The following is a 72,089-nucleotide window of genomic DNA, read 5'->3' as shown; positions in this document are numbered from 1 at the left end:
CAACTTATGGCCAGGGGGAAGATCACTTCACCCAGCCTGCTCAAATTGTACCCCTTGTTCACTGGTCTAGGGAAGTGGGAAAGCAATAAATGCCTGTTGAATGAAACCATTAGGCTCCCAGGCCAACTGAGGTAACACATTTTCAAACACACCAGGAAATTGCTTCTCTGTCCCATCACTCCCCCAGGTAGATGGCTCACATGCTTGCTGCCTTCTCTGGTAGAAATCCTCTTGCATTCCCTCAGTGGCTGCCTCAATACACAGCAAGAAGTGCAGTCCAGGCAGCATCCAGGCCCAACCTTGATTCTGCTCAGAAACAGTCCCACCAGCACACCTGCTACCTCCTCACTGGAATCAGCTCATCAGAACGACTGCTTACCAACAGGCCATTGGTCTCTCAAGGGTTTGGAAAAATGAATAGTAGCTTCTTCTTCTTCTTTTTGATTTAAAATTAAATTCTCCACATTTTAATTATTTTTATGATTACAAACCAGTTACTTTATATTATTACCTTGTGTTTTTGTAATTTTTTTGAATGAAAGATTCTTTAAATTCTATAATTCTTCACAATTTTCAAACGTTTCCCATCGATTTCATATAATCCCATAACAACCCTTTTTTTGCCCCTACCCCTATAGTCCCTCCCCCCTTCCCTCCCCTCTGGTAATCACTAGTTTGTTCTCTCTGTGAGTTAGCTTCTTTTTTTGTTTTATTCACTAGTTTGTTGTGTTTTTTAGATTCCACATATAAGTGATGTCATACAGTATTTGTCTTTTGTATGACTCGGTAGCTTCTTATTTCAAAAATATTGGGGACTCTTGGTCAGAGAATCATGTTGAAACATGTTTTGACAGAGCCTCTGTATGCAATTACCCTTCCTTCCCACTGAAACAAGAATTCCTCACATATGCTGAGTTCTGAAGATTCACAGAGCACTTCAATATCAGTTATTTCATCTTCACAACCACCATGTGTCTTAAGTAAGATATATATATCAATAATGATGATAATAATAATATTAATAATAAAAACTTTTATTGAGAGCTTCCTTGGTGCCAGTTACTGCACCAGATGCTTTATATGGATTAGCTCAGTTGTCATAACAACAGCTCTGATTATTCCTGTCAAAAGATGAGGAAACCAAAGCTCAGAGAAAGTAAGTGACTTGTCCATTTTACAGACCCAGAACCAGGCTCCCCAAGGCCCTTTCTAAGGCACCATGCTGTTTCTCAGCGTCTCCAAGTCGCCCATGGGGTCTGAGACCACTTTGGTGCCACTTTGGGGGCTCACTGTCCCAGCCTAGAAGAAGTCAGTCACAGTGGTCCATCAGTTGTGCCTGCAGGCCATGGTTTGTGCACACACACAAAGATACCTCATAACCAAAGCAAAGGGCATGATCCCAGTTGGAAATGACTAAGGGATCCTTTGCCTCTGAGGCGAGAGCTCAAATCTACAACTAGTAGCGCCAGTTACACTGGCGTGCTGTCTACATAATGCAAACCATGGTATTTGGCAATGGCTCTTAAACTTGGCACAGTCCACACTCCTCCTGGACCCAAGAGATAACATAACCAAATGTTTTCTGGGGTTGTAAGAAATGAGTGTTTTGCAGGTAGGAAGAAATACAAACATCATCCCTATGGGAGCTTGCTCCATCCAATCCCAAGGACAAAATGGCTCACTCTCTGCTGGCCCTTCGAAAGGTTAAATGTGAGCAAGGGCCCAGGTAAATAGTCACAATGCAAACAAAGTCATGTAAATAAATGCATCTCTGATCGACGCAGGCTGGTGATGCCAAATATACCATCTGCACCATTTCTCATGATGAGATTAATTTTTTTTCCCTGCATGTCCCAAGCAGTGAGAAGATGACCATCCTAATGCAGACCAAGGCATGCCTCATTTGACACTCTTGGAAATTTTTTAAAAATTTCAGATCCACAGAGAATCAGTAGCATTTGTGTTTTTCTAGGTAAGGTTGAAGTTGGAAGAAAGAAATCTCACTGGAAAGTAAAAGGGCAAATGTCCAGGGCCTGAGAAGGTACTTGCCATGTACTGTGATTTTTAGAGGGTCTAGTTACATCTGCAATCTAAGATTCCTCACCTTGCCCACTCACTCATTCACTTGACAAAAGCATTATTTGCGTCTAATTATGTTTAGAGCAGTGTTAGGCATTATGGATGCAAAGATAAGTAAAATATGGTGCTTGCCTTAGAGGGACATTCCTTGTGCTATGAGAATTTGCTTGGCAAGATTTATGGATAACTTCTTGAAAAATAAAAATTAAGAGCCTGTACTCAGAATCACATGTGGAGCTTCTTATATACACAAATGACCAGGTTTTACTCTTCCAATTACTAATCTATCTAAGGTAGGACTTGGGCATCTGTTTTATTTAAAAAAATGAAACAAAAATGAAACTTTTTGGTCAAAAGTCAGCAAACATTTTCTGCAAAGAACCAAATAGTAAAATTTTCAGTCTTGTGGGTCATATAGTTGCAACTCTTCACCCCTGCCATTGCAGCCTGGAAGCAGCTATAGACAATTTGAGACTACAAGGGCGTGGCTGTGTTCCAGTAGAACTTTATTATTACAAAAACAGGCAGCATGCTGGATTTAGCCTGTGGGCTATAGTTTTCCACCTCCCGTTCTAGATGATTCTTATGGGCAATAGCCTTAAGATCTGCTTGTCTAGAAAATATTGTGACTTTGGAAGGTGTATAACAGGCACTGCCATAGATATGAAATGGAGTAATGCTGCTTTTCCCATCTACATCACAGTACGGAAAACTATATTTTTAGCATTCCTTCGATGCAGTCTTTGTAGGCTTACATTGAATCTGATCAGACACTTTTCAGAGATCTATACTTAAGTGCCATTCTCGCTGGAAGTAGGGAGTTTTACTAGATACACAGTTTAAACCAAGAAATCAATCTACTTACATTCTAAGTTTTTCTAAGATCAGAAAAAAATTAGATATTTTTGTAATTATTAGATGTATCACTGCATCTTATGGTCTGGAATAGGAAAAAATATATATCCCCTGGAAGAAAGTTCTTAAATTTAAAGAATAGGTCTAAGCTCTTAACTTATACATTTTTATATTTGATAGACAAGGAAAACAAACAAACTTTTGAATATAAACTCTTTGATGTTCTTTCAGTTCTAAGATCTTGAAATACTCTTAGTGTTTATTAAAGGGCAAATTCACTTCAACAAATATTTATGAAATTACAGCTTTGGAGCTAGTATTCCAACTCTTGCATAATACACAATTTTGTGGGAGAAACAACAACAAAAATACCTATAGTGTGAGTGATAGTTGCTATAGTAGGGGGATCACAGCTATAGGGGTGAATAGTTCTTCTTGAGTGGGAATAGGGTGGAGGATGTGGAAGGAGGAGAGAGCACCAGGGGGGCTCAGGAAAAGCCATAGAGATGAAGAGGCATTTGAGTTGGGCACTGAAGGATAAGTAGGAGCTCTCCATGCAGGCAAAGGGCAAAGGAGGGAGTGTTCTTTGAGCAAGGACACAGTGAAAGGAAAAGCACTTCTGTTTAAGGAGTGATGTCTAGGCTACTCTGACTTGAGTCCAAGGTGTCTGGAGACGATGGATGAAAAGGAAAAAACACAGCCTGGGGGGTGGTCTAGGGTCAGAGAGTGAAGGCACGGTTGATAATGCTAAAGTTTTGGGATTTCTTTTAATAGGCCAGGGGAAACCATTTGTTACATTTTGAAGCAAGGAACTGTCCTAATCTTATTTGAGTTTTAGAAAGGTTATACTGGGCTAAGAGCAGAGTAGGCCTTGAGCCTGTCAAAATGTTCATAATTTGCCCCCAAAACAGGGGTGGTGGAATCTTTCCCCAGGAAGTTAAACAAATTCCCCAAATGCCAGGATCCTAGGGAAATGTATCCAGGGAGCAGGCCCTTATGCCCCCACTCGCTCTAGGAGAGGGCAGGGTACCCACTTGGGCCCAGGGCTCAGCTCTGTTGCCTACCTCACTGATAGCCACCCATGGAGAAAAATGTTACAAAGCAAGGAAAACAAGTAAACCAACCAAAAAAAAAAAAAACCTCTTCAGTAGTCTGAGAAAGAGACTTTTTAAACACAAGACTCTTTCCTGTTAGAAAGACAGAAGCTGTGGTCCTTGCTCTCTCTACATCCAAGCCCACTCACCTCCACAAATGTAGGCAGTTTGTGAATAAAAATGCATTCGCCACCAATGCTTCTGTCAGGCACAGGCTTCCCTGTTTTTCAACCTTTATGTTTTTAACACCCTCATTAACATAACATGCCCTTAGCTGTAGGTGTGATGCAAACACGCCACTGTCCAGTGGTGTTTAAATAAACAGTGTTTAAACACCACTTAAATAAATACTTTTGTTCTCTTGACTATCTATCCTGCCTGTGTTTAGCCCCCGAGTCAGAAGCCAATGGCTTCCCATTTCCCTTCTGCATGCAGCACCTTCAGCTCCTTCAGCGGACAGCTGCCCCGCACCTTCCCGAGAGCCTCCATGCCTCTCTGTATGTCCTTCACTCTCCATCTCAGAGGAGTCGTGGGACTCAAAGAGGCTGCCAAAGCAGGGACCCCTCTGCTGAGAAGGAGGGCCAGGTGAGCAAAGTTCTGAGTGGAAACCTGCACAACCCTGGCAGGCAGGCACTTAATTAGGGCTTTTAAAGAGATTCTTCCAATGAGCATTTATCGACCATTTGCTGTGCCTGTTAAAAAATCCTAGTAAGGCCAGCAGCAATAAGAATCCGCTCTGCAGTGTCCACTGCTTTATCACTGAAGCCAAGAGGTTTTTCTAAAAACACGCAAAGGGAAGAATAAAATCCTTCCAGGCCACATTTAGCACCAGGGTCAGCAGTGTGGTCTCAGCAGAGGAAAAACAACGGGTCCTGGGCCAGAGAGCAAGCCGCTGGGCTAAGGAGAGACAAAACCCACAGAAGTATGTGCTCACTTGACTTTATTTCTGGTCATAAAACAGCCGATCACTTTACTAGGATAAAACAGCAAGTTTTTTCTATTCTGCTTTCACAGTCATCTTTCTTCCCTGTTTCTAAAATTGATTTCATTCCCATTTAGCTATGAGCCAAACAGAGCCCTCCGTCCACTGTCTCCCAGTTTATTTTCCATCATGTCATTTTATTTCAGCTTTAGAACCCAAATCCTTGTTTACATGTAAATAACTCTGTGATTTACACTTATTTAAAAACAAAGAAGAAGAGACCACTAATCATCAATTGTTTTACCCTTGATCATTTTTTGTTATTAAAACATCATTTTTAGCTCTTTTTCTCTCAAGGACTGGGTTTGGATAATTTGAAGAAAGATTGAAAACTTTTTGGATATAAATTGAGGGGAAAAACCTGAGATGTTAAGTACTAAGTTGTAGTCCACTATTGCCCTTATGTTTAATAATGAAAATACAGTTTAGTGCACCATGCAAAAGAGCATCCTTATATTTTTCAATTGCAAGTGTCCAATTATGCACAAGGGTCAAGGCAAAATTGATCTGAAGGAGCTCAATTTTAAAATCATTTTAAAAAAATCAGGACAAAGGCTGCCGTAGTATTAAGCTAAAATGTCTAAAAACGAAAAGTATTATGCATGCCGCATGGCGGAAGATCAGATTTTTGTTAATGCAAGTTTTAAATGCTGATTAATCCTCTCGAGAGTCAGTTTCCCAAAGCACTGGACTGTATTCAAGTCTTTTTCAAAAGAGCGCATCACTTCCATTATTCTGAATATTAATTGAACAACATTATAACTAAGGATACAAAGCAAGACTTAAAACATGATTACAGCTGTCAGTGCTTACATCTAAATAAGTCATTGGAAATTCAAGCTTAGAAGAAAAAAATGGTGTAAATCGGTCTTAGAACAGTGAAGCTCTCTCTTAGCTTTTTCAAAAATGAATTTGCTGTTTAGGACTCGAGAAAGCTTCACCTGTGACTTGGTCTTAATATATTTATCTGGGCAATTCTCAATCAGAAATCAAAGTTATGTTTTGACTTGAAATTTGGGACAATGTCAAGGACATTTTCTTTGGAGGAGAAGGGAAGGAAGAGCCAAAGAATATTATTAGTTCATAGAATTTTCCCATTTCCTTATTTTATATTTCTGTTTCAGTCTCTTGTCTATACTCAAAAATCAAAGAATTAACCAAATTTAAGCAAATAAGATATTACTATGGTTTCAAAACAACTCATTAAGCTCAGAGTCAAACAATGGCAAGTAACTAATGATTTATTTTCACAATAATCAATTGTCAAATTCAACTTCTTTTATCTCCCTAATCCAGTTTGGGGATAGCTAAAATCCCCATTTCCCCACCAGAAGGAGTGTAAAATATTGGCTTCTATTACAACCTTGGGGAATTTTAGTTTCGTTTAGTTTTGTTTCCTTAAATGGTTGCTGTGTATTCGAGTGATAGCTCTTTGTTCAAAAGGATGCAAAAGCCACTCTCACATCTAATTCTAGTGAGATAAATGGCATTATGAAGGGAATATTAAAAATTTACAGCCCTTTTTACTAAGTTTATTTGTCAGCCAAACATGCTGAATATTGCATAGCACACACACAAAAGCATGCCATCCTGACGATGAAAAAGATATGAGCAAATAATGATGCAGTGATAACAAGTCTGATGGAGTTTGCATATCTCCGTTGCTATTTGGCATGTCATTTAATTGCATTGCGCCAAACCAGCAGAATCACACAATATGTTAGTGTAAAGGGTCCACAGTTTAAGCGGAAAATCTAGAAGTGTTAACTATACACTGTCTAATTATACAACCCTACTGTACCGGAATGTGATTTCAGAAACCATTTCTGACATATGGGAAAAGGGTAGAACAGCTGGTCATTAAGGTTTTCTCAAGACTATTTAGCAACACACTTGAATGTAATTAAAGTGAGACACTAAATACTGCACTTGTGGTACAATGTATTTTTAATTTTTATGGCACGTGGTAAAAGTAAATAAATGCAAAGCATTCAAGTTTCTCCATTCGGCATCCAGCTTGTCAAAGATGCAGTGACTGGCTGATTGCAAGCCGGGTCCTGGTGTAAGTCACAGATATCTATTTGGGATGTTTAAGGCTGCCATAAAGGGACTGAATTCGGCAATATTCAGAGGGACGTCTAATTGGAATCCCCGACAATTCATGAGATGAATTCATTCATTTATTTATTCATTCATTCATTCATCAAACGCGACCTAGAATAATTTTAGATGATAAAGACATTAGCCCTGCCCCGAGTTGCCCACAGCTTATGATGCTTAAAATACAGAGTGATGCAAGGTGATTAAAGGGTACTATGGAGCCCCAAGAAGGGCATCTGGCCCAAACTGGTGATGTCCAGCAAAGCCCCCTAAATTGGAATCATCTTAGGTAAGTAGAAAATAAGGGAGAGAGGGATAAGACGTACAGCAGGACAATCTAAGCAGAGGGAGCAGATTATGCAAAGGCTTGGAAATGAGAATATTGTATAATAAGAATATAATCTTTACATTTATTTTACACTTACAACATCCTGGCACTAGGCTAAGTCCTTCACACATATTATCTCATTTAATCCTCACAGAAGCACTGTGTGCTAAGTACTGTGGTCTATACTTTACAGATGAGAAAACTAACAGAATAGTCCATGGCAAAGCAGTTTGTGGGTGACTGAACCAGGATTCAAACCCAGGTTTGCCTGAGTCCCGAATCAAACTTTTCTCCATATTGCCTTCCCCCAACTGACAGAAAAACAGCATGTCTATTTAGTTTTTAAAGAACTTAGTGTATAAACACATTAGTCCTTATTAAAGCCCTATGATTAAGAGAAAGGAAAAGACAAGCTACAGAGTGGGAGAAAATATTTGCAAATCACGTGTCTAATAAAGGACTTATATCCAGAATATATAAAGAACACTCAAAACTCAACAGTGAGAAAATAAATCACCCAATTAAGTAGCTGAGCAAAAGATTTGACAGACACTTCTACAAAGAAAAAATATAATGCTAATTAAGCACATGAAAAAATGCTTACCGCCATTAGGGAAATGCAAATTAAAACTACAAAAAATACCATTACATTCCTAGTAGAATGGCTAAAATAATAAAAAATCATGACAATACCAAGTGCTATCAAAGATGTGGAGCAACTGGAACTCCTACACATTGCTGATGGGAGTGCAAGATTGTACAGCCACTCTGGAAAATTGTGGCAGTTTCTTATAAAGTTAAACATACACTTACCATATGATCCAGCAAATCCACTTCTAGGTATTTATCTTAGAGAAATGAAAACCTCTGTGAATATTTAGAGCAGGAGTATTCATAATCTTTGAAAACTAGAAACAATACAAATGTCCTTCAGGAAATGAATTGGCAAACTGTGTCACATCTGTGCAATGGAATGCTGCTCGGCCATGAAAAGGAATGAATTAGTATACACAACCAACATGGATGAATGTCAAAAGACATTAAGTTGAAGAAAGCGTACACACTCTATGACATTCTGAAAAAGGAAATCTTATAGGAACAGTTGTCATGGGTTAAGAGCTGGGGGATCGTTTGACTACAAAGGGAATTTTTAGGGGGAGGAAACTGTTCTGTATCCTGGTTGTGGTTGTGGATATATAAATGTATGCATCAAGACTCGTAGAACTACACACCAAAAATAAAGTCAATTTTACTGCATAAAATGTTTTTAAAAACCCTATGAGGTAGATGTCTTAGTTTGGGTTCCCCCAAAACAAACCCTGAGATAAGAAATTAGGGAATAGGAATTTATTTGCATAGTGAGTCCAGGAATCATAAGTGAAGAAATGGGGAAAGTGAGACAGAGAAGGGAGAAAAGTAAAAAAATGTTGCATTATTGAGTGGGTCTCCATGGTGGGTGGCTTCAGCTCAATAACATTGAGAATCTTCTGAGAAACCATGTGGAGTATGTCTCAGAATTGCTCCACCTATAGGCATCTTTCATTTGGTTGGGGCTGAAGTTGCCCTTGGAGCATAAACTCTTATGCTTCTAGGTTGTGTAAGTGCCTTCGAATGCCCTTAGGCAAAGAAGAGGAAAGACCTAGGTCCCTGAGGTGGGAAGATGTCACCTGCCTATTGCAGCCGCCTGTGAATTCTGGTGGGCTGAGGGGTAAGGGAAGGCAATCGACAGCATCTGCTAATGAGGTATTAGTAATAGATGCTCTATACATTTGGTTTTGCAATCAAGTGGGGGAAATTTGTCAGATGATTAAAATAAATATATGCAATGTTGATAATAAGAACTCTAGTCATCTGGGAAAATACTTACAATATGCCAGGTACCACGTTAGACTTGCCAGACTTCTCCTTATTCTATCATCTGATTCTTCCAACAGCCCTATGAGATAAACATCAATACCCCCACTTTACAAGCAAGGAAACTGAGGCTCAAAGCAGTTAAGTAGCTTCCCCAAGTATGTGCGTGTGCGCGTGCGCGCACGTGCACACACACACACACACACACACACACACACACACATAACTGGGTGATAAGATCAACTTAGAAGCCCATAGTTTTTCCATCATGCTTGGTCAGTGCCTACTTTGATTTATATTGCTACATAACATTCCAGAAGATATAGTAATTCTGAGAAAACAGTGCATAGCATGAGGAATTATGAATTGCGATTAAAAAGCCAGGTCTAAATCACTCCAGGGCTGAGCCCTACTTGTGGGAATACTCAGGCCTTCTATTTCTGGGTAACTATGGGCATTTCATTGTTCATTAGAATCTTCAATAGATAGTGGCTGAGAAAAAAAAAAAAAATCTCAAACCAATTCACTTTACTCCTTACACAGATGTCTAGAAATGTTGAAACTTTGGCTAATAACAAATTGAAAATTGGCTGTATAATAATCATCTGTGCAACTGCTATCTTCTTATTAGCATAAATGACCAAGCGATGCTCTAGCTGTGAGCATTGATCCTGTAGCTTCAGCCTCCTTACCACCACTGTGGAACGATACCTTTCATTTTCCTTACTGCTTCTTAATGGGCAGTCCTTCAACCCTGAAGATGACTTTGCCGCAAAAGGACATGAACTTGGAGTTGTTTTCCACCGTAGGAAGAATAGGATTATAGACTCATCCACATTCCCTTACTCTCTCCCAATTGTCGTCTCTATTCTCATCATAGTAGCTGGACACAGTTAAAGGATATAGACTTTTGGCCAGAGAACAAAAGAAAGATAACAGACCCACGTGGGCACTGAACCCCTGACCTCATTAGCATTGTTTTCTCACCACCTCTGCTAACAGAGAGCCCAATTACGAACACTGAATCAAAGAGGGAAGTCACCTCTTCACCCGAAGCCAAGAAAAGCCTACGACAGCTGGTTTTTAAGAAGGGAAAGCTTCTCCAGTCAAATAACCACAGTATGAACATCCACAAGCAATTTCTAAGCATCTTCCATCCTTGCATGGCTCAGTATAACAAGAATTGCTGTCAACGTGGTTTCCAGTCTGGGAGGTGACGAAGGCTTTGGGAGCATCACCCTACGATGGATGTGATGGAGTATGCTGGGTGTACCTTCTTAAAAAGACTCTCAAGAGTGAGCCAACTTGAATCTTCTGCAGTTGTAATCCCCCAATCTTAGTCCCCTCTTTGAAACCCTTCCACACTGTCTTTTTTTTTTAACTTTTTATTTTATATTGGAGTATAGTCGATTAACATTGTTGTGATAGTTTCAGGTGCACAGCAAAGTGACTCAGCCATACATATACATGTATCCATTCTCCCCCAGACTCCCCTCCCATCCAGGCTGCCACATAACATTGAGTAGTGTTCCCTGTGCTATACGGTAGCTCCTTGTTTGTTCCACACTCTTAGTCTTCACACTGGAAGCTCTGCCTATTTCTTTTGACTGTCCACTGAGGGATCTGTGGCAGAGCTAGTTCCACAGTGGGTTTTACAATTGAAATGACTCATTACTCTATGGCATTATATAGATTCTTCAAAGTGGTTCTTAAACTGCTAATTACAACTTCCTTGTTCTGAAAGGTAGAGAATTTGTACAATTTGTGTCTCTGTGTGCATGAGTATATGCGTGTATATAGTTGTTTAGGAATTTTTTTAGAATATAAGTTGAGTTACATCTAATTAGTTGTATTCCATTTTTTGAAAACTTAAGTTATTTAAATAAGCTCCTGGGAGGCAATGACTGAATAGGTCAGTCAAGGCATGATGCTGATAAAACCAAAGATGACTCAATTCCCAGACCAGTTACAGGGCTTTTTAGTAGGCGTGGACCACAGCTCTAGGCAGAGCCAACCAGCTCATACATGGTGTGATTTATGTAATGAGAACAAGTAGAGAGACAGCATGGACAGTTCATTGCAGAAACACCTTCCCTACTGGAAAAAAAATACAGCCAATTCTGATGGCAGTGGTTTAGCTTTATACTGTTCTCATATACTAAGGGCAGCACTACTTAATGAATTAGAAGACATATGCCCAGAAGCTAGAGTTGGCCCATCCAAAGGTGAATTCTTGTTCTAGACTCCAAATTGTGGTTATGTTTCAGAATATATTTTACTTTATAGAAGATTTTTGACACTAAAGATTTGGCTGCTAACTCTTCCTTCTACTCTACTCTACTCTTCCCAGCACCAGACAACAATGAACTTCCCCCCCATTTCCCACCAAGCCTATGCATATAATTTACAGGCATACCTCGGAGAATTTGTGGGCTCAGTTCCAGGCCACCACAGTAAAGGGAATAATGCAATAAAGCAAGTCACACCAATATTTTGATTTCCCAGTGTGTATAAAAGTTACATTTATACTATACTGTGGTCCGTCAATTATGCAATAGCATTATGTCTAAAAAAACAGTGCACATATCTTAATTCAAGATACTTTATTTCTAACCATCATCTGAGCCTGTAGTGAGTCATAATTTTTTGCTGGTGGTGGGTCTTGCCTCAGCGTTGATGGCTGCTGACTAATCAGGGTGGTAGTTGCTGAAGGTTGGGAAGATTGTGGCAATTTCTTAAGATAAGATGACAATGAGGTTTGCTGCATCAGTTGACTCTTCCTTTTCATGAACGATCTCTCTGTAGTGTCCAGTGGGATTGGATAGCATTTACCCACAGTAACACTGCTTTCAGAATTGGGGTTGGTCCTCTCAAACCCTGATGCTGCTGCTTTATCATCCAAGTGTATGTAATATTCTAAATCCTTTGTTGTCATTTCAACAATCTTCACAGCGTCTTCACCAGGAGCAGATTGCATCTCAAGAAATCACTTTCTTTGCTCATCCATAAGAAGCAACTCCTCATCTATTCAAGTTTTACCATGAGATTGCAGCAACTCAGTCATATCTTCAGGCTCCACTTCTAATTCTAGTTCTCTTGACATTTGACTATATTTGTCATTACTTCCTCCACTGAAGTCTTGAACCCCTCCAAGTCATATATGAGTGTTGGAATCAACTTCTTCTAAACTCCTGTTAATGTTGATATTGTGACCTCTTCCCATGAATTATGAATGTTCTTCATAGAATCTAGAATGTTGGATCCTTTCCAGAAGGTTTTCAACTGACTTTACCCAGAGCAGTTGGAAGAATCACTATCTACGGCAGCTATAGCCCTATGAAATTTATTACTTAAATAGTAAGACTTGAAAGTCAAAATTACTCTTTGATCCATGGGCAGCAGAATGGACATTGTGTCCAGGCATGAAAACAACATTAATCTCATTGTACATTCCATCAGAGCTTTTGGATGACCAGGTGCATTTTCAATGAGCAGTAATATTTTGAAAGGAATCTGTTTTTCTGAGCAGTAGGTCTCAAGAGTGGGCTTAAAATATTCAGTAAACCATGCTGTAAACAGATGTGCTGTCATCCACGCTTTGTTGTTCCATTTATAGAGCCCAGGCAGAGTAGACTTAGCCTACTTCTTAAGGGCCCTAGGACTTTCAGAATGGTAAATAAACATTGGCTTCAACTTCAAGTCACCAGCTGTATTAGCCCCTAACAAGAGTGCTGGGGGGCTCTTTGAAGCTTTGAAGCCAGGCATTGACTTTTCCTCTCTAGCTATGAAAGTCCTAAATGGTATCTTCTTCCAACAGAAGCTGTTTCATCTACACTGAATATCTGTAGCCACCTTCCTTAATTATCTTAGCTACATCTCCTGGATAACTTGCTGCAGCTTCTACAGCAGAATTTCCTGCTTCACCTTGCACTTTTATGGTATGGAGACAACTTATTCCCTGAAACCTCATGAACCAACCTCTGCCAGCTTCAAACTTTCCTTCTGCAGCTTCCTAACCTCTCTCAACCTTTTGAATTGAAGAGAATTAATCCTTGCTCTGGATTAAGCTTTGGTTTAAGAGAATGTTGTGTCTGGTTTGATCTTCTATCCAGACCACTAAAACTTCCTCCATATCAGCAATAAGGCTGTTTTGCTTTCCTTTGTGTTCACTGAAGTAAGTAGCACTTTAAATTTCCTTCAAGAGCTTTTCCTTTGCATTCACAACTTGGCTAACTGTTTGGCCAAGAGGCCTCACTTTCAACCTGTCTTGGCTTTTGACGTGCCTTCCTCACTAAGCTTAATCATTCCTAGCTTTTGGTTTAAAGTGAGAGATGTGCGACACTTCCTTTCACTTGAACACTTAGAGGCCATTGCAGGGTTATTACGGTGCTTTGCGACCACCTAGAGGGGTTGGCTAGGGAGGGTGGGAGGGAGATGCAAGAGGGAGGAGATATGGGGATGTATGTATACGTATAGCTGATTCACTTTGTTATAAAGCAGAAACTAACACACCATTGTAAAGCAATTATACTCCAATAAAGATGTTTTAAAAAATAATAACAATAATTGGCCTAATTTCAATACTGTTGTGTCTCAGGGACTAGGGAGGCCTGAGGAGAGGGAGAGAGATGGGGGAATGGCTGGTTGGTGGAGCAGCAGAACATACACAACAATTATCAATTAAGTTAGTTGTCATATGTGAGCTTAATGGTGCCCCCAAACAATTACAATAGTAACATCATAGATCACTGATCACAGAGCACCATGACAAATCTAAAATAATAAAAAAAAGTTTGAAATATTACGTTAATTACATAACTGTTACACAGAGACAAGAAGTGAGCCAATGCTGTTAGAAAAATGGTACAGATAGACTTGCTCAATGCAGGGTTGCCACAGACCTTCACTTGTAAAAAACACAATCTGTGAAGCGTAATAAAGTGAAGCGCAATAAAGCGAGGTCTGCCTGGATAGCCATAGAAAACCTAGTTTATGAGTCAATTCTGACTCTGATAGGCATTGCTAGTATTCCAACATCTCATTCTCCTCTCCTTCCAGGCACAAAGAAGATTACGTAGCCCTACTCTTTGAAGTTAGGTGTGTCCACGTGAGTAGTTTGGGTCAATGAAGGGTGAGCAGAAGAGTCCAGAACATTTAACTGCTTAAACTCAACTCTCCAGGCTTCATGGCAGCGAACCCAGAGGCAAACCTGAACCTCCTGGTGATATATCAGCACCAGAAATGATGCCACCTCGTCAGCCTGTGAGCCTGAGTGACGTCTCTGTGAAGCAGAGCTGCCCCTGACCCTACATCACCACCTCTAGATGGTAGGAAAGCAAGAAATCAACCTGTGATGTTTTAAGCCACTGACAGTTTGAGGTTGTTTCTTTCCCCAGTCTATCCTGACTGCCTCACTAGAGAAGAAAGTATTTCAGCACCTCAGCTTTTCCCACTTGGGGACTGGGTATCTGAAGTTTTGCCAAGAGTTCCAGGATCCGAAGGGCTCACGGAGGCACTTCCTACAATACTGGCCTTGTCTATGTTACTGGGTTCATGCCTCAGTTTCCCCTCTGAGTAGGGACCTGACTCTACTGTGGCCTAGCTCTCTTGGGCCCTCCATAACATCATGATTCGTGTAGCTGTAGGTATCTCCTGCCTCCACCTGGACTGTGACAGCAGCCCCTCCCACTTGGTTTGAGCTCAGAGCCCATCTGAACCTCTCCTGGTTACCAAGCTCCCCGTTACGTCTTCACTGCACTGCTCTCCCAGGGTTCACCCACAGACTCCTCCTTTCCCCACCTGTCCTTCACTTCACGTCTTGGTTGTCAAGTTGTCAATGTACCTCATGCTGAAACTTACTTGAGTTTTGATGACACTTGCTCTTATTATTTCCCAGCATATGGTTAAGTTACATATAAGAGCCCAGGACCACCTGAGAAGGATGGAGCTCAGAATAAATCCCACTTGTATGCTAAAGCAGGCAGAGTCCAGATTCTACCACAGGCCTGAAAGAAGTTGACTCCAACGGATAGAGTGTGGACTTAGGTGGGAATTAGGCAACAGACTGGTGTCAAGACATTTAATACGATTTTAAAAGGGAAGCCAGTTGAGGTCAATACCAGGAGGCCAGAGAGGCAGGCAGAAACAGGGACATGTGCAAGGCAGTATAAACCCTCTAAAAGACAGATGCTGGAATACTGGTTGCATTTCTGAGACAGAGAATAAGACAGGATCCAGATCTCAGACCTAGAGCAAATGTGGAGCTCAAGTCTCCAAAGTAAGGCCAGGGTCAACTATTCGACTTTCCAGCCCAAGGTCTGGAGGATTGGAATCACAAAGGCCTGCTGTCATTCCTTAAATGTGTCATGGGAAAATGTATGCTTTTTCTTGGAGTTTGGGAGATGGATGTGCCTATAAGTGGGGTTAAGGACGCTTGATACGAGACAAAGAGGCTGAGAACCCAGCAGGATCTGACAGACGTCGTTAGTGAAGTACACTGGCAGCATGGTCAAACCACTGTGCAAAGCAGGAAGTCAAGATTTCCAAATTGATGGAACAACTGACAACTCGTGGTCTTACATAAGGGTTGATATGTCTTTCGATGCATAGAACTTTTCTGGATTGGGCGGAAGGGGTGGTAAGTGTGGACTTTGATTTATCCCTCAGAGTATGTGTGGGGTTGTACTACTAGCTTAGATGATTTTGGCTGAGGGATAAGGAAAGAATAGCTCCATCAGCTAGTGTTCACCAACAACCGTGTGTGCCTATCAAAAGTGTAGGAAAGGGCTTCCCTGGTGGCGCAATGGTGCCCCGGTCCAGGAAGATCCCACATGCCGTGGAGTGGCTGGGCCCGTGAGCCATGGCCGCTGAGCCTGCGCATCCGGAGCCTGTGCTCCGCAACGGGAGAGGCCACAACAGTGAGAGGCCTGTGTACAGCAAAAAAAAAAAAAAAAGTGTAGGAAGATTAGGACTCCTTCATTAAGAATCCCTTACATTTTAGGGCAAAAACAGTTCATGCACATGAAACACTATGCAAGCTTCATTAAACAATAGGTACTTTATTGTCAGCTTGCATTGATATGCCTCTGACTACCAAAGGATTGCAGAGAAGCGAAAGATGAATCACTGGGAAAAGTCAAACGATTTTCACACAGAAGGTAAAATTTTATGTGGAACTTAAAGTAAGGGTGGAAATTGGATAGAGCTAAGGAAAGAATAAATCTGACAAGAGAAAGAGAATGAGCAAAAGCCTTGAAGTAAGAAGGGGGAGAGAGTCACGTTAGACAGCAGGAAGGCAGCCAGTGAGAGAATAGGGGTGCTGAGCAGTGAAAATAATTTGAGGTTGGCGGGGAGGTTGTCTAGAATGTAGCAAAACTTGGCAAGTAGCAAGCAGAGAAGTTTACACTTGCTGGGGTAGAAATTGAAAATTCCTAGTACAATTCACACAGAAGACAGAAAGGTAACAAAAGGAAAGGAAACGGATGTGAAATAAGGTACCTAGATCACAGTCAAGGGAGACCTTGGGCAAGTAACCACGCTGCTCCAAGGGGTGTTCTGGCTCTCGACATCCCGTGCCTCTGTGACTATGAGTGACTTACACGGTGCTATGAAATAAACATCTGTTGAAGGTCCACTCTCAACTCAGACAACAGCCTCACGAAGATGCTCAGCGATTCCAGAGGCCACTCTTCCTAGGACTGAGAACAGGCCTGGGTTTTCAGCATTCGAACCCATGCTCTTTCCATTCTTGCCTAGCCCTCTCTAGCCTCTGCATAACCTCACCAGCCATGTGTCCCTAGGCAACTCCTGTCACCTGCACTCTGACACCACTCCCTAGACTGAGCAGAGTGACTGTGTCCTGATATGGAGGCTGTGACAAGTCAGAAACTCATTCTCACCTCATTAACTCTGAGCCCCTATTCCTGGGCACCTACAAAATTCACCTTTCCACCCTTGTTTGGAGCCCCAGGGCAACCTAGGTCCTCCTCTTCCTTCCTGTTTTCAGAGAGTAGGCAGAAGAGAGCCATACCAGCCTGTATGGCCAGAGTTACACTGGGCCCTGGGGACTTTCCAAGAGGGAATCTTCCTCAATTTGTTGTGAAGTTCTTTGGTTTGTTGATTGAAGTCTGTGGTCTCTAAAACATACAAATCTAAGTTCCAGAATTCACAAATGCTTTACGTGCTAGACATCATGTAATTCAGTTTAAAAGGTAAAGTGGAAAAATCAAGCAATCACTTGGCTAATTAGTCTTTACCAATTTTCAAATATCTGAACATTTTTAGAAATGATTTCAATCTAAATTTTCCTGCAAATTTGTGAAGTAGAAATCCCAGACTCTGGTGGCAGATGGTGGACAAAGGGACCAAAAGGCTCAGAGAGCTGGGAATGTTAGAGTGGCTTTCCTAGGTATCATGGGTGCTGCGATGCACCTCCCACATCCCTCTTCAGGCATGAAGGGCTTATTCCCCAGCTGCGTGGAGTGTACTAGCAGCTGACTGCCCCCAGCCATCTACTTTTTCTGGAATTGCCCACAGAGGAACAGAGCTGCCTTTCCCAGGGCCGTGGCCCCTTCCTTCCCAGGAGCAGTCTGCACACAGTGACTGAGGTAGGAGTATAAACGTCTGGCCCACTTGCTCCAACTCAGGACAACTCAGAAGGGCAGGCCCTACCTCAGCACCACATGAGGAGACAGCTGGGTCTGTTTGGAAACTGCGTCAGAGGCCAATTTCTCTCTCCCATTTGCTGATCCCAGGAGCATCTTGAATAAACTTCCTAGGCACTAAATTCCATCTCAGGGTCCGCTTCCTGAGGATCCCAACTTCTGCTACTAGGTAAGTGTAAAACATCTAGTTAATGGGAGACCTAGAGCAGACTCCATTCACAGAAACAATGAGGAATACATTAGTGAGAGGGGCACCAGTGTCACTGGGGAACCCAGTACTGGCTGTCCTCTGTTGACCAGAGGAGAGAGATAATAGGAATTACTGTTGTAAAACTGGGCTCCCTGTTAACAATGGGGATGATAGCCTGGCTATAGCATAGAAGTCAGGTGGTCATACGTAATGATCAGAAGCAAGGTGAGTCCAATTATAATAATGAGCCTGCAGGTCAGTAAGGCAGCCAGGGACAGACAACTGTGAGACGACTAGTAGAACACAGTGTTCCCAGGCTTCCCATACTGTATGAGCAGCCAGCAGGGTACTGCTGAGTTTATACAACCAAAAGAATCAAGGATGAACAATCAAGAGATTGAGCACGGTTTCCTCAATAAAAGGCATGATTCCTTGCCCAGTTTCCACATCTGAGCCCATGGTCTGAAGGAGAGACCAGGCCCTATGAGAAGGATCCTGAAACACCATGGCAAATGCTGACAATAATTATTCCCCCAGCCCTTCCCTAAAGGTACCTCTAAGGTCATTGATTCAGGTAGCCATACGCTAGAGAAAGGGGAATATCCAGCTATTTAAGGACTGTCGGACAGACAGCCTGGGTGATGTTGATAGTTGGGGGCCCAAAGTGTCATCATGATCCCTGTTAGAATGGGAGCAGATGGGGGCCAGGGAATAAATGAAGCCCCTGTCGGGCCCAGCTCACAGTGGGTCCACTGGGTCAATGGATCCACCCTGTGGTCATTTTCTTGACTGCTGGCTGTATAATTGGAAGGGACACACTTGGTAGTTGAAAGAACCCCCAGACAGGCTCCTTGGCCTATGAAGTAAGAGTTATTGCAGTGGGGAAAGCCATGCAAAAGGCTCTAAAACTGTTCTTGCCTCAGGCCAAGATAGTAAATAAAAGATAATATGGTTTCCTATGTGGGAATGGCAAAGACTAAAGCCACCCCTAAAATCTAAAGCATGTATGAGGTGGTGGTCCCCATCACATCCCCATTTAAGTCTCCAGTATGGCCCCTACGAAAAACAGAGGGATCATGTTGGATGATGTGATCTCCCCAAAACTCAACCAAATCATAGCCCCAGTTGGAACTGTCACACTAGAAGTCACATCTTTCTACAGGAGGTTAACACAGCTTCAGTTACATGGTTTGAGGCATTGACCTACATAACGAGTTAACTCTTTTCCATCTCTATCAGCAAGGAGAATTAGAAGCAATTCAAATGAAACTGACAACGGTATACATTTATGGTCTTTCCCCAAGGTGACATGAACTCACCATCCTCTGTCTCAGTAGAGTCTGAAGAGACCAGGACCTTCTGGGCAGTCTACATGTATAGTGAACATATATGTTCACTATATCCATAGTATCTTGCTAATCCACCTGGATGACCAAGAACCGGCAAGGGCGCTGGAGACTTTGTGGGAAAAAAGTTCAATCTATCAATAAGTAGAGATAGAGGGATAAAGGGCAAGGGTGAGAGTACTAGCTAAAGGGAGAGAGAGAGAATGCTAGCCAGAGACAGAGAGAGGGAGAGAGAGAGAGAGAGAGAGAAACTAGCTAATGAGAGAGATGGAGAGTGTGGAATACAAACTTTATGTCAATATCAAATAATCTGCAGCATTCCAGAACATCCCACCCCCCTGAAGATATTATTGTATCTTATACCTCTCACAACTAAGAAGAAAGCACCATGCTTGCTTGGTAGTCCTCTTTGGGTTCTTGAGAGACAGTACATTCCTGACTTGAGAATACACAAGTGACATGTAGGGCTGCCAGCTCTGAGTGGGGCTCAGAAAGAAAGGACCGGGCAACAGGTTCAGAGTGTGGTAGGAGCAGCCTGCCACTTGATCTAGTCAACTCATTGGATCTTATGATACAAAAAGATGTTGTGCAGAGTGTATGGCAAACCCCACAGGAGAATCAGAATGTAGAACTCTAAGCTTCTGGAGCAAGGGTATGCCATCTATAGCAGAGAACTAAACACCATTCAAAAGAGGGTTCCTTGCATGCTACTGGGTCCTGGTAGAGATGGAACATCTGACCATAAGACACCAAGCGACCATGCAGCCAGAGCTACCCATTGTGGGGGGTTTATCAGACCCACCAAGTCATAAGGTTGGTCAGGCATAAAAGCCATCAATTGTAAGATGGAAGTAGGACATCCAGGATCAGGCATAAGCAGGGCCAGAGGGTGAAAACTGCAGAAGCCCTTGTCATCCACCATTGATGCACTTGCCCTTAGCAAACATCTATGACCACATAGGAGGCCCCTTATGACCACCTGATGAAGGTGGGAAAAGGCCACATTTGGTTTATGGATGGCTCAGCGTGTGGGCACAAGCTGAAAATGGACTCCTGGTGAACTGCAGCCCCGTTAAGTGGTGGCCTGCAGCAATGAGGAGAAATCCTCCCCAAAGGCAAAGCTTTAGGTGGTATATCTGATCATACACTGTGTATGGAAAGAGGAGTCAGCCGAGGTAAGAATTTCCCTAGACTCATGAGTAGCGGTGAGTGGCTTGGCTGGGCAGGGACCTGGAAGCAAGATGTTTGGAAGATCAGACACAAGAAAATCTGAGAAAGAAGCATGTTGATGGATCTATAAGAATGGGTGTGAAACATGAAAATCTTTTTATATTATGTTAATGACCATCAGAGAGTAAACACCATGGAATAAATAGTCAACTAAATATCCAACTACACATAATAACTAAGCCAGTTGATGTCATCCAGCCTCTGTCATTAGTCACCCTAATCCTGGTGTGATGGGTTGCTGAATAAGATAGCCATTGTGACAGGGATAGAGGGCATGCCTGGGCCCTAAAGTACAGGCTCCCACTTATCAAAGCCAACTTAGTTGTTGTCACCACCAAGTGTCTCATTTGACACACAAAGACTAGTGTTGAGCCCATCCCTTGAGATCAACCACCCACTTGGTGGTAAATCGATCAAAGGAGATTCTTTTCACCCTGGATGGGGCAGCAATTCTTCTTAATCAAAATCAACATATATCCTGTTTGCAAGGCTGTGGCCTGCTTGACTACAGACGTTTAATCTACTGACATCCACTTAATATGTCACTTACTATCCACTTAATATTCCACTTAATGTCGCCTCTGACTAAGGGACCCACTTTATAGAAAAGGAGGTGTGGCAGTGGGCACACAACCAGAGGATCCATTGGTTCTATTAAGTATCACAACACACAGAATCTGTAGACCTGATAAAGCAATGAAATGGTTTTTTGAGGGCACAGCTGAAGTACTAGCTTAGAGATGATATCTGCAAGAACTGGGTACCATCCTCCAGGATAAGACATACATCTTTAATCAACAACCAACATATGGTACTGTGCCCTGATAGGGGGAGTTAATGGGGATGGGGACCAAGAAGTGGAAGGAGGAGTGGCCCTGCTCACCATCACTCCCAGTGGCCCACTTGAGAAATCTGAGTTTTCCATCCCCACAACTTTAGGCTCTATGGGTCTAGAAGTCATGGTTCCCAGAGACGGGGAGGGGTCCCCTGCTCCAGAGCAGAGATGGCCTTGAAATATGGATGGGCCTGACCTACTCACATGATAATCACAGAGGTTATCCAGTGATTCCCAGTGATGTCCAGTGATACCCAGTAATAGCTAATAATGTCAGGCAAGTCCCCAAGGAATCCGTATGTAACTAAATTTCCCTAGAGTAGAAGATTCTTGTGGTTAATTTCTTGGGCGCTTTGGAGACAGCCCTAAAAGAGCATCAGAGACAGGCTTGCAGTCAGACATTCAGAGGTATGAGTAAAGCAGTGTCCCTCTCCTTTCAGAGAGCCACCCCACAAGCACACCTGGGTAGAGGAGAGCCACGCTTCCTCACAGGTATGTCACCACACACCCAGGTTCCATGAATGGGTTACAGGTGTGTGTGGGGATTCTGCTCTCGGAGCCTGCAGGGCAGCTGGGCGGGGCCTGGGGCAGCCAGAGAGAGCCTCCAGCAGAAATCAGCCTCTTCCAGACCTCCTCACTAGGGTTTTCTAAAGAAGCAAGATCTGATGTTGCTTCCGTCATGGAAAACTCAACAAGCATCTGAGTAGAAGAATGAAGGATATGGGAAGCCAGGTGGGTCCTAGAAAGATCTTGTTTTGACGTTTGCCAACTTAACGCATACTTCGCGGTGGCCATATTAGAAGGGATCAATGTGTGAGTTCTCTGGACTTTATTTAGATTTCCCTAAATAATCCTCCATAGAGCTGTGTTGTTTCTCTATTCTGTGGCCAATTAAATCGGCCATCAGATCTTACTATGAAGAAAAATTCACCTGAAAGGGCGTCGCCCGGGTAAACATCCTTGAACAGAAGTGCTGAGTCAGTTTAGAGCTGGTCCTCACCCAGGCAGCTATTCTCCCTTCCTGGGGTGAAGGGCTGTTTCGATATTGCTCAAGAGATGAGAAAACATCTTCTTCTCTCATAGTAGTTGCCCTTGAGGTATCCAACACACTTTTGAATCTTCCCAGGCATCCTTCTTCCCACCCACCCCCGCTTGATGGTGCACATGCTTTCATCTTAGAAAGAAGTGCTGGTTTTTTACTTTCCCTTTATTTGCTGCAGGGCAGTGTCAGACAGTGCATCTATCCAGGGAGTGAGGTTCAAGGAGACTGTAGGGGAGAGGTATTGTTTCTGTCAGGAAGCCACGCTTGCTGAGTTTGTGGTCTACTTGGACCCTCCATCGTGGCCTTGGGCAGGCCACTTGACCTGGGCCTCAGAGGGATTCAGTCACCAATGTAGAGCTGGTGGTGGCTTAGGGTGAGCTACTCTGACACCCAAAGAGAAAAGAAGCCTTGCAATTACCAAGAGCTTCTGCTGTGACAGGCTCACATGGAACTCCCCAACTCAGAATAGAACGTTTCTCACTTCTTTGTGTGAGAGTTCTTTTGGTGTTTGAGTCAGAAGCAAATACAGGCAAAGTTACACTAGTTCCTCCAGTCTCACCAGCATTGGCTCCGGGAGAAAAGCAGTGACCGTTCCAGCTTTTCATCTCAAACCAGTGCCAACTGTTTGTCTTCCCGCTGCTGGGTGGCAGGCCGAGCAGGGGGCAGGATGCTGAAGGGTCTTTTGTGTTTATCACCTCTTGTTTTTTATGATAACTTTATATGGTCGTTCCCAGCTACTAAACTCATACAGAGATCAGGACAAGGTCTCTTTGCTTCTACTTTTCTCCTTTATAACAACAAACAGAGTCTCCTGAGACTGGAAACATGTGTTTTCTCAGCCCACTAACTCCAACTCCAGTACATTTCCTCCTTATCATCACTATTTAGTTTGTAATTATTCCAGTCTACGAACTCCCACAGAGGTTGGGGATATCCGTGGCTAAATTGCGTGAATCACTGATTTGGGGTCCTTCATTGTCATTAATAAACTCAGGACATAGGAGTCCCTAGAGGTCCAGCTCCTCCAATTTGATGAACATTTATGTTTACACTCCAGGGACAGAAATAGAAGCTGTGGGCAAGGACCTTGCCATGAAGATCAGAAGTTTCATTTAAGCCTATCATGATTGCAGGTTCTGTTTATTCTCTTGCTGTAAAATGGCTAATGAGAAGCTGATCTGGCTAAGTTATGAGAATGGCGTCTAAAACAATGAAGAAATGAAACTCTAATCAGGTACATACCACCTCTCCCCAAAGCTACAGATCACGAGATCTCCAGTTACCCTGACTTCCGGCTCTATAGGGAATTGAAAGGAATCAACCTAAAAGACAGCGGCTAAAAATAGCTCCTCCCCAAATATTTTAAACTTACATATGAAAGCTACGTTTCATTGAATGGCTGTGAACATCAATAATTGTTGGTGGCAGTATGGGGGATGGGGAGACCTTTAGAGTTTGCCCTCAGTCTTAATCAGAAATCATATTGGCTTAATTACATTAATTTACAGGACCGACTAAGCTATGTATGACTAGATGTGTACACGTAGAGGCACCAAAAGGAGTGTTAAACAGTCATCTTCCTCATCAGCCAGCCAACACACAAATTGCATTAAAGCCCTGGATACACAGAGAACAAGAGCTACACAACACCCCAGATGTTTTAGAATCATTTATCCTGCAGGAAGCTGTGCAGTTTTCTGGTGTATCTTAAGTGAACTCATCGGCTAGAAATCTAGTTGTTGTTGATATTAGGAAATAGTGGTACAGTGGCAGAGACCTGGGCTGTTGCTTGGCTTTGAGTTGGTGACCCATAGTGGGAAGAAGGTAGCCTAGGGAGTCCCTGCAGGGCTCCATGGAAGTCATTTACATATGCTCTTTAGAAGTGCCCCTCTCTCACCAGCCCTTGGGGACATCACAGATGGCAAAAGGGAAGGCTTACGGAACCCCAACATCTGGTCAAATGGTTCCACATAAGGAAAGAGAGTTAAATCTCTTTGATTAGAGTAGGTTACACACTCCTCTAGGACCTCCATTCTCTCTGCTTCAGGAACAATGATCTTAAAGTTTCAGACAGATTTTGAACCCATTCAAAACCCAAGAATAGGGCTTCCCTGGTGGCGCAGTGGTTGAGAGTCTGCCTGCCGATGCAGGGGACGCGGGTTCGTGCCCCGGTCCGGGAGGATCCCACATGCCGCAGAGCGGCTAGGCCCGTGAGTCATGGCTGCTGAGCCTGCGCGTCCGGAGCCTGGGCTCCGCAACGGCAGAGGCCACGGCGGTGAGGTCCGCGTACCGCAAAACAAACAGACAAACAAACAAAAAACCCAAGAATAGCTATCTCAGTAGAAGAACTTATTAACACAGAGATTTACATGAGTGAAACTAGTCAATAAGAGAAGAGACTTAGGGAGGATGAAAGGAAATGAAGAGAAAAGGGAATGAATAACGAAACAGTTCAAGTCAGAGTTTGATTTTATTTCCCATCCCCTAATCTTCATAAACCAAGATTTTTATACATTGGGTCTATCGATAAGAACCAGTTAAAAAATAAGGGAGAATAGAGCCTTAAATAAATAATAAAGCTAACAGAGACCCAGGGACAGATCCTTCCGTCAAACGCACAGCTTGCTCCTCCACATATAGTATCTTGAAAAATCTTTACTGCCTTCAAAGATACAGCCCTTGGCACCGAGCACCATGCCTCCAAGTTTAAAATGTGGACCTCCATATTTATGTTCCCCAGATGGTGGGATTTATAAATGCACCATGGGGTGCTATTGAAATTAATAATTTAATTCATTTCCGTGATTGCTAGTCATTATGGCAATAGCATAGTTAGCAGAGTCTCTCAGTTCTGGGATGTAGCTGAAGGGTAATCTCAGTGAGAGTAATTCCTCTGTCATCCTATTTCAAATGCAGTCAATCCCTTCTGAATGGGGAATAGCCAAAAGTTTCTGGAATTAAAATGAAGACAGCATCAACCTAGTTAGAATAAGATGGCTTCAATTTATGTGATTTCAGAAGTTTGAAAACAGTTCTCTAAGGACCAGTGAAATGATCTGTGATTATTTAGCTTGGAGAAGGAACAGATAAGGAGAGACCCCAAGCACTGTCTCCAAACACACAAACCTCTCACTCTCTGTCTGTGGACAATCTACATCCAAACGCTTGAGAATTAACTGCACTTTTACTTTCTATTCCCACTTGTCTGCTTATCAAGGGAATATATTGGCAGCTGGGCTAAATGACTTCTGAAGTCTCTTCCAGAGATTCTCAGAGATTCACCGAGTCAATGGTGGGGTGGAGGGAATAGTGGAAAAACAGTTCTGTATTTCCTCAAGGGAAGTCCTTGCTTCTCTCAGCCTAACGATCTGGAAGCCTAAATGTGTAAGAGGGAAAATTATCGGGCAATGGCACACATAAGTTTGGCCAACGTGAGCCCATTGGAATTTTGAACCCAAGAGGCTGTATGTAACTGCCTTGGATTTATAAAGTGCCTCTTCTTCTTTGAGAAACCTAAACCTATTTCCATATTTCCCTTATTATCCTCAAAGTTTTTGTTAATCATAGAAGTAAGGCCTGACCTATAGATCCTCATTCAATAGCTAAAGGAACTAATCCATGAATAATAACATAATCCCCCAAAATGTTGGAAATAGATTCTGCTACCTTCACTCCTCTCCTTGGCTCCAACCATTCGATTTCACCTTTGGACGACTCTATTTCTGCCCAACGCTCAGAGTCTGAATGAGCAGGAAGAGAAGCAGAATGATTTCTTACATCACTTCCACCAGCAATAACCCTGAATGGGGCACAGGCTCAGACTCTGCCCACCACTGCATTCAAGAGAGGGGAAGAGTTAGTTAGGAAACAGAAAGCAGAAGATGAACACAGATACCTCCACCTCCCAAGAGGAGGAATGGGACCTAGCAACTCCATAAAGACCAGACCCTTCTCTTTTGCTTCACACTCCTGTCTCATGTGGGTCAAGGAGCTCTCAGGATGGATCCAGGACACAGAAGCATAACTACCTTTTTGTCCCAACCTGGTATCAAGGAAAGCTTTAAAAAGGCTGTGGGTTTGGGGAAATGGCAACAAAAATTTGCCCTACTGTTGTTTTTCAGTAACTATACAGTAAACATCACTGATGAAGTAAGTACATGGTGACTGCAGGCAGGACACCCCAGTAATTGTTCTGAGGTGAACATTCCATGCTAAATGCCCAGGGCTCCTTGCTTATCTCCCTAACGGCCTCACCTCTTACTTTCCTGACAGTTTGTACCTCTTCAATAGTGCTTCTCATACCATGTTTAGACTGCAGACTCTGAGAAAGTCTGCTCTACTCACCTCCATAGCTGTCTCCATGACACCAACACAGGGGTTCCCACATAGGAGAAGGTTGGGAGATGTTACTGAATCACATTCATCTGATTAGTGGAAACAGTAGGTATCACTAAAGGGCGGGTGGTGGAATTGGCTCTATTTTCTTTCTGGTAATGAAAAGAAGAGGTAAGGAGGACCCAGACTCCTTAAGTATATTGCACCTTACCTATGTGACAAAAGAGAAGGAAGTTAAGGTGGCATTTTTCGCAGAAATGAAGGAGCTCCTCTACTTGGCAACATTGAAGATGTTGAGGGACAGGTGGGAGATTTGGAGCCACTGATTATTTTTCCTCTTCCCATTGCTTTCATGCAGTTGTTATCATGGCTGCTGTCGGTGACATTTCACAGGGCATTATTTACTCTTGAAAATGCCTTCCAGTGACCTGGCAAAAGTATGTAGTAAACAGGCCCTTGGACTAAAAGTCAAGTGAATTATGTCCTAATCCCAGCACTTTCCCCAACTTGCTGTGTGAACTTGTGCAAATCTTGGAGCTGCCCTTGTTCTCAGTGTCCTCTCTTTAAGGGTGCCGTAGTGGAAGGAGAGTGGGCTTGGGGGTTAAACAAACATGGGTTTAAATACCACACCTTACTTTTATAAGTTATGTGGCCTTGGGCAAGTTAAGTCACTCGCATAGTCTCAAGTTCTTCATTTTTAACATGAGGATAGCCTGTCCTAATACAGAGAACTTTAAATGAGCTCATACACGTAAAACGCTTCGCCAAATACCTGGCTTAAACTAGGCATCCAAATATGTTATTTGCTTCACTTTTCTATGAAATGGGTGTTATAGGCTGAATGTTTATATTCCCCCCAAAATTCATATGTTGAAACCTAATGCTCAATGTGCTGGTATTAGGAGGTGGGGCTTTGGGAGGTGATTAGATCATGAGGGTGGAGCCCTCATGAATGGGATTAGTGCCCTTATAAAAGAGGCTCTAGAGAGCTACCTCGCTCCTTCTACCCTGTGAGGACACAATGAGAAGTCAGCCATCTACAACCTGGAAGAGGGCTCTCACTAGAACCCGACCATGCTGGCATACTGGCCTCCAGAACTTTGAGCAATAAGTTTCTGCTGTTTATAACCACCTGGTTTGTGCTGTTTTGTTATAGCAGACTAAGACAATGGGGTTTCATCACCTCCTTGTCAAGTTGTTTTAAGGATCGAATGAGATTATAGATGATAAAGTTCACTTAAAACTGCAAAATACTATGCATTTGTATTCACATGGGAATAAGAGAAACAGAACATAAATAACTAGGCACTATTGTATTATGCTCCAATATCCAAAGAAAATTATCTAGTGTTTTCAAAATTGTTGTTTTTTGTGTGTGTGGTAGACGGGCCTCTCACTGTTGTGGCCTCTCCCATTGCAGAGCACAGGCTCCGGATGCGCAGGCTCAGAGGCCATGGCCCACGGGCCCAGCCGCTCCATGGCATGTGGGATCCTCCTGGACTGGGGCACAAACCCGTATCCCCTGCATCGGCAGGCAGACTCTCAACCACTGCACCACCAGGAAAGCCCTTCAAAGTATTTTTAAAACAATTTTTAAGAAGGAAACCAACATGAATTGTTTTTATTATAAGAAGCCATTTGTGGGGTTGGGCTAGGGAGAGGAAATGAAACTCCAAGTGTGATAAGATATAGAAGGATGACAGAGGTGGCTCTAATTTACACCTATATTCTGGCTCATCAGCAAAAGTGAGTTCCAATCCAAACTAAATGTGTCAGCACGATTTACAATAACCAGGACGTGGAAGTAATGTAAGTGTCCATCAACAGAGGAATGGATGAAGAAGATGTGGTGCATATATGCAATGGAATATTACCCAGCCATAAAAAAGAATGAAATAATGTCATTTTCAGCAACATGTATGGACCTAGAGATTGTCATACTGAGTGAAGTAAGGCAGACAGAGAAAGACAAATATCATGTGATATCGCTTATATGTGGAATCTAAAAAAAGGGTACAAATGAACTTATATACAAAACAGAAATAGAATTACAGATGTAGAAAATAAACTTATGGTTACCAGGGGGGAAGGAGGGGAGGGATAAATTGGAAGATTGGGATTGACATATACACACTACTGTATATAAAATAGATAACTAATAAGGACTTACTGTATAGCAAAGGGAACTCTACTCAATACTCTGTAATGGCCTATATGGGAAAAGAATCTAAAAAAGAGTGGATATATGTATATGTATAATTGATTCACCTTGTTGTACCCTGAAACTAACACAACATTGTAAATCAACTATACTCCAAAATTTTTTTTAAAAAACCCACAACAAACTAAATGTGTCAGAATAGAAGGATCAGTCCAATGACCATTTCAGTCAATCTTGAGTGATTCATGCTCAGTGGAGACTTTGTGAAGATGGATAATGGCTAGAGTTCTTTGTTACAGCCTCCTGCTAAGTGTGCCAGGCATATAAAAACACGTTGGCTGCTCTAATTCAGTAGGACAACTCTTTCCAAACTCTGATGCAGGGAGCACTTTTCCACAGAATGTTTATAGTGCTCTGGAGTCAAATATGTTTAGGAAAATCTTTACCCTTGTCTCAGATATTCACAGCACGTATTTGTAGAGTAAAGCTTCTGGGAGGTCTTAGAGAATTAAGTACATTTGTTTAACCCAGAATTTCCCAAACTAATTAAACCATAAGATTTTTCCCCTTTCCTCTGCAAAGTCACAATTCATGGCTGTTAGAACAATGTTTTATGTAAACACAAATCCAAGAAGAGATCTGTCTCCCAACCATGGACCCTGTTCTGTTATACAGGGGCCATAGTCAGCATGCCGCAGAGTGAGGTTGGTGGGAAACAAGAGCTTCAGGGCTTTTGCTAGATAATTGTGCATATTCTTCCATCAGTGTTGTGGAATCAGAATGTCACTTGGAAGAGCAGAGATCATAGATGTATATTTCAGTATGGCAAATATTCACCACCACATGGACGCTGCAGAGGGTCTTGGGTGAGGGAGGCCTACGTAGCACCACCCAATGCCAGAGCACATTTCATTCTCAGATCGAGCCATCAGCAAAGGGGGTTATGGAGAGAGAAAACTGAGGCACTGCCCTCATTCCGCAATGATGCAGCAAATGCACTAAAAGTCAACCCCCACCCCTTACTCTCCCTCCCCTGCTCAAAACCATTTCAGATCCAAATAATAGCTAAACTTGTCATTGAGAGAAATCTGGCATCTTCAAGGTGGTTATACAGTTTCTAAATTCACTCTCTGAACATGGTTCTAGCTTAAAGAGCAGAAGCTTAAATCGAGTAGTAAAAATCAGACGGAGTAACAGGACACAGGTTTCACATCCTTTTCCCCCAGCGCCCTGTGCCCACACACACACACTTATTCTTCTATTTATTTTCCTCCACTATTCAGATTCATTGGCATCATCCTTTCCTCCCAGCGATGATCTACACCATTGTCTTCTTGCCACACAATCCAATTCAAGACAATTGTTTCTTATCCACTGTGTGCCAGGCACTGACTTAGAGTCATCCGTTCTCGGGGTCATCTTGGAGCAGACTCATCTTGGCTTCTGCCCTCTCATGCACGGTATTTAACTGATTACAAAATCCCATCGATTCTACCTCTGAAATATCACCCCACTGTTACCAGATCTACTTCCTTAACTATCCTCCCACGGCCCTCCTTCTGGTCCTCATCATTTCTCACCCAGAAAAATGCAGCAGCCTGATGGGTCTTCCTGCCTCCAGAATTAATCCACTTCCACGCTTGGGCAGCCAAAGATCTGACCATGAACTAATGATGCTCTGCATCATCTACAGAAAACAGCCTCGACTTTAGGCAGCAGCATGAGGGGTCCTTCATAGTCTGGCCCCTCACTACCTTTACAATTCCAAGTTTCCAGGACTCTTGCCTTCTCCCTTTCCTCCATCATACGTCCCCCAGCAACAATGGAGTCTTATTCATTATTCTTAGTATATAATGCTAGGTCTGGCACAAAGCATGTACTCAGCAAATTCCTGTCAGATGATATGTGGCATAAATGTATGAATGAATGGATGAAAAAGTAAATATATTACTCTTGTACTGCTGCTGTAAAAAGTTACCACAAATTTATTGGTTTAAGACAGCGGTCCTGGGACATCCCTAGTGGCCCAGTGGTTAAGAATCCACCTGCCAATGCAAGGGACACGGGTTCTATCCCTGGACCAGGAACATCCCACATGCCACGGAGCAACTAAGCCCGTGCGCCACAACTACTGAACCTGCACTCTAGAGCCCGTGAGCCACAACTACTGAGCCCGCGTGCCACAACTATGGAAAGCCCGTGCGACTAGAGCCCCTGCTCCACAACAAGAGAAGCCACCACGATGAGAAGCCTGTGCACTGCAATGAAGAGTAACCCCCACTCGCCACAACTAGAGAAAGCCCATTCACGGCAATGAAGACCCAATGCAGGAAAAAAAAAAAAGGCAGCAGGGACTTCCCTGGTGGCGCAGTGGTTGAGAGTCCGCCTGCCGATGCAGGGGACACGGGTTCGTGCCCCGGTCTGGGAAGATCCCACATGCCGCGGAGCGGCTGGGCCCGTGATCCATGGCCGCTGAGCCTGTGCGTCCAGAGCCTGTGCTCCGCAACTGGAGAGGCCACAACAGTGAGAGGCCCGCGTACCGCAAAAAGAAAAACAAAAAAACCCAACCAAACAAAAAATAGCAGTCCCCAACCTTTTTGGCACCAGGGACCGGTTTCGTGGAAGACAGTATTTCCACGCAGGGAGGGTGGGGGGTGCAGGTGGGGGGATGGTGGTTCAGGCAGTAATGTGAGCGATGGGGAGCGGCAGATGAAGCTTCCGTCACTTGCCTGCCGCTCAGCTCCTGCTGTGCAGCCGGTTCCTATCAGGCCCTGGACTGGTACCGGTGCGCAGACCGGGGGTTGTGGAAAACTGGTTTAAGACAACACAAGGTTATTATATTATAGTTCTGGAAGTCAGAAGTCCAAAATGGGTTAACAGGGCTGCATTCCTTCTGGAGGCTCCAGGGAAGAACCTGTTTCCTTGTCTCTTCCAGCTTCTAGAGGCCACCTTATTCCCTGGCTTAATGCCCCTTCCTGTATCTTCACATCACTCTAAACTCTGCTTTGATCATCCCATATCCTTCTTCTCTCTATATCTCTGACTTTGACACTCCTGCATCCTTCTAGTAAGGACCTTTGTGACTACATCATAGAGTCTATCTGGGTAATCCATAATAAACTCCCTGTCTCAAGTGCTATAACTCAATCATATGCAAAGTTCCTTTTGCCATGTAAGGCAACATAGTTAACAGTTTTGGAGATTAGGATGTGAATGTCTTGGGGTGGGAGGCATTCTTCAGCCTTCCACAGTGAATCAATAGATTTTTTTTTTAAATGAGAAGTATCATAGTAGTATAAGCTGCCAGGGAAAATATAAAAAGGTGAGTCTAAACTCTGCCTAGAAAATCAAGGAAAAGCTTCACAGAGGGAATGGTGCTTGAGCTGAGTTTGAAGCATATGCAGGAGTTCTAAAGGGACACAGGGAGGCAGCTCTTCTATGTGGAGGAAAGGGCATAACCAAAAGCAGAAGCATGGGGACAGGGGACAGTGGGTTGACAGGACAGAAGCACAGGTTTCAAGTGGAGGGTACAGTGAAAGGGAGAGTGGACTGGAGGGCAGGATCTTACATGCCAAGCTAAGGAGTTTGGAGTTTACTCTGAAGTATGTGGGGAATCATTTGGGAAGCAAGCAGGGATATGAAACGATTACGTTCTAGACCAGCACTATCCAATAGAACTTTCTGCAATGATGCAAATGCTCTCTATCTACACTGTTCAACGGGCAACCATGAGCCGCATGAGCTATTGAGCACTTAAAATGTAGCCAGAGTAACTGAATTTTAAATTTTATTTAATTTTAATTAATTTAAATGTAAATAGCTATATGTGGCTTGTGGCTACCCTATTGGACAATACTGTTCTGGAAGGATGACCTGGAGGAGAGATTGAAGGTGATTTGTAGGTATGGGAGACTAAAGGCAGGGAACCCAGAAGACATCTGCCCAGATGAAAAGCGAACATAACCTAAAATACTGGCAGTAGTGATGACAGTTGGTGGAGACATTAGAGAGGGTTGTCATACTAGGAGTGTTTGATTGATTGAATGTAGGTATAGTCAAGTCTAAGAAGAATCTCAGTATCTCATGTGGGTGGTTGAATAGTGCTATTCACCAGGTTAAAGGAGCAGAGTTTAAATGTTATGATGATAAATTTAATTTAACAGACCTACTTTTAAGCTTCCTATTAAATGGAAACATTCTAAAATAAATATGTCTACAATAAATAAATATGTCTCCGTCTACGAGACGGAGATCTGGGCTGAAGGTATAGATTTGGAAACTATCAGCACATAGGTGAAGGCTGAGCCCCTGGGTGTGGATGGTTTTACCCAGGAGGAGTAAATAGCCTAGAAAAGCAGAGGATACAAGACAGAACCTCAGGGAGAACGAGCATAGGCTGGGAGGAATGGATTCTTGAGCTATGAGGAAAACTAGGAGAGAGTGGGGTTGTAGACTCCGAAGGAGGAAGAAATCAGGAAGGAAATGATGAGTTTTTCTTACAGAGCTCAGATGCAATAGTGACTGAAAAGTTGTCATGGGATTTGAGACAGGTGACTTAGCAAGAGCAGTTTCAGCAGAGTGGGGATGGAGGTTGATGGGCAATGGAAGCCGGAGGAGTCATGGGTAATTGTGAGGGAAAAGGCAGAGGCACCATGGTAGACCCTAAGCGTTAACTCTTGTCTCAATGAGCTTGACTGAGAGAAAAGGAGAAGGAGACCAGAGGGTAAAGGGGAATACAAAGGTGAAAGATAGGTGAGATTTACTCCCATTTACATGCAAAAGGCAAGAGACTAAAGCTTGGGGGATGCTGAAAATATAGGAGAGAGGAAAAGGGGGATGGATAACGCTGCCAGCTGTCCAAACCAAGCAGTCTATACTTTAGTTTTCCACATGATAAAAGCAAACAAAAACACATAGGTGTAGATTCCATTTTAAAAATTCCATTTGAAAAATATAATTATATGTGCACAAGTAGTACAGTCTAATGTAAAATATAAGCTATAATACAGATTTTTATCAGTATGCTTTCCCTGTCAGGCCATCCTTGGTCCACAAATTTAATTAAAGAGCCTCTGGTATTTCTGTCGAAACCTCTGACACATCAGAGAATGACTGATAGAGCAAGGTCTCTGCATCTCAGAGAATTAGCCCCTTGTCATTTGCTGAGCCAAGGCCAGAATGACCTTCTTTCCAGAGGCATCAGAGGTGACTATAGGAGCAAAGTTACAAAAGTATAAAATCATTCCCAACTTGCCCCTCAGGTTTCCCCACTGCTCCACTACCAGCACCCTATACACACACACACACACACACACACACACACACACACACACACACACACTCTCTTACACAGACACACGCAAACCCTACTTTACATAAGGATAGCTGTCTTAGTCTGTTCTGGCTACAAAATACCATAGATGGGGCGGCTTATAGATGACAGAAATTGATTTCTCCCAGTTCTGGAGGCTGGCTGGCTTCCTGATTCATAGATGGTCATCTTCTCACTGTGTACTTACATGGCAGAAGGATCTCTCTGGAGCCTCCTTTATAAGGACACGAATCCCATTGATAAGGGTTCTGCCCTCATGACTAATCACCTCCCTAAGGCTTCCCTTCAAACGCCATCACATTAGGGTTTAGACTTCAACATATGAATTATGGAGGGGATGGGAGGGACAAAAACATTCAGCCAATAACAATGGGATAGTTGTGACCTGGGCTCATCTCCCACCTTCACTCTGATAGCCACCAGTAGGTTTACAGTTGTCTCTAAGAAGTGGCCTCAGTAGAGTCAGGGGGACTGAAAGGAAGAAGAGAAGGGTCAGGAAGAAAAAGAAGATGGAAATACAGAGGTTCCTGCGGGAGAGAGTGTGAAAGTAACGCTCATGACACTTGAGGACACCTGGACATTTCATTAGCCATCATAGATTTTGGTCTTGGGAGTGTCAAGCACATACAGAGAGTCAGATTAAGTAATATGGGAAGAGTGACTATAGGCCAGTGTTTTGTAAACTCTCTGAGGAAGAGGAATGGGGCGGGAAGAAGGAGAGCAGAAAAGGGGAGGGGAGGGGGATAGAGAAGGTGAGGAGAAGGCTGCAGAAAAGGCCAAGGCAACTATGTTCTGCTACTCCCTGAATTCTTCACATATCCCCATGTCATCAGCCCATAGTCCCAGTCAAATGCTGGGGTTGAAAATCTGTTCAATGCTAATGGCGCTCGAGTGGGAGATTTCTTTCTCTTTCCTGGCACTCCAAACGGTGGCAGCCTGGCCCTGTCTATTCATTAATGCCTGTTAGTCAATACTGAAGGAGATGACAGATACTTGTAAATGACACAGCCAACATGTATTCCTGTGTCTCCAAGGAAGGGAGAATTTGCCAAAAACTCAGATCTTTTTCTACGGAAAGCTAAACAATAAAAGAGAAGAAGAAGAAACTGAGAGCTGGAAATTTCAGGTTCATTATCGGTTTCAGATAAGGAATATGTGGCTCACAGATGCTTAATGAATTGCCCAAAGAAACAAACCAGAGACCAGGTCTCCTGACTCCCCAGCACGTTCCCTTTCCACTGCTTCAGAGGCTTTCAGATTCAGTTCCCTGGAGGTATCCTGGAAAAAAGGGTGGAAGTCAGTCCAGTTGAGTGGGCAGACTCTGGTTCCCCCACCCCTTCAACCATGTTTAAACATAGTGATTCCTTTTGTCTCCCCTACACACACACACACACACACACACACACACACACACACACACACACACACACAGGGCTTCTACATAATATTTCATTTGAAGCAAATTTCTGTTCCTAAAACTAAGTTAAAAAACACTGTGTATACCATACTTCTATTTATGTTTTACATACAACAAGAAACCAGTCCTTGTTCTAAAGACTCATTATCAAATACAGAAGGCTTTTTTCAATATGAATATGACGTGAAACTGATGAGGGAGTGAACTGAACAGTGAGAGTGGGTGGAAAAAGAGTTAGTGCAGAAAGATTCCCATGCAGCAGGTAGACCTTTCTCTGGAGAGTGTATGACAATGTTTCTCAAACTGTTTTTGTACATTGAAATCACCCAGAGAGCTTGTTAAAGCACACATCTCAGACCCCACGCCAGAGTTTCTGATTCAGAAAGTGTGGGGTGGAGACCAAGAATTTTCACTTCTACCAAGTTCCTAGATGTTGCCGATGCTTCTGGTCCAGGGACCGCATTTTGAGAATCACTGGTGTAGAGTGTAGACGGTTGAAAAGGAGTAGCTTCTACAGGAGGTCCTCACGACGCCCCCAACTGAACTTTTGGTATAAAGCAAGAACTTCTTTCTGAGGTAATATTATTCAATTGGTGCAAATAATATCTGGGACTTTTTTTTTTAACATCTTTATTGGAGTATAATTGCTTTACAGTAGTGTGTTGGTTTCTGCTTTATAACAAAGTGAATCAGCTATACATATACATATAGCCCCATATCTCCTCCCTCTTGCATCTCCCTCCCACCCTCCTTATCCCACCCCTCTAGGTGGTCACAAATCACCGAGATGATCTCCCTGTGCTATGCGGCTGCTTCCCACTAGCTATCTATTTTACATTTGGTAGTGTATATATGTCCATGCCACTGACTCACTTCGTCCCAGCTTACCCTTCCCCCTCCCTGGGTCCTCAAGTCCATTCTCTACATCTGTGTCTTTACTCCTGCCCTGCCTTTTTAAGACAAGGAAAGATGCTTATGTTATGATGTTGAATAAAAAAGAATATGATTTCAATGAGAAAAGATAATAGGAAAGAAACTGAAATGTGCTAATTATTTTCCCTGCTGCACAAAGCAGACAGTATTTGATCTCTAGACATTATGTAGATATGGTAGTTGGTGGTTGGTATGGGAATAAATGCTTATATCTATATGTGTATCAGAGGTACTCATCCATTTAAAAACCATTCATAAACATTGGGGTTTGGGGTGGAAATAAATTTCTATTTATATGCATATGAGTGTCATATGCACTCATTCCTTCCACAAATATTTATAAATGCCTACCAGATGCCAGGCACTGTGCCAGGCACTGGGGAAGAGACACATGTTCATTGCCTGCAGTCCCATGAAAGAAACAGGAAGTGAGATAAGAACTAATAGAAGTTTATGGAAAATTCTGTGGAGAGGGAACCATTTGGTTTGACAGATATTGAGCTCCATTTTGGACAATTTAAGTTTGGATTTGCGGAACATACAGTGTGAGAGATCAAGTAGGAAGCTGGAAAATGTGTAACTCTTGAGGGAAACCTGGGTTGGAGGTGTAGATTGGAGTCTCTAATTACAGGTATAGATGATTCCTCCATGAACATGAGTGACATATGAGGAAAAGAACACCAGCTAGGTAAGGAGGAGCCGGTAAAGAAGCTTGAGAAGATAATGCATAAAATTAAGGACATATTAATACTTCCTTTTTAAACAGTAGTGATTTATTTGCTTGCTATAAGATTCCTGTAGTAATTTAGTCAGTATACCCTTCAGGAAAGAGATAATATGCTGAACTAGTCATAACATGTCTAATACTTCCTGGTGAGAATCGAACCATACTCAGTATTTTCACGTAAATCATGGTGTCTTATTTAAGTGAGCAAAGGTTTATCCTCACAAACATAATGCTAAAATCCTTATTAATAATTTTTCTAATAGTTTTCTCCTTAAGGCCATTAGCTTTCACTCATTTAGCCATATATACATGTGTGTGTATATATATATATAGTATTGGTCATGTGCAAAAAATAAGTCAATTTCCATCAGTCTAGGGCGCTAATGGATTTGTAGTGTAATCTCACATGTGCTCATGTGTGTGCATGCACACACACACACAAACACAATCTTTTACCTTCTTCCTTATTACCTCATCTCTCTTTGTGTGTTTAAGGTACAATTACAATGCTGAGACTGTCACATCTCTAGTTATATTTGTCATGAGCATTTATAATTTTAAGTAAAAATCACTCCTCAGTCTGTGGGTTAATATTCAATTCAATGTACATTTAATAAGCTCTTTTGTCCATGTTGATACAATAGTGGGTTAGAGGACTATTTCTGCACTCACTGAACTTACTGAGCAATAAGTAGCCTTTTTGACAAAAGAAAGTTGGCTTTCCAGTTATTTATGTATACAACAGTATATATATATTTAAAATGTGTAGATGATGTTTTTGTTATTTTGTTATATATATGGTTTCAGGTTGTCATTTTGGTCATTGTGCAGGTTATACATGTGTAATACTGTATTTATAAGAATTTAAGATTTTTAAGGTTTGGGAGTGAAAGATTTGACTACAAAGAAACAACGCAAGGGATTGTTGAGGGTAATGGATCTGTTCTGTATCTTGACTGTGGTAGTGCTTACACAATTCTGCATTTGTCAAAAGTACAGAACTCTACACCCCCAAACTTACTATATGTAAATTTAAAAATAAATTTAAAAATTTAAATGCTGAATCTATAATAGTTGCTACTTTAAAGGATATTGTTTAAAATAAATTCAACTTGTCACTTTATGGTCAAACCACTGATACACACACACACACACACACACACACACACACACACACACACTCTTCTCTTTATAGAACTTCCACACAAGGTTATTTATTTGCTTGTAATCTTACTCCAGGGAAGTTCGGTTGACTTTCCCAAGATACAGTGGAAGGGGGCTGTTCAACACTTTTTGCCTGCGATACCTCAAATTTCTACTTGTTTGTTAAGAGAATTCTCCAGAGACAGATGTATTACAGCACTTTGAGAACAATATTCACACCCACTGATGAAGAGTGAAAAGAGAGAGCTCAGGGTTCCACTCTGGGAAACAATTTAGTGGCTACATGTGTTACTTAGGAATTAACTTGGAGCAGGTACCTGGGAAGAAGCAATTAAAAATGGTGACAAATACCTCCCAGAGTATATGGGGATTAAGACTTGTGCTCAAGTCTTCCATCGCTGCCTCTGTGAACACACTGGACTTCAAGTACACATCTCTTTATCCACTCTATTACCTCATGGCCATTACTTGCGGGTGATAGATGCTGGTGTTCACAGAACAGCGTGCTGATGCATTTTTTCCTGCCATTGTATGTAACATGTTTTCTAATTCTTTTGCTCTATTCAGCATTTGACCCCAACGATAGGGGATTATGGTATTAACTCTCTACCCAGCACACATTCTTTACAGACTCTCACTAAATACTGTAAGCCTGCTGCAGATAGGAATAAAAGTGAAAGCATACCGTCTGCTCTTAAGCTGAGCACACAGAGGGTCGTGATCCAATTGGAAGGGAAGCAGAATTTTTAAAAAGAAAGAGGTTTGACCAAATTTTAATCCTTGTCATTTTCATTTCTCTTACCCTGTGGATTTGGGTGATTTTATTTACACTGTCAGCTTGAGCCTAGGGATTGGAAATCAGGCTTTTATGGAGATTATTAAAAGTACATAGAGTACACTAAAGGTTGGGCTAACTGATATATGCTGCTAAAAATATGAATGTGAATGCCCTGGTATTAGATGCCACTGGCATACATTTCATCCTCCTTAGAAGGTTATTCTTGGGAGCTGGACCTGCTGCAATGGTAATGAGATGCAGGCTGTCAGGGTATTTCTAATAGGGAGTGAATGACCAGGGATGGAGACGAATTAGCATTACTCAGATGAGAAGGTAGCTCTTTATACCATTAATTCCAATGCAAAGTAATTCCACCTCCGTCTCCTAAAAGAGAGGGTATTGTAAATTGGGGGCCAGGGGTGGGGATAGGAGGAGGGCAGGGTTAAAGCTTCAAGGATTTATTGATGACTTGGATGGGCTGCGATGTCATCCAAGTCTCTAGGCTGGGTTTTTTTGGCCTGAGCTTCTCTAGTGACTAGATGCATGACTAGTGACTTGGTTAGGTAATGTTATATAGGCCTAGACGACAAAGATAAAGCTCTAGACCTCAGTCACAGTCTTTAAGATCTCAGCAGATAAAAATGAAATGGTTTACTCAATCTCAAAATACTAGGAGCATTCATGCTTTGACAAAGCAGGTTTAGGATCTCAAAGACATGGAAATACCACGTTACAAAGTAGTTGACTATACAAGACTGGTGTCCTTGCAAGGTTATAGATTATGACAATCTTAACAGGCTTAAGAGGGTTTTAGATGCATGGGTCACAGCTCTATGCTGGCCCACCATGAGAAAATGGGGTATTTTAGGGACTTATTTCCAATGATGAGGGCCAATAGCATCCCCAGGCCTGCTGCGTAGCCTCCTTGGGTGTCACTGATAGATCAAGAGTCACTGCTATGCTGCAGCTTTGAAGTGTGATCCACACCTAGAAATGGGGAGGAAAGAAAATGGCTGGAAACAATTGACCATGTGTTTATTTCACCTGGTGCTCACAAGTCCCAAGACCTGGACCATGATGTTGAGTTTATGAACTGAGGTTTGTATCTCTTTGTCATGTACTAGATGCTATGTATTAAAATGTGCTATCCAGGCCGCAGAAAAGGGACCACTGTAAAAGGTGGACCTTCAGTGCCTTCATTGCCTGAAACCTTAGCTCTGAACAACTTGTCCCAACTCTCTTACATTCTACATCCTGACTTGTTCCTTATGCTCTCAGCTTCACATCTGGTGATTTATTTTCCATTTTACAGCCTTACCCACTCACCCCCAAAACCAGCCACCCTCTGACTAAAATGTTTATTTCCCTCTTAAACTTTGATCCCAATTCCTGCTGTGATGGTACTGCCCTCATGCATGCTGAGTAAACAGCCCCACCTGCCCACATGGACCGCTCTAATCAGTGTGCATGCATCTCCCAAGAGAGGCTCGCCCTCCAGGTGTCCCGCAGTCCCCAGGTAAGATCTGTTTGAGGACATTGAGTCAACTGCTACCAGAAAGAAGTAAGATATGTCCTTTAGTGTGATGGCATACAAACTGCTATGACTCTGACTCCTACCAGCCCAATCCTCCCTCATTAACTGTCCTTTGAAAACATAAACGAACATGTTATGCTATTTATATGTTTTTTCAAATCAGGTTTCACACGTTTTATTTACTGGATTTGCATAAGTCAGGAAGGATAAACATGAGTTCTCTCTTTAGTACAACAGTACTAGTGACATCATGACAAGTCCAGTGTCCTGGCCCATATTACATAGCAAGTGAATTACAGAGCTTAACGCACTTGGTCATTGCTTCATCTGCTACCTATGTTCCCTTGGACTGAGATCCTCCGGAAAACAGGGATCAAATCCATGTGGTCCCTCTCTATGAAAATTAACAAATAAATTAGACGATAGGATGATAAAATTGATGCTGATGAGAGTGATAAATATGCTTTTCATTTCTAACTGTATAAATCAATTTATTTTCCTGATTTTCATATCTGCATGCCTTTGCACTGTTTCCTCTACTTAGAATGCCCTAGAGCAGCGGTCCCCAACATTTTTGGCACCAGGTACCGGTTTTGTGGAGGACAATTTTTCCACAGATGGGGAGGTATGGTTCAGGTGGTAATGTGAGCAATGGGGAGCGATGGGGAGCTGCAGATGAAGCCTCGTCCACTTGCCTGCCGCTCACCTCCTGCTGTGCAGCCGGGTTCCTAACAGGCTGCGCACTGGTACCAGTCCATGGCCTGGGGATTGGGGACCCCTGCCCTAGAGATTGTGAAGTAAGTCAGACAGGGGAAGACAAATATCATATGATATCAGTCATACATGGAATCTAATTTAAAAATGATACAAATGAACTTATTTACAAAACAGAAATAGAGTTACAGATGTAGAAAACAAACTTATGGTTACCAGGGGAAAGTAGGGGGAGGGATAAACTGGAAGATTGGGATTGACATATACACACTACTACATATAAAATAGATAACTAATAAGGACCTACTGTATACCACAGGGAACTCTACTCAATACTGTGTAATGGCCTATATGGAAAAGAATCTCAGAAAGAGTGGATATATGTATATGTATAACTGATTCACTTTGCTGTACAGCAGAAACTAACACAACATTGTAAATCAACTATACTGCAATGAAACTTTTTAAAAAAAGGTAGTCCCTTTACACTCACTTTACAACACTAAAGTTAATAACATCATAACAATATATTAATAATATATAATAGTATAATAGACAATAATATATATGCTATATATAAAAAAGAAAGGATGCCTTCCACCTGCCTTATTTGACTAGAAAATCTCTCTTCATCTTTTAGAACCTGACACCTGTGTAACCTCCTCACTGAGATCTGCACCTATCCCTGCCCCTCCCCACCTCCAAACAGAATTAACTATGTTATAAGCTGTTACACTTAGGATATAATTCTTTATGTCAGTTTTGTTTATCTGTATGTTTTTCCCACCAGATTATGGACAAGGCCAGCCTCAATTTCATAGTCCTTTTTGCACTCCAATCTCTGCCATGGTGCCCAATAAGTTACAGACACTAAAAAAGGATTTTGGGAACCAAATGTTATGAAGATGATGGTGATGAAGATGATCAGGCAGGAGGACGATTTCACTCCTTTCAAGAGAAATAAAGAGCTTTTCCAGCTTTATGAACTAGTCTTCCATTTAGAATAGTATATTAGTCAAGAATATCAATGCAGGCTGCTATAAAAAGCAATTTCCAGATAGAAATACTATTGCCCAATACAAAGCTATTACTTACTCGTGAGCATCTGGTGTTGCTTGGGCATCTTCCATTGTGTAGCTCTTCCATCTTAGAATTCTTTGCTTCCAGCTATTTAGATGGGAGAAAATGTAAAGAAGACACATGAGATTTTAACACACTTGGCCTCAAAATAACAGTCATCACTTCTGTTCCTGTTCCATTGGCTGGAGCTTGGGAATCACATAGCCCATCTAACTTCAGAGTGACCCAGGAAATGTAATCTTCCTGCATGTCCAAGAAGAGACTCCAAAATTGTGAAGACTCCAAAAGTTTCTTGCAATAGTCTAAACTTCTGGACACCAAATATCTATTTTACTTTCCTCTCACTCACAGAGCATGCTCACCTCACCCCATGGAGGACAATGTAAGGCCTCATCCAGTCACCACCACCATATCAATGTTCAGAACACCCGGGGGATGCAGCATCTTCTCCATCAGTCTTATGTAGGATCTCTAGGTGTAGTAGCCTACATATTAAAAAGACAGGTAATCTGTACCCTACTTCCTCACCAATCACAACCCATTTATAACGGAAAAAAGAACAGGAAAATAATCCTGTTTGCAAAGGGAAATAATAGGTAACACTCAGCATGATTGTCCACAGCCACGCTGAGCCCCTCTGGGTCAGCACTGTGAAGCCCACACCTTCTAGGCAGGGTGGATGTGTGTGAAGTTGGCTCTAAGAAGGACTCCATTTTTTGTTCTTCTTCTTGGCCACATATGAAGTGGGCTTGGTGGTGGGGGGCTACCCTTCCTTCAGAACAGTGCACCTCTAAATGTTTGACTTCCGCTCAGTCTGGAATGGGTTGGCAACTCGAGAATTGTTTTAAGCCTTGAGCAGGGAAAGACGTTTCAAGTCCAGGCCCCTGGTTTCTTTGGCAATGCAATTTTAAAAATTAGAAGACATATGATATATTTGCTTCCAGTCAGGTCCTTGTGCCAGTAAGCACACCCAGAGTTATTTTCTAGACATCATTATCAAATCTACTCTTGTTTTTCTTCTTTCCCTCCACGCATTTCTCTCTTTTAACGTAATTACCTAAATGAATTGAGGCTATCAGAAACAATGGGTGGGAAGGCCATACCCTTGATTTGATATTTTACCTCAAGTAACTTCATTCAATGGAGAACTTTTACTGGATATTTGCCACTTAAAGCCTTCCTTTAGTATCACGTCTTACTGTCGGAGTCTAAAATAAATTTATTTTCTCTAATCTGATAGCCCGAATTTCTGGACTCTGTATTCTGTTTTTGCTAGCAAACTCATGAATTCTTTCCTGGGTCATCTCTTTCCTGTAGTACATATATCTAGATTAGCCAAAAACACTACTAAGACTCTGTTTCCTAACCATTTCCTCTGATGATAAAAATTGTGATGTGACTACCTTCTAATTAATAGCAGGCAATAATTGTAGCAAATGATTTGTCACTGCATAACCTGAATTTCCATCTTTCCAGGTTCTGGTATTATGGGGTTGGCCAAAAAGTTCGTTCAAGTTTTTCCGTAACATCTTACAGAAAAACCCAAATGAACTTTTTGGCCAACCCAATAGTTTCTTTTCAGCCTGTTGCTAACCTCCTAAACCAATGATATACCTTAAGTCTAGTATAACAGGCAAAGAAATCGATTTGGTTATGTCAATACCCCATTTCCGGTACCAATTTCTGTGTCAGAGCAATACATACCAGTTGCTATAACAACAATCTCAGTGATCTCACACATAGGTTTATTTCTCCCTTGTGTCACTGTCCAATGCAAGTCTGGCAGCTCTCCTTAGAGGCTGTCTTCCAAGTGGTTATTTAGGAACTCAAACTCCTTCCCTTTCGTGATGCTGGAATCATAAATCAGTGACTTCTCAACTCACTGTGGAAGGGGAAGCAAAAGCCAGAATATTGTTTAAGATACTTCTAAGGGGCAGAACTAGAAGTGGCTTATATCCTTCAGTCCTAATTTTTTTGGCCAGGACCCTGTCACATGACCCCAATGCAACAAGGAGGAAATGAAATGTTCCTGTGTGCTCAGGAACAGGAAATGGGACTGAGGGGCTTACAGCTCTCTATCCTGTATTAGAAAGTGTCATTTACATGACACTTTACTAATGACTGGCCAAACTGAGAAGAGAAGCCTTTTCTTTTCTCAGTTATCAACTAGATGATTGGATAATGATGACATTTTATTTTTATATTAAAAACACAGGATCAAAGTACTTTGAAATTATAAGAAATTTAAGGCAGGTATAATTTTTTACCACTTAAGATAAAATGGAAATACTAAGAGGTTCCAAGGGATTCACCGTGAACCATCCAACAAGCCACCAGATCTTTGGCTTTGAAACATCAACTTCTCTGACCAAATCTTCATAACACAGGCAAAGTAGTGTGCAAACTGGCTATAAATGAGTGTTAAGCATGACCGCGCAGTTCCTCACAATGGCGATGGCTCAGTCTAAGTGAACTGACTACCTATGTTCTCTAGTCAGACTCAACAGTCACCCAACTGCCTCTCCTTTGAAAGGCACATCTCAGCCCAAGGAGACAGAGGACCTGATCCACCACCAAGTAGTAATCAGAGTAGTAGTACAGTGGAAAGAACACAGGTGGTGAGTGCAACCAATCTAGAGTCTTCCATTGGTTGTATGTCCTGAGCAAGTAATTTGAAACTTCTCTGAAACTCAGGTCCCTCATCTCTCTTCTGTGAAATGGAGAGTAATATATCCATCCTGCATAATATTGTGAGCATTACATATAGATGAGTGTGTGTGTATGTGTGTGTAAGTGTGGCTGATATTCAGACAATATGAATTGGTCAGAGCACTCTCAATGGTCAGTGTTCATGCTATACTAGGTATTAACTATTTTAGCATCATCACCTACCTATTTATTTACTTAGGCCTACAACATGCATATAATTTTCCTAAGCATTATGGAAAATACAAAGAAATTTAAGACCTAGATCCTGCCATCAGTATAGTTTTGAGATCAACTATGTGAATCGAACTAGAAATATGACAGAAATTCAGAGAGAGAATTCGTGTCAGCATTGGCTAGAAGAGTCAAAGAAATTTCCATGAAGAAGGTGACCCCATGAATGTGGAGGACACCAGGTTGTAGACAGTCAGAGCAGGTGAAATGTTTCAGCACAAAGTAAAGTAGAGAATGCTGAGGAGACCAGGACCAGTCAGACTGGAGAGGAGAGCAATTAAAGACAAAAGAACTTTATCACCAGCACTGCAAATTCATTCTGAGTAAAATGATACTTAATTTTATTATTAATTTATGATTAATAAAATTTATTCATTTTTAATAAAGGGCAATACTCCAGTTACTGAGGGTCCTTTGTGTTTCCAGAGGGTACTGATACGGGTGCAGTTGTAACAGATTTCACTGACTGCAAAACTTTTGCAGAGAGGCAAAATCATCATCATGATTTTGATGATGTATGGTGTGTTTGGTGCTTTCCCAATGCAATTAATCCTGCCCTTTCTATTTCTCTTCTCCTCAAATTGTTCTCTTTTGTTACTCCTCCATACTTGGTACTACAAGAGAGACATGCCAAGTGCCCAGAACAGTAGCTTGGCACATATACACTCAATGAATATTTGTTAAATGTATTCAATATAGTTCTGAGAAAGTTCTGCTAGGCAGGATTGCAGCTTCTTATGGTCTTTAAATCAAGCAAGGTGAGTAGAAATTCATCTCCTAAAAACAAAGACAAAGAAGACTGCTGATCAACTCTTACAATGAGTTTATATGAATCCATAAGGAAGGAAATTAGTAAATGCTTCTAATGATGAGATATAGTGACCAGAAAAGGCAGACAGCCCAGAAAAGTCCCCGCCTTTGGAGGCTTCAGTGTAGACACTGTGTAAGTGCCACTTGCCTGGGCTCAGCACAAACTGGTAATATGCTTATAGCTTTGATGGGCCTTTCAGCAAAGCACCTTCCTTCCCCAATGCTATCCCTGAACTCCACTTACATAGTTGAATGACAGCAGATAATCAAGGTGGCATAATCTCCAAACCATGCCTAACAGGTATTATTTTTTTAAGTTAAAGTGATATAATCTTCCTTTTCCTTTAAGTCATGATTCCTTATGGTTTCCATCCATCAAGTCAATGTTTCTTATTCTTTACGTGATGAGTAAATACCTGCTGGAATAAGGAAGGCATCGCTCAACTTTCACCCTCAAATTAGTATTTTTCGGGTGCTTAATAAAATGATAATCTTGAAAGCTAAGCTTTGAGAAAAAGGGATTTCTAAACTTCAAAAACTCCCTTTATGTAAGCAAAGCAATACATTGAGTGACAATATGGAATTTTACAGGTATAGAGAATTTTGAATATGGCGTAAGGGGCATTCCCACCTGCCTGGAGTGCAAGTTGAAAATTATTCTGGAGCTGGGAGGAGGAAGAAATGGAAAAAGCGAGGAAAAACGAAACTAGCCAGTTATGTGTGTTCCTGATGCCCACACTGTGCACGCGAGGAATTCCCCTGAGCAGTGGGACTTGTTCCTTCCTTTCCTGTGAACATACCAGGACAATTTCAATCCCAACCTCCCCCTCCCTCCAGAAGCCTGCATTTTTACTGAAGCTTCAGCAATATGGTACCATTGCCAGGTAGGTTAACCTGGCTGCGGTCGTTGTTTAGGTGCCCTGAATTACAGCTTCTGGCTCCCAAGGCCTGCACTAGGTACACATGGAATCCAGAAGTTTCTATATACTCCTGTGGGATGATACAGTGGTACTAAGAAGCCAGAGGATTTCCAGGTGCCTGGACTTGGAACAAGATGGCCACAGAGTACAAGGATTCCACCTCCAGAGGCAACCAGCCAGGACCACGGGTGGGATTAAACACTAACCCCAAAAGACCAGATGGAAGAGCCACTTCTCTGTGCCGCCAGTCCAAGGTACCCAGGGAGTGGACCAGAGTCATCCCACAGCAAAGACCAGCAAGTAATCAGAGGTGACAAGCTGACCCAAGGTCCCCTCCCACACCCCCATAAGGGTACATAAGCCTCCTCCCAGGCCCAGATGCTACCCAGCTGACAGGTAGAAGGAGAGACGTGAACTCCAGGAAGACTGGGCATTTACCCCAAGGAGGCTGATGTCAACAAGAGAAGGGGTTGTCTTTAGTTGTCAAGTTTATTTGGTCTCCCTCCACTTCCCTATGAGAGAGAGATGAGAGGTCAGAGCAAGATGAGAAATTCTATTTAAAATACAAAATGCTCTATGCTTTTAACTCAGCTGAGTGTAATGCATGTGATTTTTAACCCCAGCCTGTATTAATGATGCAAAGTCACTGGTCAAAATGCCCAGAGGCCCTCTCCCTGCTTTAAATGGTAGAATGCAGTTTGGATAGAAATAAGCGTAATGCCATCTAACTTGTATAGCTTTGCAAGGTTTTTCATCTGTTATTGAAATTTTTTCACATCGTAGATCCAATGAAGGCGTGGGATTTAGTCACTACATTTTTATCTAAGACATGTTATTTCCTTACCGTCGGTGGAGAGACTAGAGAAAACATAAAGTTGCTCACATTAGTTGTGCTATGAATCAATATTTGGTATTTAGAAAGATAACAGGACAGAAACTTATGGGAAAGACATCATTTGCCAGGTATTGTCAGGCGCCTTACATACACTCACTGTCTTTCATACTCTTCAAACCACCATTGTTCCCATGTTACAGATGAGGAAACGGAAACTGATTAATAAATCAGTCAGTTTGTCCAAGGTCACCGAGGCTAGAAGGTGCAGAGCTAGAACTGGAATGCAGCTGGATGACTGTGGCAGGACCCTTGCTGCTTCCCCACATGGTCCAAGGTCTCTGCCCGTCTGCCCAGCATGTCACACACAGACCTGCCTAATAGCCACACACCCAGTGAACACACAGGGCTGATGCCTCCTGTTCTCTGGAAATGGACTCTGGAACTTCAAACTGCCAACCTCAGACTTTATTTGACCTTAGTGAAGACCAGCAGCCCGGGCTACCTCCCCTCCTAAGACAGGAGACTTGCTTCTCTCACCCAGGTTCCCAGTTTTGAAGCTAGATTGAAAGATTTCTTTTCCTCTCTGGCTACTGCATTTGTAGTCCCTCCAATTAGCACATTCATTCTTTAAAGAAATGCCCAAGTTGCTTTTCTGGTTTCTCAGCTTCTCAGGCTCCTGATCTGAAGGGTCATTGTCTTGACAAATCAGGAGTGTGGCACCTAGCAGCTGGGTTACTCAGCCTGGCCCAGGTGCCTTCAAATAACCACCTGTTCTTTTAGATACTACAAGAAGCATGCAGGAGCCAGAGGTAAGGTGTCATGGTCCCTGGAACACAGCAGCCTGAAGGAGTACTTAGGGAGAGGATGCTCATCTTCAAACACTTAAAAAAACACTTTCTAATATGCAGGCATCAAATCCCGTGGAGCATGAAGCATGTGGTAGGACAATTATGGTGGGCTTCCTGAAGTCGTGGAAAAAGACTAAAAATGGCCCATTCCTTAGGACATAAGGAAAAATAGGCATTGAGCCAGTGGAAACCAAGAAGTAAGCCAGAAAGGAATGGAAGATTTTCTGCTTTTCTTTGCTAGTTCCTTTCTATAGTAAAAGCCAATTTTACTAGCATTTTGTCAGCCAGAGCCCTTTGTAAACAAGCACTTGCAAATTCTCAGACCAGTAAAAATGGAGATTCATAAAGATGCTTTGAGGACTGTAACCCTTAAATGCTTTTGTGAATTATTAAGACAAATTAAAGAGTGTCTGCTTTTTTTTTTTTTTTTTTTTTTTTTTTTTGCAGTACGAGGGCCTCTCACTGTTGTGGCCTCTCCTGTTGCGGAGCACAGGCTCCGGACGCGCAGGCTCAGCGGCCATGGCTCACGGGCCCAGCCGCTCCGCGGCATGTGGGATCTTCCCGGACCGGGGCACGAACCCGCGTCCCCTGCATCGGCAGGCGGACTCTCAACCACTGCGCCACCAGGGAAGCCCAGTGTCTGCTTTTTTAACCATTGAGTAATGCTAGCTATTTTATGAAAACTAGTAATTCATACTGAGAATGTTTAGAACATTTTGTTAACCAGAATATTTAACTTATGGGAGAATTTGGTACTAAATTGGCTAAAAATTTTCATAGATCGTGAAAATCTATGTTCTTCAGAATTAGGAGGAGGAGGCTGCCTCCCAAATATGGTAATTTGTTAACTGTGTGACCTTCAGGTCCTTTCAATTCCCTGTGCCTTATTTTTCTCATTTTTAAATGAGTATAATGACATCTACCATCCCCGGTTATTAAGCTTAAATGAGAGAGGCATATGCGCATGCCTAGCACATACTTGCATATAGGAGACACTCACTGCATAAATACACTGCAATTATGATGATGATGATTAGCATCCTTTTTAATGCTGCTACTACCATTTGTGTGAGCTTATTTCTAACTCTCCTTCTCATGTTACCAGTCTCTGCCCACCCTGGAATTCTGGCCTTACATACCTCCCCCGGAACACTGAAAGTTTTCCCAAACGCTATGATCAGCCCTTCCTTTTCCCATTCAAAGAATAAAGAGTGGTTTGGGAGTGTCTGAGCCCTCCGGGGCTGGCTCTCCCCTCCACGGAGACACCACCCCTGGCTTAGTCTTGGTTCGTCCCATCATTTCCTCTTTCTCTGGGCCAGACCTGGATAAACTTGTGGTTTCCTTCCTTCATGCTCTCTGGAGAGCTGAGTACTGCACACTTGAAAGCCTAAAAACTTGTCATTTCCACCTTGAACTAGTGGCTGACCTCGCCAGACAGCCTGGGAAATGAATTAGTGTCCTTAAGCAGAGACAGAATATGAGCAGTGACCCAGCTCTCCTAGGCAACTATGGAAACTGTCAAGTGGTAGTTAAAGTTCCCTTTTTCCCAACCCCTTTAATTATGTTGAAAACTATGTCATATTGTTTTTGAAAAAGTTAATGAAATAGTAGGTAAAGGTGAACCAAGGAACATAATTTACTTGGATTTCCTTGCAAGCTTTTGATAAGGTCCCTCATAAAAGACCATTAAGGAAAATAGATGGCCAGAGGGCTCTGAGCAAAAGTCTTTTTGGTGTATTAAAAACTGGTTAAGCAATTTTAGAAGGAAGAATCACTGACGCTGGCTACTTCTTGGAGTGGAGAGAGGTTAATCACAAGCTGTCCCCAGTGTTAGTATTTGGACTTGACACGTTTGAATGATTTATGAAGGAAAAGAAAGCAATGTTGGTCAAAGACACAAAACGATGATCATAGTACAAGCTGTCCAGAGTGTTTGGTAGGAGTGAGGGTTCCTTGCCCATCAACCAGGAATACAGTCCCTGGAGGGAAGAGCTGGGGGCCTACCCTGAAGATGAAACCTCCAAGGATGAGAACTAAGCTCTGAAAACCTTTCAGAGAAAGACAGAGACACTTCTCATTTGTGGCCCCAGTGCAGCAAGGCCTGAGGCTGGAGGGCAGGACACAATGACCTTGCAAGTGTCCTTCCCACCCTTCCCGCAGATGGTGGTTTAAGGCCATGAAAAATCAGAAATGAGTGGCATGGGTGGAAAGCATTTAAGCAATATGAAGACACCATTTTGCATAGTTTTCATTCCAAAATTGTAGAAGAATAATTCTACTGGTAAAGGAGAGCCAAAGAAATGTCATGGGGACTAAAACATTAAACACACCTTCTGGTTAATTCTTGTATTTGACTTGACGCAGCAGAAGATAGACAAGAGATACTGAGGACCTGTTTACTGCCTACTATAGGGGCAATGGGAGTACTCTGTTTTTTACAAAAGAAGATAGACCTTCCTTGAAAGTGCTTGTAGTCTAACAATGTAGTTATTCTCATAGTTATCCTCACTGTTGCCTCCCCCCCTCCAATATTTTCACTGCAAAATGAAACAGAGGGAATTACACAAATATCTGGATGCAGATGAGGCAAATAAACCCCAGGTGCCCTCCCAGCCATGTTCGTCATTAATCTTTATGACACTTCATATCAAGTCCCACCTGCGTTTCTTCAAGATCAAAAAGTCTAAAACCCAAAAGTCACATTGCAATCAGGGGCAAAGTGAATCCAAATCTGTATTTACCCAAACGTCTTTTCTTTTGCCCAGTCGAGTAATAATCCTAGTTTATACATAGGGTGCTATTTACACAGTAGGAACACATTTATTTTGAGACAGACATAGACAGAGAAAACGTCAGATAATACATTGGACATTAAAATACTGCTCTCAAAGAGTCCACCAGTAGACCCACTCAAATATAGTCAACTTACTTTTGAAAAGTTGCAAAGGCAATTCAATAGGGAAGAAGTAGTCTTTTCAATGAATGGTACTGGAACAATTGGATGTCAATAGGCAAAAAAAAAAAGAAACTCCAACAAAAAACCTCTATACATACTATATACAAAAATTAACTCAAAATGGTTCATAGGCTTAACTGTAAATGTAATTGTAAACTTATGAAATTTCTAAAAGAAAATATAGAAGAAATTCTTTGCAACACTGGGTTAGTTGCAAAAAGTTCTTAGATACAACAGCAAAAGTGCTATCCATAAAAGAAAAAAATGGATAAACTGGACTTGATAACAATTCAAAGTCTTAGGATCTGAGTCATAAACAGAAACTGAAACAAAAAACAAACTTTCGTGTTTCCAACCAGACTTAGAGATATAAACCTTTCCTCAGGAACAGAAGAAGCTGAGTGAGCAACTAAATTGAAAAATGGCAGCTCCTCAGCTAACTTTTCCCCGGACTGGGTCAAGTAGAAATCAGTGACTCTTTGCTTTGTTTTCCTAGTACTTTGTGGGCGTTTTGGTACTTAACACACTCTATCATCATCAATTGTCATAGACTCATGCACAAATGTCAGCGGCAGGGCCCAGTATATTGTATCTGTGTCCTCCCAGAACCTAGTAGAGGGATTGATAGAGAAGATGTAGTCAATAAATGTTTGAAGAATAAAATAAAGAAAGAGGAGGAAAGCAAGAAAGTAGGAGAAAGACATTATGTGAGGAGAGAAAGGGAAGGAGGGGAGGGAGGAAAGGAAGAGAAAAGGAGAGAAGAGTGGAACGCAAGGAAGAAAGAGCAAGAAGGGAGAATGAAAATGAAGAAAGGGAAAGAAGGGGGAAAAAATGTGCTTCGGGTGAAGAAAATGAGGACAGGTAGGGTCTGTGGAGAGATGGGGTAGTGTCTGGTGTGGGACAGAGGCAGCCATGGGGCAGCCTGATCATCTGGGCCGTGTTACCCAAACCAGCCTGTGGTTTCAGGCCACTCACCCTGAGATCACCAGCACCCGTTATCCCTCATGCTACAGCCCCGTAGATGTCAGCAGCCATTGTGTGGTTCAGCACAGGGCCAAGACAGCAGCTGAGGCAGGAAGAGGGAGGCCAAGTTTGCTGGCTGGTGCTACTGGGCCTGCTCCTCTGCTCCGCGGCTGTGGACCTGGGTGCCAGCGCCAGAGGAGCCAGGTCAGGGTGGCGAGGAGTGCTGGCATGGCAGGCCTCTCACACTCTCTCCTTTCCAATGGCCCCGCATTGCTGGGGAAACGGGAGGGGCCGGGCAGCCAGCAGCCGAGAGTGAGAACTTCCTCTTGCCAGAGCCAGCTGCTGGCTGCCATCTGGGCAGGGGCAGTGCCAGTTTCCCAAATCTGCCTTCCCTTTGGAAAACGGGGAGAAAACTGTGCTGCGGAGATAGCTTCTCCTTCCATCCTGAGGCTCTCAGTTAAAAACCCAACAAAACCAGCCTTTGAAAAAAGAAGGGATGAGAAATGCCACGTGTTGGGCTGTTTCCAAAGGAATTTGCTTCTCCTAGGGCCTTTACATCCAAGAAAAATCTCTATTTGCCCTCGATTTCCCTTGGTTCTTTCCTTTTACTTAGTGATAACCTTTACTTTTAAAAATTAAATCTGTCTGCACTAATAAAATGCATATCTGTGTGTCCTTTCTTTGTCACATAGAGATGGAATCATCCACTATAAACTGGAAATTTTCTGAGAGATGTGATCTAGTCTTTCTAATTCACCTTCTACCATGAGTAGCCCAGCAGCTCACGAAACTGATGCTCACTGGATACTTTCTGGAGGATTTATTCATTCACTGAATGCATTTTGAGCACCGTCTAAACATTAGCACAGGATTGTTGACGATGAAGAATTGAAGAAGACCTGGCTCCTGTTCTCAGAGTTCAGCCAGTTGAATGGAAGCATCCCTTCAGACGCTCCTGGACAACAGGGCAATGGGAACCTGCTGCAGCGTGTCAGCTCTGTGTGCGGCCTGGACCCGAGCCCCCAGCGTTATTTCCTGTGCTACCGCGATGTTCCCAGGAGGCAGATGGGACAAGAGTTGGCACCTGACAGAGCACAGAATCAAGGAAAGCCTCTGCAAAACCAAAAAGCAGATGAGCTTTGCGCAGGGGTGTGAGTCAATATATGTAACCAGCTGCCCGCCATGGGCACTGACCAATCAGAGCAGATGCTGGCCAGGAAAGATCAGTACGGTCACCTTGATACATACCAGCTGAATATGAATCCTGGATTTATTTTTTATTATTGCCTTAGCCGTCAATTCCTTCTTCTCCGTCTTGATACCTTTCCTCTTAGTGAAGCATGGAAGCAACCCAGCATCCCACCATAGCAACTGGATGGATGCAGGGATAGAAGTGCTTCATGAGGACCTCAAGTTAGCAGAGATCTTCACAGTGAGGCTTCAGTTTGGCTTCCCTGACTTTGCTGGTATCCTGGTCCCAAAGCAACTCTCAACACGTCTAGTATTCATGGGATAGTTGGAAGAGGCAGGCTGAAATCCAGGGAAGGGTTCAAGAGTGAGGTTCATTCTCTAAAATACAGGGTTCATCCCAGCTGATGTTTAGCCTGTCTGAGGGCAATAAGGCCCTAAGGAAAACTGGTTCACACTGTCCAAACTCACAGGAACAACACTAGCTTGCATTTTAAGTTTCTCCTAAGTTATTTAACAGTGATAAAAAATACATGTAAAAATACATGTAGTTTGCATAGGCCTGAGCCTCCAGTGAGCACTGATTATTGGATAAATTTGAAAGTTCATGATCTCATTTGACTCTCACCGTGGTCCCTGAGATAAGCAGGGCAGGCATTATTTGTTCCCATTTGGTAGCCCAGCAGAAGTAAACAGTTTTTCTCAGCTGGCATATTCAGTGGCAGAGTTAGATCAGAAGTTAGGTCTCCTGACTCCTAATTCGGTGCCCTTTCTATAAGCCAGATTACTAACTGATAATGTAAACTCCAGCATCCTAGACAAGACCTACCTGAGAAATGAAATTAAGATCAGAATTTCCCCTGATGGAAACATAGATGAAAACACAGAGGATCAATTGGTGAAGAGCTCTGACTCCCGGTACTGCCTTTGCTAATCATGTGATGTTGAGTAAGTTAACCAGTCTCTCCAAGCTTCTGCTTTTTCATCCATAGGAAAGAAACAGCACCTCATGAGGTTGCTGTTAAGAACAGAACTAGGCAATATAGGACCATGATCACAGGGTCCAGCCTAGGGTAGGTGCTCAATACGTAACGATGTTCTTTGTTGTTTTTATTATTTATTCCTGAGAAGGTGACTTTTGCTTTCAGGTCAGAAAGCCCTCCCTGGGGCTTTTCTGGACTGGTCTGTGCTACCAGGAGCTCCCATGGTCCACCATCTCTCGTATGAGGTGGGAGGAAGCCATTCATTCCCACACTGGTACTTCCCAGTGTGAAATCTATCCATGTCCTCCCAAGGAATATTTGCTCATCTGCTTACTGAGCACTGATTCTCTTCCAGGTACCTTCTAATACTTTAGAAATATTCATTCATTTCATCCTCATCACAACCCTCTTAAGTAGGTTGCTATTATTATTCCCATTTCATAGTCAGGAAAACTGAGGCACAAAGAGGTCAAGTCACACATCTAGGAAATGGCAGAGCCAAGATTCCAACCAGAAGGTCCAGCCCCAGAGCCTGGGAGTTTACCCACTACACAGGTGGCCTCCTCATTTTAGCAAAGGATGTGTCTTTAAAAAACTGTGTGGCCTTGTTGGAAAGGGGCTTCTAGGCAGCGTTTATTTCCGAGTCTCTTAAATCTCATTATGAAATTTCTCCCCTGCTCTCCTACCAAAAGCTTGGGCAGCCCTGGGGTGTCTTCCTAGAGGTTTCTTAAGCCTTAAACCTTGAAGAGCCAGAAACACTGAAAGTGACCAACTTGCCTTAGAGTCCTCAGACATAGATTCTTCACCAAAATTAATTTTCTAAGTGTTTATCAAGACATAGCTCTCTGGCAGGCACTGGGCTGAGATATTACTAAGATGGTGTTTCGGGCCTATAGTTAAGGAAGACAAGACAGTTGCTGATACATGTGGAAATGCCAAAGGACAGGGGTTTCAGAGAGAACGTACAGTGATCACAGGAATGGAGGGAACTTTGTGTGAGCACAGCCTGAAGGAATTAGGCCTCATGCTGCAAAAGCAAACCTGGAGGGAAGATGAGGGGAAACTTACACAATCATGTAAAGTGCAGGCAGAGTGAAAACAGGTTTGTTCACAAATTCCAAAACTCTGAACCCAGGGGACATCTCCTGGTTTGAAGGAGGAAGTTTCAGGACAAATAAAAGGTAATCCTACTTCAATATACAGGCTGTGACATGGGGTGAAAACATACATAGTTTCAAGAAGGTTTTCATAATGGTAAGGATGCTAGAGTTAATAACCATATGGTAAAGGGAAGTTGGGGATGCTTGAGTTGCATTGTCACTAAGGCCCCGACGATACCTTGCTTTTGAATAGAGCCGGATGTTTCATATACACCCACGCCTGCCTGAGGTCTCATCAGAGCCCTGGGAAATTGTCAAGGCTGGTATTATCAGGCCCACTTTATGTAACAGGAAGTGAAAGCTCTGAGATGTTATTTGCCTAATATTGGTAGCATGGGGATCCTGTCTAACTCCAAACTGAAGGTGAACTGGCTTCTCAGGCAGGTGAAGACATCTGGGCACAGCACACTCAGATTTTGCCATTTTCCTCTGAACCACCAGGATCCAAGATGACCCTGAATAGGAACTTTTCTGGACTGGACCAAGCTCAGCCATTCAGAGGACAAAACGTCCTATTCACAAGCCCTTCGGTCTCCCCCATTAAGCCCAGGCTCTCATGCATAACAGGCTCACGTGAAGATCTCACAGGGAACTATGCTGTTGATTTAAAAAAAAAATAATAACCTATGAGTTTTATCTCTTTATCTCCTCAGTCCAGAGGGAAAAAAAGGGACACAATCTGTCCTCCCAGTGGGACATCCATCTGATTAGATGTCATAAAACAGAGTAGTCCTTTAGTCAATAATGGCTGGAATACCTCCGACCCACAGTTACTGGAAAGAAAAAAAAACCTGACTACAGATAAACTCCCTAGGGTTTCAGATCCATTTTGCAATAAGCCATGTTATGAAGGAAACCTGGCCCCAAAAGATAGTTTGAATGCAAAATAAAGATAGTGCACATGCTTTGAAGCAGATACAGGGCTCCTGTGGAAGCAACAGTATCATATTTTCGGAGGATCATTATATTTCCTGCTTCAGACTTTATTTGGGTCCCACCGTTCTTTTATACAACTCCTATTTTTAGTCATCAGAGGCGCCATGTCCCGCCAGGCAGGGGCCTCAGCAGGGCAGGTCTGGCAGGAATAGTGAGGGTTGGATGCCTGAGGAGTCGAGAGAGCTGGGCAGACAGGGGGCAGGCAAGCTTCAAGGAGCAGGTGTGGCCCGCGGGGCAAGACAGGCCAGCAGCCGGACCTGGGGAACCTCAGGGAAAAGATTTAGGGGGAGCGCCATAGGTTTAGGGAGAGGATTCCAGGGTTCAGGAGGCCAGAGAATTATCAGGAAGGGGTTGGAATATAGACAAAGCAGAGGTAAGCAAGAACTCTTTTGAGATACCCTGTCACAAAACAATGGGCAGGGGCTGAAATGCATGGGCCTGAGGACCTTGAAGACGTTATGCAAAGTGAAATCAACGAGTCACAGAAGGACAAATACTGTGCGATTTATGTAAGGTATCTAAAATATTCAAATTCGTAGAATCAGAGTGGAATAGCAGCTGCTGGGGGAGAGGGGGAAATGAAGAGTTACTAACTGGTGGGTAGAAAGTTTGAGTTGAGATGATACCTATATGTATACATAGTTAAGTATATGGTATGTATTGTATACGATATATAAGGTGTACAGTATACCTTAACAAGGCAGCTATACTTAATAGTTAACAATTCTGTACTATAAACTTTAAAATTTGTTAACAGAGTAGCTCTCACATCAAGTGTTCTTACCACAATCAAACAAATTTTTAAAGAGTAAATAAGAACTCATGGGTTTGAGCCAAAGGGGTACAGGATGAGTCTGATCCAGGCAGGGGCAGATGCGCCAGGCTTGCTGGGAAGTTCCTACAACCAGGCCTTTAGAGAAGAAAACGAAAACACCTGTGGTCACTAAAAACTGTCATATAAGAAAATCTTAATCTTCATTAGGCATTCACTCATGTCACTTCTAATCCTATGAGATCTAACTCTTGGTGAAGAGGAAGAAAAAAGAAAGGGTCTTCTAAGTGAGAATTAGCCAGGGGGAGATGGAAAGTTCTTTATCTGCACAGATGTTAGAGTTTCCTTATCTGGGTGATGAGTCCCAGCTTCTAGGCTGACCTTCAGACTTCCTTAGGTGTTTGGTAAAAAGATACCCTGAAATTCCTTTCTGACTCCCACCATTTCATTCTTGTTTGGCATTTTTCATTTTGTGGGGTTTCCAAAAAAATAGCACAAAGAAGTCAAAAAGAAATGCCATGGCACAGAGCAAGGAGCCACACGAAAACTCCCAAGAGATGGATTTGACCCAATCATTCTGCCATCTTTATTTCCAAGTAGAACAGGCCTACCTTTCTTCTCTGTGGAATCCTCTCTTCTTTCCCACATCCCTCTCCTGCCCCTTCTGCCCTTTATGCAGTCAATATAGCTCTACATTTGTCTCCTGATGTCTTCCTTCTCCTGACCCTTGTGTGGTCAAAGGAGGCCTAGGGAGAAATGTGAAAGAACAGGGCCCCAGACAGTTCAGGTCCTATGTAGGAGAGGCTGGGAGGAACCATGTTACCGGAAGGCCAAGGTAAAAGGTGGAGTCCCATGGCAGGTCATATTCTAGGAAATGGAACTTGGAAATTCCCTCCTGGATTGGCCCAATGCTTTATGAAGGAAGACACAAAGGGAATTAGAGAAGAAGACCCTACAAGCCACTAGAGTAAAAAGAAAACGCACTAGAAGTAGAAGGGCATGAACTGCTGGGCCTTACAGAGCTGCCCACGCCCTGACCAGCAGTGAGTACACCAGTGGTACAGTGTCCAGCTGGCCATACCCACTGTATTCCTGAGGTACACAGGCCAAGCCTTCATCATTTATTTGTCTGTATGTTCATGTGTCTTCTAAGTTCCAAATGCTGTGCTAAGTAACGAGAATACAGAGGAGACTCCTTACTGATTGGCAAGAATTTACTGAGAACATACTTTGTGCAAAGCCCTGGAGGAAGCATGGGAAGAAAAGGAAGCTGAGACAGGACACAAAATGAATGGCAGAACGTCCCTGTTATGAAACTGGATGAAGGGACAAAGCAAATCCTGGTGAAGTAGCTTGCTGGAAAAACCTGGAAAAAAAATGTATTTTTCTTAGAGGAACCTATCCCACAGAAAGATGTTCACTTTTGTTGGAAAAATGCTGGCTTTCCTGGGCATTAGGATCAGACTTTGATGAAGAAATTCAGAAGAGAGCTGAATTTCTCTGACGAGGAAAGGAGGAGATAATCAGTGGCTGCTTTAGGGAACGGTTCAGAGAGAGGGAGAGGGAGACCCAGAGACCCATGACTAAAGAGGAGCCCTGAAAAGAGAAGGCGAAAATCTTTGTCATTATTTATTGCCGGGTGTCGTATCATGTAGCTTTCTCCTTCATCTCCCCATAAAATTGTAGTCAGTTCTTCATTACTCACTAATGCTTTGTGGGTTGGGTCTGTTTTGAGGGGATGTGATAAAGCCTGGAATCTCATTTCCAAATGGTCAGAGGCAAAGGCAGAGTGTTTTCATGTGAGAAAAACTATATATGAGTTATCAAGGACACATTTTTAGCAATGCATTTGCAAGTTTAAATGTGAAACACATGTGCTCAGGAAGTTCAGAGGGAAGTAATCTGAGGATGAGTGGATAATCAGGGCAGTCTTCCTAAAAGAAGCAAATTTTGAACTAAATATCCCTTGGGAGATAGATTCAGGTCATGGAAATACAAAGGTATTATGTAAGTTCACAGAGACCCCAAAATACACGTATGGTTTCCTAATCTCAACTCAAGGTACAGACATGTACATAGGCAGACACAAGTGCATTCAGCTATGCCAACACCTATCATAGAGGAAAATACAGGCATCACCAGATCATACATCCGTTACCACAACCAGACAACACATAGCATCCCTTTCAGTCTATGCAAAAGTGGTCCCTCCTCTCACTGAGATGTACAAAAAGTGGTCCATTAGTATTAAAACGACCTCACTGCCGAAGTGATTTATAACATGTCAGACATTTTTAGTGGAAAAATGCAAATACATAGCAGAGAAGGTTGGGCACAAGTCCCTTGAAACCATTGCCTCACAAAGCTTAACAAGGGTCTAGGTCTTTCACAGAGAAAAGCTATTCAATCTAAGCAACATCCAAGATCATCGCATCAAAGTCAGAGGCTTTAAAGAATACAAATTGTCAACTCAGAAAATAAGAAATACAAATAGCCAATAAAAAAATACAAATACTATTTTAAATGTGCATATAAAATATATAAAAATACAAATACTGTTATATATATACAAGAAATCAGCTTCACCTGAAGTTAAAGAAATACAAATAGGGCTTCCCTGGTGGCGCAGTGGTTGAGAGTCCGCCTGCCGATGCAGGGGACACAGGTTCGTGCCCCAGTCCGGCACATGTCGCGGAGTGGCTGGGCCCGTGAGCCATGGCCACTGAGCCTGCGCGTCCAGAGCCTGTGCTCCGCAACAGGAGAGGCCACAACAGTGAGAGGCCCGTGTACCGCAAAAAAAAAAAAAAGAAATACAAATAAAAATGACATAATACAATTTTGCCCTAATTTGCAAAATTTAGAAAGAATTAAAAAGTTCCGCAATGCTTCACATGGGAGTCTGAAAAACTGTGCTCTCAACTGTAGCAGTAGGGATGGCAATTTGGTACATAAGCCTCACGGGAGGCCACATCTACCAAAAGCCCTACACACGTGCATACTCCCTAATCTGTAACTTCACTTCTAAGACTGTATCTTGATGGAATACCCAGGTAAGTGCATAAAGATGTGTGTGTATAAGGATTTCATCATACTGGTTTTGAAAATAGTGAAAAATTGGAAGCTATTTAAATATCTAATAAAAGCTTATTGTTAAATAAAATATGGTATCCATTCAATGAAATACTATATCACTATTATAGGAATAATATAAGGTTTCCTGACACCAAAAAAATGTTATAATACATAGAAAGATATTGTAAATGAGAAAAGCAGATTCCGTACAGTATATAATGTGATACTCTTTGTAATAACAGAGATAGTTAATGTATTTGGTGGTTAAACCAGAAAATCAGCTGCATAGCAGCAGTGGCCCTTTTGGCTGAGTGCTGTCCAGAAAAATGTCTGACATAAAACAGGCCCTCAATAATCTTTGTTAATTAATTAGATGCATGCTTACTATGCACTAGGTACTGTTGTAAGCACTTGATAGAATATTTTGTTCTCTCAACAGCACTGTGCTCTAAGTCTTACTATGAACTCCACTGAGCCATGAAGAAGCACAGAGAGGTTAAGCCATGTGGCCAAAGTCACCCAGCCAGCCAGTGGTAAAGCCACGATTCAGACTCAGGCAGCCTGAATCCAAAGTCTTCACTCAAACACTTTCTGTATGCATGTGTAGAGAAAAGTCTGCAAGGATGTGCACCAACACATCAACAGCAGTGATTTGGGCAACACTGGGTGGTGGGATCATTCAAGGTTTTGTTTTCCCATTCTACTTAGAGTTTCCTAATTTCTCTACAGTGGTGTAAAAATTACTTTTTTAAGGTATATTAATATTACTTTGAAATAACATGCAGTTTCCTTTAATGAATGCTTTCTCTGACCAAAACAGAAGAAAAGTAAAGCAGAGGAAATGGGTTCTCAAGAGGGAGGGAAAAGATAAGGAACAAGTAGAGGGACCAAGTTTCCAAAACTAAGGTAAAAAATTTCAGAAACTACAAGCCCCCTAACTTCCCATGTGTTCTTCCCTGTGTCCTTCAATCCCAGAGGGTTCCAGGCCACTTCTTGGGGTCGCTGCTCACCTGGACAGACACACAGTAGCCCAACGTGCAGGGCCTCTCGCAAGGCCATCTGCATGCGGACGCAACCATTTATTTGTGGAGGTTCATTTGCCCAAAGACGTTTCTTGAAGTTTTGTGCTGGACAAGGGGTGGGCATGAGGGATACAGCTTGAGAAGGAGAGTCCCTGCCTTCAAGAAATTCAGAGATTGTTTGGGAGACGGGCAAACTGTAAACACACAAAGTATGACAGAGCTAATAAAACAGAAGGAAGTTCAGGATGTTATGGGAGCATCTGATTCCTGTAACATCCTGTACTTGCCTCTGTCACAGAGCTCACTGCATTCTCTGTTTTAATTGTCTGCTTCCTCGTCTGCCTGTCCAACCATCTATGAACTTCTTGACGACTGGCACCGAATCTCACTCATGTTTGTGTCCCAGCGCTTGGCACAGAGTAGGCTGCTTAATCAGCAGCAGCTTTGCCTGAATGGTTATCTCTATGGGGCAATGGCTCTGTCAGCAACGTCTCCGGGTTTGGTCCATCGAGGATCAGGCCAAGAGAAAGGCTGCACCTAGAAAAGAATGTCCTAGAAATCTCTCTGGCTCAGGTGGAGCGAACCAGGTGAACAGACAGAGAAAGCAAGAAATTCCTAGGCTGCATGAACATCAGTATAAGATACAGCTGATTTGTTTTGGTCCAAATAGATGTAGCTGCAGCAGAGATGAGGGACAGAGGGCCTTTTAGTTACACTAAGGTCAGATTTAATCCTCCAAGCTATGAGGATTCCAAAAAAAAAAAAAAAAAAGAAGAGATATGGGCAGATTTGGTTATAGGAAAATCACTCTGGTAGCACCGTGGAAGGTGGAAGAAAAGGGGCAAATCAGAGGCAGAGGCTCATTCAACTAGGAGATCACTGCAAGGAAGCAGCTGGAAAATAATGATCTGGATGAAGACAGGGTCTTCAAGTGTGCAGAGAGAAAGACACCCTAACATTATTTTCCTCCAGGCCAGCTTGAAATCATTCTCAGCCATGCAGAACAGTTAAACATGGCGCTTGAGTGCGAAAAAGGCAAAGCTGATCTTGAGGACTTAGCCCTCTTGCCAGCTCAGCAGCGTCAATCCCCCAAGGCTTCACACCCCACTAGCACCTCGGCACACACCCCTCCCGCAGGCAGGGACGAAGACACCCAGGCAGCCAGAGAAACGCTCAGAAGCGGCAGCAGAGGGGGAGAAAGTCCATTACAGAGCCCAGCATCTGTGTCTGGCAGCTGCCAGGCAATCTCCATGTGTTCCTGCAGCTGTCGGCGTGATCGCAATGGAAGATGGAACAGAAGGACAAAAAGAACTTTCGGCAAGTAGTGCCAGGCAGGTAGGGGGGCGCTGGGGCAATCGAGGCTGATCCACTGGGTGCTCCCAGGAGCTGCCGCTTGCCTTGGAGGATCGCCACATAGAGCCCCTAGGTTGCCAGACCATTCCTGGGGCTGGGCATGGCAGGATACCAGTCCCCTCACCTGAGCCAGCTTCCTTAGTTTGATTTCATGGCCCCTGTCTCCGTGTCTCTGAAGGCTCATTCAACTAGTATGACTTCTATCACTTTGTGTTCAAATCTGTGAATCAAAGGTAAGTATGGTGGGAGAACTGTGTGAGAAATTCATGACCCCCCCTCCCCAGCAGATAATCAAGGAGATGACCCAGGGTATCTCATTCAACCAAAATAGGGAATTACTGATTTTGATAGCAGGCTGGAGGCAGGTATCATGTTGATTGTCCACTCATTCATCCATTAATTCAGAGATTTATCAAGTACCTACCAAGTCCATAAGAATATAGTAGGCTTAGTGGCAGCTAAAAGAGGCATAGAAGGCAAAATAATAACGCTTGGGATATATGTCATGCTGTACAACTTACAAAGAACTTTATCCATTACTTGTTTTACAACTAGAGCTAATATTCAGTCATTTGCATGGTACAGGTGTTCCAGATAGTTATAGCCATTGACTACCCTGATTGGTCAGCGTCCTTGTGAACCAGTTGTTAAATACAGCATTTTGAAGACTACCCCTGCCCACAGCAATGCTGCAAGGTCATATTTACATTCTCAATGATTCTGGCCTGTGACCACCTCCTAGTGGGTGACACAGTCAGGATTAGAACCCACAAGTCGCTTATGATATAGTTAGAAGAGGAAGATATTAGAGAGATATGAAATAATTCTGGAGTGACATGAAAACAAGTGCCTGACTGTGTAAGCCAGAGAGCAGACACAGCATGTGGGTGAAATAAAACCTAAGGGAAAGATCATCAGGTACACAGGGAAGCGCAGAGGGGGTGTCCTTTTGTGGTGGGGTTTCACAGCTGATACAGGCCTTAGAAAATATTTGGGATTTGGATGGGGTTTTGGTCATGGTTGTCAGGGAAAAAGGCTCTGGAGACAGAATGCCTGGGTTAAAAACTCAGCTTTCCGTGTATAAAATGAGGATGCTAAGAACGGTGTCTACTCAAGGGTTGTTCCGAGGATCAAGAGATAATCTAGGTAAAGTGCCGGATATAGCATGTGCTCAATAAACGACTGGTGTCATTCTTTCATTTCCCTTTGTACATATGGTAAACGGTAAATATCCCTTTGCAGAAGCTCTTCATTTCCCACATGTAACATCCGGAATTCCTAGTTGCAAGCAACAGAAACCACCTCTGGCTGCTGGTGATCTGTGAGTAGCTAAACAGAGAAAGAATTTATTGAAAGGTAATTCACAGAATCACTAGAAAGGCTGAAGACCCAGCTAAAAAAAATGGGCAAGAACCAAGGGAGCCTGGACAGCCAGGACCACAGGGTAAGTCATGCCTGAAGAGCCACCTGGAGAGAATACCCGGGCTCCTATTGGACAGAACTCCACAGCCACGCAAGACAGAGGACGCGACTCTCAGCACTGCCACAGCCACTGGCTTGAGTACTCTTCTCTCTCCTCCTCTTGAAACCATGTAATGAAGGATCTGGCTTAGTGGTTCTCAAGTGTTAGAGTCAGAAACCTCAGAAGCAACTGGAGAGCTTGTTAAAGCACAGATGCTTAAGTCCCATTCCTAGAGTTTCTCACTCAGTGATTCTGGGGTAGGGCCTGGTCATTTGCATTTCTAATGAGTTCCAGGTGATTCCAAGAACATTTCACTGATGCTACTGGCCTAGGAACCACACACTAAGATCTAGTGACTTAACTCACACTTTAAACCAATGGTTCTCAACTAGGGGCTATGCCCCCTACACCTCCTCCCCATGGGGGACATTTGACAATGTTCTGAGATGTTTTTTGTTGTCACAACTAGGAGGGGGGTGGCTACTGACATCTAGTTGGTAGAGCCCACCCCCTACCCCAACAAAGAATTATTCAGGCCCAAATATCAAAAGTTTTGTGGTTGAGAAAGCCTGATGTGTAAGATCCTGTAAGATTCCTAAGGGCAGACAGACACTTTTTCAGCATCATATTCTCACATCTAACACATCATATAGTCTGTAATATCTGTTCACTTGACGGTTATTAAATGGAATCATATGACTAAAAACTATGACTACCTTTTCTTAACCCAAAGTTGAAAACAAGTCTAGGGAGTACAAAGGAGGCTCGGACTGAAGACATTAGATGGGAAGCAGTCATAAAACCAAACTGTTGGAAGTGAAGTCGTGGGAGAAGGACCCTCCAGACTTCTCATCGCCTGGTTCGCTGCCAACCCCACATTAATACCCCTTTCTGCATTCCCAAGCAAGCAACTTTGGCCTTCCAAAAGTTTCTCCCCAAACCTGCTCATCAGGCCTGTTAGTTAGACTTCAATAACTATCCCCCCTTCTCTTTCACAGGGGCGAACCCTGGCACATGGACACACAAATACAGATGGCATTTTCCAACCTCCCTTGCAGCTTGTGTGGAAAGACCTGGCCAATGCAGCATGAGCAGAAACCATGTGTGCAAATTTGAGTCACATCCTTAAAGGGATGTGACTTCCTCCCTCCCTCCCTTCCTTCCCTTCCTCCCTCTTGCTGTTTTCAGTGTGAACATGGCAGTGAGGTACCTTGGATCAAGCAGGTATGGGCCATACCCTGGAAAGGCAGAGCAAAAAGTTAACGTGAGCCTGGGGCCCTGGAAAATCTCAAAGAACAAAGCCACCATATGAGCACTGAAGCACCTTCTTCCAGATGGTTCCATGGGAAAGACATTTGCATTTTGTTTAGTCCAAACTTATTTTGAGTTTCTGTTATATGCAGCCAAACTCCTATGCTAGCAAATATTACTAGTCAAACTTGAAATCCAGCCACTTTTTTCACCATCAACATACACAAGTGGAAAGTTAGGAAATTATCTTTGTGTGGTGGGAATCGAGCCATTTCTAAGTAGATCTGTCTCCTCTGCCTCAAACCCTACTCTACCTACTCTTCCAAAGATTCCTAAAGGCTCTCTCTCAGAAAAAGCCAAGGCTTCAATCCCTAGTAAAATATAAATACTCCCGGGAGGGATAACACTTTATGTTATTATCAGGTTTTGTACCTGTGAAAGACAGAATTGAGAATGTTCTGCTAAGAAGGGAAAAGGGGGCTTTAAAATAAAAATGTGGCACCATTGAAAACCCATAAACCTCACAAATTTGCCTAAGATTGGCCTGAGGATAGCTTCAAACCAAATACTGCCACAGTGACCCCCTCCCCGTTACGAATACCTCCTAAGTCTTAATACGCTAGTTAAGGACTGAAGCTGGCCTCAGCGCCTTCGATCATGTTGAGGAGAGTGGGGCCTTCTAGGTGGAGCCCATACCCTCTGGAGAAGGATTGGCCGCATTATCAGGTAAGTTGCACAAAGTTCCTGTCCCATCCATGGGACAGGAGCAGGACGGGGAAGCCTTCCTCGCGAGAAGGAAAGTCATGCTTTTCTTCCTGGCTTTCCCAGCTCTTTGGCTTTAGCGGATGATATTGCCTTTCCCCACGTGTCCTTGACTGAGTAGACACTCTAATTTATCTAGAAGTCACTTTTCATTTTGGTTTGGGATCTGGTAAATTTTACAGCCTGCAGTTGACTCAGTATGCCCCGAAGTGAAGGAACATATATATTCTGTCAATCTTCGTCGCTTTGGGGAATGTTTTAAATGGCATTTGGTGATTGAAAGTAAGATACGATTGCCTTGTGACAAAGAAGCTAATGATCAAGTCCCCTCTAATAGCTTTTACATTACTGTTAAGTCACAACACTCTCCCACTACTTTTTATTCATGCAAATGAAGTACGAATCGAATGAGAGCAAACTGTCTGTCAACAGGTTGGCTTAAATACCAGAAATCTCTTTTTCTTCCCTTTTAAATAAAGAGCAAACAAGGACAGAAAAGAAACAAGATGGTGCCTTTTGTTTTTGTTTTAATAGTTTGGGGTTTTTTTTTTCTGTCCTCCTCCTGCAGTAGGCCTGAAAGGTCACAAGATAAGTGCTTTTCATTCATATCCCTGAGCTGAAGGTACTTGGAGATGATAAAAAATGCACTTTTTTGTTCTCCCTTTTACATTTGGAGTCCTCCTGTCAAGGTGCCCAGAAAAATGCTTCTGGAGCAGATGGGGAAGGCACATGAAACCATGCTGGGAAACCGCGTTTCCAGAAACAGTGTCTGTGTCAGCCCCGTTCTACCACAGAAAGAGCCACCTGGGGGAGCCTACCACGCCATCCTCTGTACCCTGCACCCACGTCCAACAGGACCTTTAACACTTGGCCGTTCCTAATCCTTACTCATTTGGCACCTGCTTCTAGAGACCCCATACTTTTCATCAGGCTTTGTCCTGATGGTGGTATTGGAAAGAATCTTGAGATAAGAGCCATATCTGCAGCCATAAATGCAGTCATGCTAAGGGGTAAACGACTATAGGCAGCCCCGGGAAGACAGCTGTGCTTGTAGGGTGTCTGCAGGCCCCTTAAGCCAGGAGGTAAGGATTTGGCGGGAAAACGCCTAAGACTCTGCTGCTTCTCTTTCAGTCTCCAAGATCGTTGTCTTATTATGGATGTTGTGATTGGTATCACTCAATTATACCTCCAGACGAAAGGGATCTGGGGAAAATAACCAACAATGTAACTCTCCAAACCAACAACTGCACCCATACCACCACTGTGCCATTTCATTATTTTTAGTTAGACCTCACTAACTAAACCCAGGGCCGGATGGATATGATTCAAAAATAGTCAGTCCTTTTGGGATCTCTGGAAGGGGCCAATAAATAGGAGGTTTCTTCACCGGCGATCTGAACAATTGATAAACAAAACAAAGGAGGGGCAGAGGGAAGCCAAAATAAAACCTTTATCATCAATACAGGCCAACTGGCAGGACATTGCTCAATGTGAGAGCCCCAGAATTAGGCAGAGCTGCTCTCCCAGGCACAGGTATGCTGGACCCTGGAAGATGGCCCGTTCAGTGTAGAGGGGGAAGAGAACTCCTGCTTCCTGCAGGAAGGCGGATGGCTCTGCAGAAGGAAAAGAGGAGGGGTAGGTCACACATGTCCAGTTTATTTCTCCTAAAAGTATCAATCGGATAAAACACTCCCCTGGATCAAGTGAGTAGAGAGATGGAGTAGGTCCAGAATGGCACACCTCCTACAAGGAAAGAAACATCTGGAGTGAGGAACAAGCTCTCCCTGCCCAGTACCATTGTAGGGGGAGGAAACTGACCCAGAAAGAAGTTAGGAGATTTCACTTATGATACCCAATTAATAAAAGGTGACGTCAAGTCATTGGACTGCCAAGCCCAAGGGTACCATGTCATCCACATAGATTCACTCTGAAGGACAGGAGGACGTCACCCTCATTCAGTCATTGGCCATTTCCCATTTCCCATGTGCCACATCGTTGCCTAGTTTGGCTTCTCAATTTTCATTCAAGTCTGCCAACACTCTCCTCTAAGTTGATGTTTAAAGCGATCCAATCACCACCCAATACCCTCGCAGAAGACCTACATCGGAGAAGATAACCCCAAATTCTTTACAACTCAATTTACATGAGAAGCATGCTCTGGAGGACCGGGCAGACTGTTTGCAGTCCAATCTATCCTTATTTGTCTTGGTCTCCTCATATACAGCATTGCCTCCCCCAGGTTGATATTTAGAAGGAATTTCAGAGCAAAATTCTCCATTATATTTACTAAAGGGATATTGTTGAAAACATTGTCCATTTTGTTTCTCAGTCTCCTGAAATCAACACACACACACACACACACACACACACACACACATACACACACACACACACACCTTTTTTAGCTCTAAGAGTTGTGTTGTTTTCCTAGTTAGGATACCCTTTGCTTAAGGTCACTATAGTTAATGTAAATTGTGTCTAAATCATGTCAATAAATTGTGTTTATCTTTTTTATTTGGTCATCAGGAAACTCAAAACCAAATTTGTGGTTCAGTGCCAGTTAAACAGTGTAAGATGCTGAAGGCTGTGTATCTGCAACTTCTTCTTTTGAAACCCTCCCTCTTACCACCCCCCCACCCTGTGTCTTATTTATAGCCTCAAGACAACAATGTTTGTTTTCTATTTTACAATAGACTAGGTATTCTTGCAGGAACTCATAAATTCCATGGAACGACAGAGACAAATAAAATGCATCCTTAATTTTCTTCATTAATTTGCAATAAATTCATTTTAAATTTGTATTAAAATATCCAAGAAATACATGTTACTTGGGCTTTAAAATTTTAGAATCAGAACATAAAATTTAATTTCATATGAATTTCCAAGTATTTAACAAGTTTTCATCTTGTTCATCAAATGTATTCAGTTAGAATAGATTTTCTTTTTATTTGGTTGCTGACTCATACATTACCAATTACATTCTATTTTTCAACACAGTGACTTATTTAAACTTACTTTCTTTTATCACTTAGCTAATTCACAGTGTTAAGAGAAGCATTCAAGGGATGAAGCATTTGACTCAGGTTAATTCTGTTTTATTTCTACAAGTATATTCTAGATTTAAAATCATTAAATATTTTATATTACCACTTTATATGCCATGGAAAGTATATTGGCTGTTAGTAAATTTTGACAAAAGATTCTCACTAAACACATCTTTCAAAGACTCTCTCTGTTGACATCTGCAGCTAAATTTAATCTCTTTTATATCCCATTGCCTCTTGAGATTGGAAGGCACTTTTTTGGTTCTTGTTTTGGTTAGTGTTTTCCCCCCGGAAATATCAACTGTTGCTGTCATTCTTACCGAAGTAGATTATCTCATTGTTGGTTCTATAAGCCAAGCTTATTCCTTGCAAAATACTTTTTAATAATCCAAAGTCCAACCACTAGACCAGCTGTCATCAGTTTGGTCTTTCATATCAGAAGTAAAAGGGACAGAAAATGAGACCATATTATTTTCTATACCTTCTTCACGTGTTCCACTCTTTGATTTAGAGAGTGAAGAGAAAGAAACCAGTGAGGATTTTGTTGTTTTGTTTTGTGTTTTTAAGTGTCAGGTATATGGTAACATTTATTTTTTAAATAGAAATGAGACACTGAGTTCTTAAATTCATATAGATTGTCACACACTTGATACTCATTAACTCATTTCTTCGTCCATTCACTCACCAAATATTTACTCAGCACCCACTCTGTGCAGACATTATCCTGAGGGCAATAAAGGGAAGGATAGTCCACATTGCCGAGGAAGGCAAAGAGGAGGCAAAACACCTGTCCCTTGCGGAGCCAACAGGCTACTTAAGGAAACACGGCGTGCCCAGGGCCTAGCATACAGTAGATGCCACATAGATGTGGGCCATCTTGAACTAGAACCACGAACACATTTTCAGGTCTCTAATTCAACCACATGTCCACATGTCCACATGGATACAGATCGACCTGAGAAGCTGTGGTCTGATACCATGTGCATTACTCAGAAAGCAAGACCATTAGACTCTGCTCATTTAAGTTCATCCATTTTATTTCAGTAAAATTTCCCCATGCAGTCACTTCCTGTTTTTCCCCCATAAAACTGGGAAGTATTTTAAAGATGCAGGCTCTGGAACTAGGCTATCCAGATTTTTTAAAAATTGATATATAAGTTACATATAATAAAATGCAAGGTCTTACGATTTTGAGCATTCAGTTCAATGTTTTACCAATTGCATACACTTAGGTAACCACCACTTAAATAAGATAGAGACCATTTCCATGACCCCAGAAAGATTCCTTAAGCCCCTTACCAGGCAAGCACTTTCTGATTTCTATTACTATAGATTAATTTTGTCTGTTCTACAACTTCATGTACGTGGAATTGTGGAGCATGTGCATTTTCATGTCTAGCTTCACTCAAATCATGTTTTTGAGACTTTGTGCATTTATCAGTAGTTTATCCTTTTGTATTGCTGAATTGTACTCCACTATACAGATAGACTACTGTTTGTTTATCCATTCTCTTGTCAGTGGAAATTTGGACTGTTTCCAGTGTTTGGCTATTATGACTAAGATTGCTATCATCATTTTTTAAAAGTCGTTTTGTGCACATGTGTTTTTATTTTTCTCAAGTAAGTACCTAGAATTTAGTATTTCTGGGTCATAGAGTAGATACATGTTCAACTTTCTAAGAAACTACTAAATAGTTCTCCAAAGTGGTGTGTCATTTTACACTACTGCCAACAGGCATATCAAAGTTCTGGTTGCGTCACATGCTCACACTTGGTATTGACTGTCTTTTGGGTTTTAGCCATTTTCATGTGGGTAAAATAGTAGCTTTTAATAGTAGTAAAATAATAGGTTTTAATTTGCACTTTCTTGATGACTAATGGCTTTTCATCTCCTTCTCACCATTTGTATGTGATCTTCTGTGAAATGTCTGTTCAAGATTTTTGCCTATTTTTTTTTTTTTGGTTTGTCTTCTTACTGTTGATTTGTAGGAGTTCTTTACATATTATGGATATAAGATCTTTATATCAATCTATCTATC

Source organism: Pseudorca crassidens, chromosome 2 (genome assembly GCF_039906515.1).
Source record: "Pseudorca crassidens isolate mPseCra1 chromosome 2, mPseCra1.hap1, whole genome shotgun sequence".
NCBI classification, from domain to species: domain Eukaryota; kingdom Metazoa; phylum Chordata; class Mammalia; order Artiodactyla; family Delphinidae; genus Pseudorca; species Pseudorca crassidens.
Note: the sequence above shows the minus strand (reverse complement) of the source record.